This window comes from Ruditapes philippinarum, unplaced genomic scaffold, assembly GCF_026571515.1.
Source record: "Ruditapes philippinarum isolate M1 unplaced genomic scaffold, ASM2657151v2 ctg3324_1_1_1_1, whole genome shotgun sequence".
Lineage (NCBI taxonomy): Eukaryota > Metazoa > Mollusca > Bivalvia > Venerida > Veneridae > Ruditapes > Ruditapes philippinarum.
This window is the reverse complement of record NW_026854239.1, coordinates 1-72,089: the sequence shown is the minus strand read 5'-3', so window position 1 is coordinate 72,089 and position 72,089 is coordinate 1. Positions and strand designations below refer to the sequence as shown.

Sequence of the window (72,089 nt, the reverse complement as noted above, 5' to 3'; positions counted from 1 at the left end):
ATTTGATTTTAATGTACTTGTCACACGGTACAGCCTACGGGTATATAAAATGTGTCATTTATTAATTAAAGCTGATTTCAGCTGCGTTGTTTATGAATTAGCTCCGATACATATTTTTGAATTCAATATTACTTGGAATATGTATATAGAGATTGACCAAATACCAACTTTGATAAAAGATTAAATTTGTATATTAAAACTAAAACCTCCAAATGACTGTTGCGTTTGTGGGCTTATTCCGTTATATGTAAATGACGGTCATTTGCGTAAAACCGGGTAAAAGTATATTTCATGTCACATATACCATATAAATAATTTATCTAGGACCTGTGCATCGATGGGATATTAAAACATAACTCAATAAAATAACCGCCGTACATGTACCGATATTCGCATTATATGCAAATATATTACTATGTATGGAAACAACATGGCCGCCGCACGTGTGCAGTCGTGCTGCCGCACGTGTGCAGTCGTGGCGTTCAAGTGACCCATATACTACTTTTATGAATCAAGTAATCCCCGTTTATATGGTCAGTAGATCAAAGGTATAGTCAACTTTGACCATAACCAAAAACATTTTTTGAACGAAAACGAAAAAAAAACTCTTTTGCTTTTAAGAAAGGAGACTAGTTATAACTGTAAAATGACGACGATTGTTTTTGTAGTTACCGTAGTCGATTTTTCGAAAAAATCGTAAAAGTATGTCGCAAAGCTGCATATGTTGCAATAATGATGAAAAGCATTTTTATCCAAATCGTCAATTGAGGAAACCACGGACAAGGTAGCTAACTCATGTTATTTTTATGGTATCGTATGCCACACATTTTCACACGTTTCAAGTATTGTTTTAACGATATCTGTACTGTTTCTTGATGGAAATTCTGGAAATAATTGCAGGGCACCTAAAGCTGTACGCTTTATCAGATAGTTTAAGCGTCTTTTTAAAATGTTTTATGTTATGTAAGATTTTAACGTCCGCTATGGCATCATAAACACACATGTCCCAATAATCTTACAGTTTCATACTATTAGATCAACAATTGACGGATATCATCGGTCATAATGCGTATTAATCTTCAGAAGTCTTATTTGAAAACGTTGATTTCATATGAAAGTTGTAGTGAATCAAAGTCGTAAACACTGCGAATAAAATCAAAGCGCTGAAAGCACGGGATACAACGGATCATATACAGTTCTTTGCAGCCTTTGCGTTACATAAGAACTATACGTAAGTGTTCAACCGTGATGTTCTACAGAAATTAAAATCTTCAACAGGAACGATAGTGACAGTAGAATGTTTCTAATTTCTGTAGAACAACTTAAACAAACTAAATGTCAAGCTTTATTTGGCTTCATTGAAGTGTATATATTTATCTGATGCAAAAATTATTGTTTGAAGTAAAAAAGAATACTTCCAAAATGCTTGTACGAAATAGATATGGTAATTTATTGCCATAAAAGCGAATGGTGCATGGACAAAATCATTGCTAAATGGATAAAACTCTTCTTAAGATAGCAAAGTAATATTTTTGTTCCGGAACATTTTTTCTGTTTATGTACAGTATTCATGTGTATTAAATAACAGAGACATTCTATTTTACAACTTTTCAGGAATCAACCATATAATAATGGAACCAATATACTTTTCCTGTTGATAAATTTTATTTAAAAAAAATCATTATATATAGATTTATACCTTTAATAATTATTTTATTACGTCACGACTATTTTTTACGAACGCAGCTCTATAAAAAAGAAGGCTACTATGAACAGACGGATTTTGATATAGTATCGACTTTTTTCTTCATCTATGAAAATAAGCACACAGATTGCTTTTCAGAAGGAAGAATAGTTGCGTCATGTATTCCTTAATTCCGTTTCATTGTGCAAAAGGTGATGACGTTTTATGCAAGATATTTTATCATTTTGTCACTTTTTCAGTTATTTCAGTTATGCCATTTTCTTAAAGAAAAACTGCAGTATGCTAACTCATTGACAAAATAAATTATATGTTAGATATAATTATGACATAAAGACTGAAAGTGAATAAATTTTAATTCATTAAATATAATAAGATGTCGGTATGCTTCATGTTTAGTAACCAGCTATTTAAAAAGACCTAAATGATTATGACATAAACTCACTTTAAAGAACAGGTAGGCTGAGCTCAAAACGTAGCAGGTTGACTCTCCCCGCCGTTTTCCACAAAAAATATTTTAGAGGTGATTCTCTTTTATCATTCTTATTGACCAAAATGTTGTCCACGTGTTTCAATATTCATTTTTTGCTTATGTCCTACCAATAGAACATTTTGCATAATTTCAAAGTCCTGCTGAATGTCTTATGTCGAGCTCCTTGCTAAATTCGTGGAAGCAAATAAAAATAGAATGAGCATTATAAATGGAACAATCAGATTGAATATTTTCCAGTCCATTACTGCCATTTAATTCAAAATCTTTTTTAGGTCAATGTACAATGAAAAGTTAATAATATTATTAATATGTTTAAAATGTACAGCCTTGACAATATACCGTAACATGTTGGCAAGTTACAATAACGCTCATAAACTTAAAATAAACGCAAATCTATTTAGGTAGGTCGTAATAAAATATTTTATGCAGAAATGATGTCAAATGACGACTTCCTGGTGTAACAAAATACATTTTATTACGCATCGAAAAGTCTTTTGGTTTTGTTTGTTTGCCTTTTGTGCTATTCTATCAGCAAATACCATTAAAAGGCCCTATATATAAACAATCAAGTTTGAAAAATGTAAGTATGGCGTGATGCAAATATCAGAGGGGAGTTCCTAAATTATAAAACATTACTGTCGTTTTACACGACTTGTTTTGTAAACATGTTATTTATTACATTTTCGGTAACTGGAATATATCAACTGGTTATGTTGCAAGAAGTTATTGACAAGGCCTCATCCTTTTACATTTTAAATGAGCGCGTCAGACAGACGCGTTTTGGTTTGTAGATACGTCTCGGTATTTTGTAACCTTTGTGGGAAGGTTATTTCCGAAAGACCTGAGATGTCTCCTCTTATGGGTTAATTCCAGACAGACTCTCACATGTAAATATAAGATAACAAATGAAGCAGGATTCTGGCTGAATAGTTGTTATAAAGATTTCGTCAGGACATTTGCTAACATTTTTATAGAACGGATGAAAAATTTATACATAAACACATATCCTTGAATTCCTTGATGCAGTGTAGATAAATCATGCTCTTTAATTGTACAAAAACCCAAACTTGATTGAGAATTGTGGCAATATATTTCTTGATTTTGTTTTGAATTATGCATTTTCAATTAATCTTTCAATATTTTTGTTATTCATGATTATATGTTTAACTTTATTTGCATGACATTTTATTTTTTTTGCATGTGTACTATGACATCAGTATATTGCATGTTTTGGTCGATTAAGAGGTAATAAAAATTAATTGAATAAGATATGTCAAGGATAGAGAAGTTTAAATACTGTCGTAAAATATGAAAACAAAGATCAACAAGAGCTCTTCCAAAACCCTAAAGTAATGGTAATGGAATGCATTCCTTTTGCAAAGTAATGGCCCTAAGCCTGCTGTGACCTTGATCATTGACACAGTCACCTAAAAATTAATAGAGGTCATCTACTAGTCATTACCAACCTCAATGCCAAAAATAATGACTGTTGAGCAAAGCATTCTTAAGAATTTTAGCGGACAAGCTTTTTGAACTTAAAGCCCCTGTGACCTTGACCTTTGACCAAGTTACCTAAAATCAATAGGTGTCACCTCATGGTCTTGACTAACCTCCATGCCAAATATGAAGACTGTGGGCCAAAATATTCTTAAGTTATAGGGCGGACACATTTTTTTTAGTAAAGGCCCCTGTGACCTTGACCTCTGATCAAGTGACCTCAAAATCAATAGGGATCATCTATACTAATCATGACCAATCTCAATACAAAATATGAAGACTGTGTGTCCAAGGATTATTATGTTATTGGGCGGACAAGGAAAAACCGACGGACGGACAAGGTGATTCCAGTACACTTGCCATACAACTTTGTTGTGCAGGGGTATAATAACTCGCTGTACGATTGTGAAAAGTTGAAATAACAAAACCACACTTTTCCGCCTTTCGTTATAATATTACAATTTTTCAACATCATAATTCAGACTTTTCATCATCGTATTTTCGACTTTAAATCATCGTATTTTCGACTTTTCATCATCGCACATTCCGTTTTCCACCATATCCTGGTTAGTTATTCCGACTTTTCTCCATCGTAAATTCGTGTTTTCGTTATTTCGAGTTATATGCGTGTCGCGATGAACCTAACGGAACACCGTAGACCATAGTCATATTTTTGGCGACGCCGGTGAACGGCGTCGTCTCTTATGGAATGCTTTTTATTTTGGCCTATGGAAGGAGCTGTTATTATAAGCAGTTAATGTCATGTTGTGTTAATTAGTTTTATTTCGATTCGTAAAAATCAAGTAAACAAATATGTTGTTATAATAATGTAATGTAATGTATGTTGTATTTAATAACTTTATGTAAAAAGCATGTGCATTGTGATATTATTGTCACGAAATTGCAGGCTCAGTTTAACAGCTTGTCCCTTAGCTTTATTGGCAATACTAAAACCCGGATTTCGAATATCGTTGTTGTCTACATTGATGCCATATTCTTTTTCATTCATTAATAGTTTTTCAAAAATTTCTACAAGAAGAACGTTCACCTTCAAATGAGTATTACGATTGGTAATGGAACTGTTGTAAACGATTATCCTATAGATGTTATGCATATTACGTTTATCTATTATATCTTAGTATATGTATATAATGTGACTTATAATATTTCTGTATTTAAAGACTTACAGTTATGATGGATGAGACTTGCATTTAAATTTATATAAAATGATAATACAGGTTTTGATTGGTCTACAGGTTATAGGTGTTTACACCCAGTGTTAGCTGGCTAATAATAGTATCTATAATAGAGTTTATACGTTATAGTTTTCTTTCTAGTAGATTTTGAATTCCATCCATTAGTACCAATGTTAATGTTAATGAAAGGATTTCATATTTATTTAATAGAAACTGGGAATTGTTAATGGTATGTGCATACATATATATCTTAGTATATGGATATGATGAGACTTTTAATATTTCTGTATTTAAAGAGTTTCAGCTATGATATTATTATTAGAGTGATGGAGGACTTTCATTTCAAGTTATAAATGACAATACATGTATTGATTAGTGTACAGGTGAAAGGTTTATACCAGTGTTAGCTGGCTAATAATAATATCTATAATACAGTTAAAGGAATCTTAGCCTGGGTGTTGTGGTTAATCTTCTGAATTTGTGAGATTTGGCAGGTTACATACTGACCTATCCAGAATTGAGGTTAATTAGTGTCCATTACTAGTGATGGCAGGGTCCATAGTGCAATTCCACCGAACAGTTGCATGGCAATATAGATATATATTCCAAACTCTTTGTGCTAGTAGGTCAGTACTGGTCCTTTAAGGGAAGAAAATGTCATAAATTTGGATCAAGCAATATAATTTATAAAGTCTCAAAAAATCATATTCTGAATTGTTTTTCTATTTTTTTTTTCTAACATGTGCATAGTTTGAAAAGAACAGCTTCTGTCTTATCTATTTGAAATGGAGGGACACCGGCCTCAATATCCAGGTCTCCAGAGTCAACCCAACTACAGACGTACATAGAGTAGATTGTCACTTGCACTTGTATAAATTTGTGCACTAAATTTTATAGTGGGTGATATGTGCCACATGAAAACCGACAAAGTACAAAAAGTAACCGGGCTCTAGATGAAAACATGAAAATACAATCTACCGCAAAGTGGTTCGTTTATTGTATTTTCATGTTTTCGCCCGGTGCCCATGATGCAAAATACAAATCAGCTTCCATAAAATTTCTTATCAAAGAAAAAGGTTATTTTTTATCTACAAAATTTATTTTTAGATATTTTACATGTATTAGTACAGTTATGTTCACTTTGAAATTGACCTGTTATAAATAATGGCACAACCAATAAATGTATAACCAGTTTTTTAGTAAAAGAAATTATACAATATATAAATTGTTATTTTGATTAAGACTATGAGTATGTAAGTTTTTTTCTTATTTGTTTAATTAAGAATTAATCTACCTGTTAATTAAAAAATCTAAAAGTATCTGTCATTGTTAAGAACTATTCACTATTTAGAGGAAAAAATGTGTAAGCGGCCAGATAGCTAAAATGCTACAGCAGCGGTACATTATTCTGTGGGTTACAGATTCGAGTTCAGGTCAACTTGAAAGTCTCATCCTGTGGCTGCATATAACCCTGCGTTTAATTCACTATGCTCTGTAAACATCAGAAAATCAGGGACACAAATCAATATAGTGGGGAAGTATGTTGTGGTTTATTAAAGAGGAAATGTGTACCGGCCGGATAGCTCAGTTGATCTTCTGACAGTCATGGGTTCGAGTCAATGTCAGGCAGTTTTAATCAGGGTTTAGAAGTGTTTTTTCAACTGACATATGTTTGATTCATTTAACAGACTGTATTAAATTTGAAACGGACAAAGGCAGTTTTGTATGCATGATAAATATACTTTAGATCTACAAAAGGCATTTGATATAGTTTATCACACTATACTGCACATGAAGAAGTTCTTCTTCTTCATGAAAGTTCTAGCATCTGCCATAGGTAATGACATTCTTACATGTTTCAAGTCTTATTTCTGATGGACAGGAGCCGGTTGATGTGGCTAGTACTCATTCTACTACTGCTCCGAGTACCTATGGTGTTCCCCTGAGGTTCATTTTAGGTCCTCTAATGTCTAATATATGTCAATGACATGTCTGCAATCCTAAGCAATAAGCTTTTATTATATGCTGGTGACTCAGGTACCCTTCTATCTGGTAAAATAAATCTGAAGAAATTCTCTCTTATGGCATGACCCTTATTAGTGATTTGTTTATTGACTAAAATTGTCTTTGCATCTTGGCAAGACAGAGTCTATCCCGTTTGGTTTAAGTTTCAACTTAAACTGGGCCTAGCCTCCAGGTCACATGTAATGGTACTGCAATAAAGTACACATCTTTTGTATTTAGGTGCAAAACCTGATCAAATTTTTTTTGGCGTCGCCTTTGATGCTTTGCATCAATGCTTTTCTTGTTATTTACTGCATCTTCTTGCTTAAAGCTATTTTAAATAAAAGATGCAGTATTTCACTCGATCGAGTTTACAACATATAAAGCTTTCTAATGAATAACATTAGTTTTTGGAGGCCCGTAAGGTATAGAAGTCTAAATGAAATATGTGACCCCCGGGGTTGGGCCAAAATTGACTCCTGGGGCATGATTTATATCAATTTTGTAGAGATCAACAAGGCAATGCTACGTGACAAATATTTAAACTCTAGACATTGTAGTTTCACAAAAAAGGACTGTAATGTTTTTTCTATATCAACTAAGGGACCTAAGGGATGGGGCCTATATTGACTTAAGGGGCATAATTTGTAGAGGTCAACAAGGCAATGCAACATATCGAATATCTAAGCTCTGGGCACTTAAGTTAAATAAAAAGCGACAAATATGTTTTCCTGTACAAACTATATCAAGTAAGTGACCAATAGAGGGGAAAATATTGGCCCAAGGGACAGGATTATTACCAATTGTGGTCAGCAAAGGGATGCTTCATGCCAAAAATCTACGCTCTGGACATTGTACTTTCACACAAAATAAGTCTCAGAAGTGGTTTTCCTATGTAAGTCCATATAAATCAAGTGACCCCTGGGGCGGGGCCAATATTGAATCAAGGGACATGATTCATATGAGTTTTGTAAAACTCATTAAGGCATTGCTACATGCAAAATATCTAAGCTCTAGATATTACAGTTTCACACAAAGAAACATAAATGTAGTTTTCAAATATGTCTATATGTATCAAGTAATCCCCGTTTATATAGTCAGTAGAACAAAGGTATAGTCAACTTTGACCATAACCAAAAACATTTTTTGAACAAAAACAACCTATTTTGCTTTTAAGAAAGGAGACTAGTTATGACAGTAAAATGACTACGATTGTTTTTGTAGTTATCGTAGTTGTAGACATCGTAAAAGTATGTCGGAAAGCTGTATATGTTGCAATAATGCTGAAAAGCATATTTATCAAAATCGTCAAACGAGGAAACCACGGACAAGGTAGCTAACTCATGCTATTTTTATGGTATCGTATCCCACATATTTTCGCTCGATTCAAGTATAATTTTTACTGAAATCATTACTGTTTCTTGATTGATATTCTGGAAATAAATGCAGGGCACCCATAATTGTAAGGTTTATCAGAAGGTTTTAGCGTCTTTTTAAAATGTTTTATGTTATGAGATATGTTATAAGATTTTAACGTTTTGTTTGTTTGTTTCATTTTACGCATTTTTTCCAACAGTATTTCAGTCATATAGGCGGGTAGTTTCCTAACCATCGTTCCTGGAGAGTTACACCAGTACTAGACTACCTTCCTCCGCGCTACACTACCAAAGCATCTCCCGGGGATCGGACCCACGCCAGAGAGGTAACTGGATTAGAAATTATCGACCCTAACCCCTCGACCACGGAGGCGGTCGCTATGGTATTATAAACACACATGTCCCAATAATCTCACAGTTTCTTACTATTAGATCAACAATTGACGGATATCATCGGTCATAATGCTTGTTAATCTTCTAAAGTCCTATTTGAAAACGAAAGTTGTAGTGATTCAAAAGAAAATGAGCAATAAAATCAAAGGACTGAAAGCAACGAATACAACTGGTCATATACAGTTAGTGGCTTCAACATTTTTGCATTAATATAATTAAACTGCTGCAAAAAAACTCGATATTTGAGCCTTAACGTTACATAAGAAGTATATGTTTGTGTTCATCCGTGCTGTTTCACAGAAATTAAAAACTTGACGGAGCGATAATTACAGTAGAACAGTTTCGGTTGAATACAAACAAACTCTATGTCAAGCTTGATTTGGCTTCATAAATAAACAGTTTAGTATCTCACAACTATTTTAACGAACGCGGTTCTATGACTGACTATGAAAAAGGCTACTATGAACGGACGGAATTTGATATATTATCGACTTTTCTTCTTCTATGAAAATTAAGACACAAATTGTTTTTCAGAAATACAGCGTTTTCATTGGATGACAAATAAAGCTGGACACTAACTTTTAATCAGACGTATGACATGGTGCTGTAGTATTTAATTGACTTTTTTAAAGGAAGAATGGTTGCGTCATTTATTCTTTAATTTCTTTTTATTGTGCAAAATGTGATGACGTTTTATGAAAGATATATCATTATGTACTCGCTTTTTTATTGTAGTTATGCTACTTTCTGAGGGTGACAACGTAGTCAATTATCACTAAAAATAACTATAATGAGATGTTTAGCTTAGAAGATGTATCAACCTTTTCTGAACACATTCGTGATCTAATTTTTGAAGCATTAGTTCAGAAACTATTTTTTTAAACATTTAAAAGTGGTACCTTTACCATTTTGTCTCCTGTGAGCGTAACGTGTCAGTTATCGATAATGCTCCGCCCACTGTTAAGGCATCAATGAGGGAAATCGGTAGTGCCATATATCCGTGAATTACCCTTTATTTGTTATTAGTCGATACTACTCGTAATAAAATAAAAGTGTCATACGAATACTGTACATCTTTCATGAATTTCTCACCACTATATCGTCTACCTTTTATTTAGCCTTTTTAAAAAAAATATAATACAAGATGTAACATAAATAATTAAGCATAGCGACAAATCACACGACCACGGGGATGGTTAAAAATGTAGTTGCTGAAATATCCATAATGTGTGAAATAATAATTTGTTCGTCCCATAATCTGATAGACACTATATTGAGTTTATGGACTTTTGTACAGAGTCAAGAGCTTGCATTACATTCAACCTCGTTTTCTAACAATGTCAAAACAACAGACAATATTTTTATATGAACGCCTATATGACTGGTGGTAAGGTGTCCCTGGGAAATTTGTAAATGTTCCAAAAGTTTGATGCTAAAAAAAAATAAATAATAAAATAAAAACATAATGACTTTGAAATGACGATTTAAAATTTTAGAATTTTTGTATAAATCAATTACTTACAAAGGCATTTTTTAAATATATGTTTTTTATGATGATCAAAGACATTTAATGCACAAAGTTTAAATAAATAACAATAATAACAAAAATAATTTGGTTTAAATGACGTTTATGTGAGTACCACGAAAAGTGTCTGTTGTCGCCTTAAAGAAAAATGCAGTATGTTTACTCATTGACAAAAGAAATTATATGTTAGATATAATTATGATATAAATACTGAAAATGAAGTTAAAACAATAATTTGAAATAAACTAAGATATTGGAATGTTTGATGTTTGGAACCTGCTCTTGAAAAAGGCCTAAATGAGTATGACATTAACTCGCTTTAAGGAGCAGGTAACTCAAAACGTAGCAGGTTTACCTACCCCCGCCATTTTCCTTTCAAAAAATCGTTTCAGATGTGATTCTCTTTTATCATTCTTATTGACCAAAATTTTGTCCACGTGTTTTAATATTTATTCTTTGCTTATGTCCTGCCAACAGAACATTTTGCGAAATTTTAATGTCCTGCTGAATGCCTAATGTCGAACTCCGTCCTAATATCACACACTTGATTAACAGTTATATCTGTCATGGAAGCAAATAAAAATATAATGAGCATTATAAATGGAACAATCAGATTGAATATACCCCAGTCCATTACTGCCATTTATGCTATTAAATTCAAAATCTTTCTTCGGTCAATGTACAATGAAAAGTAAATAATGTTATTAATATGTTTAAAATGTGCAGCCTTGACAAAGTACCAAAATTAATACGAAGTAACACATTGGCATTAAACAAGAACGCACAAAAGCTTAAAATAAACTCGTACGTTATATTGAGAACGCTATTCGTTATATTTTTATGAAGATATTAAATAACGGCTAATATGCAACATGATATATTTTATTTTGCATTCCAAAGTAGTTTTTGCCTTTTGTGCAACTCTATTTGTAAAGACCAGAAGAAAAGGTTATATCAAATTTGACAAAGGTAGATATAGCGTGATGTTAATATTTCGGTGGATATCAGAGGGGATTTCCTACATTATAAAACAGGAGTGTCGTATTACACAACTTGTTTTGAAAACATATTATTTATTATGTTTTGGGTAACTGTTTGTAAGTTTCTGAAATTAAACTTGTCTGACGTGGCTACATTTTTATTTGAAATTATGTTTCGAATCTTTATACAATACCATTTGCTGTTTTGGTTTAACGGGATAGTGTTTATTGCCAAGTTCTTTTCGATGTGAAACATTTAAGTGTACCAAAGATTTGTTAAATTCCTTTTTTTCTGTTAATGTTTTACATACTTGTTACTTTTGTTTGGGAAATAAAATTAATTCAAATGTCATTTATGGTTTTGTTTCACTTTAAGGAATGTACATAAAATTTGATTAAATAAGAACGGAATTTAAAATCGTCAATTTCATCCAAATAATTAGTACAACAACAACAAAACAACAATAATAATAATAAAATAATAATAATGATAATAATAACTGAACAATACTCTTCCTTCAATGCGAATAAAAGTATTTTTCATGAAAACTATTTGCGTCTTTAGCACCACAGATCAGCTTGGTAGTATATTTGGCAGATTAAGTAGAGTCCATGTTGGAATATATTCATTGTTAATTTTGCAAGAAGTTACATTTGTATTTACAAACAAGACCTCATCCTGTCGCAATTTAAATTGAACAACCAGATAGATGCGTCTCGATTTGTAACCTTTGTGAGGAGGATGCGTCTCGGTTTGAAACCTTTGTGAGGAGGATGCTTGTCGGTTTGAAACCTTTGTGAAAAGGATGTGTATCGGTTTGTAACCTTTGTGGGAGGATGCGTCTCGGTTTGTAACCTTTGTGGGGAGGATGCGTCTCGGTTTGTAACCTTTTGGGGAGGATGCATCTCGGTTCGTAATCTTTGTTGGGAGGATGCGTCTCGGTTTGTAACCTTTGTGAAGAGGATGCGTGTCGGTTTGTAACCTTTGTGGGAAGGATGCGTGTCGGTTTGTAACCTTTGTGGGAGGATGCGTCTCGGTTTGTAACCTTTGTGAAGAGGATGCGTGTCGGTTTGTAACCTTTGTGGGAAGGATGCGTGTCGGTTTGTAACCTTTGTGGGAGGATGCGTCTAGGTTTGTAACCTTTGTGGGGAGGATGTGTGTCGGTTTGTAACCTTTGTTGGGAGGATGCGTGTCGGTTTGTAACCTTTGTGGGGAGGATGCGTGTCGGTTTGTAACCTTTGTGAGGAGGATGCGTGTCGGTTTGTTACCTTTGTGGGGAGGATGCATCTCGGTTTGTAACCTTTGTGGGGAGGATGCGTGTCGGTTTGTAACCTTTGTGAGGAGGATGCATGTCGGTTTGTAACCTTTGTGGGGAGGATGCGTCTCGGTTTGTAACCTTTGTGGGAAAGATGCGTCTCGGTTTGTAACCTTTTGGGGAGGATGCGTCTCGGTTTGTAACCTTTTTGTGGGGAAGATGCGTCTCGGTTTAAAACCTTTGTGAGGAGGATGCGTGTCGGTTTGTAACCTTTGTTGGGAGGATGCGTCTCGGTTTGTAACCTTTGTGAGGAGGATGCGTGTCGGTTTGTAACCTTTGTGGGGAGGATGCGTGTCGGTTTGTAACCTTTGTGGGGAGGATGTGTCTCGGTTTGTAACCTTTGGGGGAGAGGAGCGTCTCGGTTTGTAACCTTTGTGGGGAGGATGCATTTCGGTTTGTAACCTTTGTGGGGAGGATGCGTCTCGGTTTGTAACCTTTGTGAAGAGGATGTGTTTCGGTTTGTAACTTTTGTTGGGGGATGCGTCTCGGTTTGTTACCTTTGTGGGGAGGATGTGTGTCGGTTTGCAACCTTTGTGGGGAGGATGCGTGTCGGTTTGTAACCTTTGTGGGGAGGATGCATTTCGGTTTGTAACCTTTGTGGGGAGGATGCGTGTCGGTTTGTAACTTTTGTGAAGAGGATGGGTTTCGGTTTGTAACCTTTGTGGGGAGGATGCGTCTCGGTTTGTAACCTTTGTGGGGAGGATGCGTGTCGGTTTGTAACCTTTGTGGGGAGGATGCGTGTCGGTTTGTAACCTTTGTGGGGAGGATGCGTCTCGGTTTGTAACCTTTGTGGGGAGGATGCGTCTCGGTTTGTAACCTTTGTGGGGAGGATGCGTCTCGGTTTGTAACCTTTGTGGGGAAGATGCGTGTCGGTTTGTAACCTTTGTGGGGAGGATACGGGTCGTTTGGTGAATCCTGAAAGACCCTAAGATGTTTTCTTTAATGGGTAATGACAATAATTGATTTGAGAAAGACTTTAACATGTATATATTAGGTGACAAATGAAGAAGGATAAATGCATTATCCTGGCTGACTAGTTTTTATTAAGATATCGTCAAGACTTTGGCTAACATTCTTAAAGGACGGATGAAAAATTTATACATAAACACACATCCTTGACATCCTTGATGCAGTGTACATACATTATGCTCTTCAATTGTACAAAACTCCAGATTTGATTGAGAATTGTGGACATATATTTCTTGATTTTGTTTTGTATTAAGCATTTTCAATTTATCTTTCATTATTTCTTTAATTCAGGATTATATGTTAAACTTTATATGCTGACATTTTATTATCTATTGTATGTATACTACATGTATAATGTCAGTATTATGGTCGATTAAGAGGTATTGAGGTATGACAATCCTAATGCATTACCTCTGCTTTGAAGAGTATTCAAACAGGTAAATACATTATAACTTAGAGCCGTGGGTTCAAGCCCCTGAAGGGTAAACCTTTTTTCTTTTCATTTTTTTCGATTTTACATAATTCATCATGTATCACTCATATCCCATTTGGGAAGAAAAAAGTATTTAATTTTGATTATTTGATTAATATTATACAAATATGGACTTTTTAGCTGTTGAATATGATGTGATATGTACTGAAAAAATTAATATTGACCAAGGCGATAGCCGAGGTCAATATTAATTTTTCAGTACATATCACATCATATTCGACAGCTAAAAAGTACATATCTGTTTTATTATATAATTTATAAATAGCTTTTATATGGCTGATCTCATCTGCCATTGCATACGACGGAAATCATTATTTTTCAGCTTGTCTACTGTTTCCATAATTTGGCCCTTTCCATTGGCATGCTAATCCCTATTTTTCTTAAAAATGAAAAACGGTAACTAAAATAGACTAATTTGACTCTCATGTACACTAAACTGAACGTTTCTTCAGAATAATAGCAACAAACTTGGCGTGACGTCATGTCAAAGTCTCGCGTCTTTTAGGGATTTCCTGAAAATCTATTTTTAGGAAAAAAACAGTGAATATACTCTGAAAAGCTATTTTTAGGAAAAAAACAGTGAATATACTCTGATATTGACCTGTTATTTTTTACAAAAAGTTGCTTGTTAGCCAATCAGGGAAAGGCATTTCAAAGCTATTTATAGATTATATAATATAGGTATTTATCGGCTAAATAAGGCCAAATATAATGACAAATACGCGATAAAATCAAAACTAGAAGGTAAAAGTATTTGATATTTTACAAGAGCAACCAATATACTTTTGAAAAATTTAGGGAAGCTTTGAAAACTGGCACTCATTTTATTAATTTTAGTGTTTTTTATTAATAGGCTCTCTAAGCAGAAAATTGGTCAAACACTTGTTAAAAATTGGTAAGGAAGGGTAACATTTTTAAATATATTTCATAAATTTTAGTTTTGAGTAGAAACAATTATTTTGCTTCTGCGGATTGTAAGATGATTGTTACATTTTGATTCCTACCAAAAAAATAATGAGAAACTTTTCATAAGGATTATATTGTAAATTATTCTGAAAAAGGGCCCTTCTACCAGCCAAGATTAAATATAACTCGATTTTCGTACGGTAAAGTTTGTTTAAATTGTGCATACAGGTGTCCTTCAAGGTATATATCTGACCAATGATGTCAATTTTTCAGTTCCTTATAGTGCCTTTTAGGATAGTCATACCTTAAAATGAATAAAATATGTCAAGGATAGAAAGATTAATGAATGGATGGACGAATAGATAGAATTAAATCATGAATTGGAGCAGTATTATCAAGGAAACATAACAGGTATTAAAGTACCTTTTTGCGTTTTTTAGGTATACTTTATTTCTCTCTATTTTATAGCCACATCCGCGTTGCTTTTGGTTTTTGGATACGGTAAAAAGTCGCCCTATATATTCAATCAGGGATGTTATATTTCCAATCCGGTAGATCGTTCAGCACGACGTTGTTGTTGTGTTTTTTGGAGTTTTTGTATTTTCTTATCGCAGATCAGGAAATACAATGCTGACATTCAATCTCTGACACAGAATTTCACGACAAAACAACTAACAAGTAGTTCTCAAAACAGCTTCAAACTAGCAATGTAAAGGAAAGAAATTTTTTTTTGTTACAAGTATCCAACAAATTATAAAGCATTCATTGTTTAAAAGTAGCGTTGGCTTAAGGAATTGCCAATAAATGCACAATCACAAATTACGCGGATGAATATCATTTTAATCAATGAAAATGCTATTTTTAGCGATGTCGATTACCGAATACTACACAAATAAATCTGACTGTCGAGTAACGGAATATATACATGTCGGACGGTTTTGGCGACAAGATTTTAGCTAAATTATTTACATCAGTGTTAAACAACAGATTTAACGTGAACAAAATACCTCGAAATTAATAAGTATTACAAACCCCGAAATGAAAATTCCAAATTAAGAATTATTTGATTTTATTCCGGCTTTCTTCGTATAATTTTCCTGTGGTGCAGGGGTAGATCGCTCGTTTAGGGTGTGAGAGGTCTTGGGTTCAAATACCAGTCGAGGCAACTATTTTTTTCTGTACGAAATCTGCTGTGGTCATAGAATTATTTTTACAATAGCTTTAGCTCTTAAATTTGGTTTGCTATTGCTAATCATGGTCATGCAACTACATGGGTAGGTTAAGAAGCAGACGCTTGTTTTGGTTGAGTCTATTATGTTTTGTTTAGGGGGTGAGTTGTCATACACAAATTAACAATTTATATGCATTTATTTCTTTCCAATGATTGTTATTATCTTAAATGCTTCTGGGATTGTTGTTTTATCAATTCATTTGTAAATAAGATTGTTATATGTCTATTAACGGAATTATTATACACCTACATGTGTATTGATAACGTGATGGTTTAAGCCAATGAAAACACATCAATATTATCACAATCAGGCAGAGAAAAAGAGTAAATCGTTAATCTTTATGTAGCAAAAAAACTTTGAATTGCAAGTATTTTTTCATATCTTTTCGACAGGATAAAATGTCTGAGGAGGGCCAGGCATTTTCGTATCGTAAAATTGCTGCCATTTACAGTATCAAGTGATTATCCCAAGCACCACCGCGACTTAGCGCGGGAATTATAAATATAGCTAACCTCGGCGCGTCGCATAGGATGGAAAATACCTTTTTCATATTTTATTGTAATAAATATTTACAAACTGTGTCTTTCGGGTTTTTTTATCAATATATAACCAATAATGATGTTAATATGAATAAATAATCATATCTCAAATCTGCGACTATGATTTACAATGAAATTCTACCTTTAGTGTATTAAAAAGGTTTTTAATTTCCTGTAATTTTATTTTGTGATTATGCTTCAAAGCAGTCAATTGACCGTGAATTTTCTTTTCATATTTTGATTTCCTTGAAATCATTTTTCTCATCTGAAGGCATGCAACTTTAATATGATGATACATTAATTACATTCCATGAAAATGTTTAAAGATATAAAATATCTCATGACATGTTTGTTCATTTTACATAACACCTTTAATGCAGCAAACATAAAAAGTCTTCACAAAAAGTAGTATGCAATCGTACCTATATTACATACGAATGTATGTAATATTTTTCTTGTTTATTAAGAAAGTACCCACAATATACAAGGATAAAGTGTGGCTATCATAAAAAATGAACATAAGTGAATTTTTGATGTAACTCTAGTCATGCAAAATTCCGTATGTATCAAATTCAAACTGTTATAGTAAAAAATATAAAGGCAGTCGTTGCATCTCGGTGCCCTGTAAGATGAATGAATTATACTATATAAAAATAAACTTATACAGGTAAAATACATACATAATTTATATACAGTACGATTAAATTGCAAAGATCAGAAAATACCACAGAGCTTGCAGCCCTTTGATTTCTTTTGTATTCGGCTATTTTCTAGTTGTGTGGTTCCGGTATCCCTCTCATCAACCTAAGGATATATAGCTTGCTTTTAAATTGGTATTTTGACAGCTTATCTGTGACATGCAGGCTTCATAACTTCTGATCCCATTAAAAAATCCATTTTATTTTGTTTCCTCCATTATTTTCTCGTCTCGTTTCAGGCACACGCATTTTTTATTTGGGTTTTTGGGTTATTACGCCGTTTTTTCATGGAACGACACTACTGTGAAACAATAAAAATTCCATGATAACCGCCGTATGAACACATCAAAGTTTCAACATTTTATGTTAAATGTGAAACACTGCTTAAGCCGGTGTTAATGGCCCTGGACAGAAACTTTCACTTTCCATTATTATCCATGAACAGGCTCAATCCAACCGAGTTTGCGACATTTTTAACTTTGTCGTTTTTGCATTCTTTAGGGATTCTATATTTCTCTCTATTTTACAAAACTGTAAGGATTGTATCTTAGAAACAAATTAGATGCAAAAATAATTTAACTTCTATTGAATTAATATTGTATTTGTATAGTACAATACTGTTAACTATTTTGTCAAAAACTCGTAGCAGTAGCGGTTCACAATGAAATCTACCATTTTAGAAAAACAATTTCAATTTGTATAACAAAATGGAATCGAATCTAAAAAAAGTCCAGCGTTCAATGGTTTTATATTCATGTTAATAACTTTGATTTATGTAAAAAATGAACAACAACGCTTCTCATATCAAAACAAAGCACAGCAACTAATCGTTGGTGTTATCATAAATAATTCAATAAATGGAAATCAAGAAAATAGAGAAATACAGTATCCTTAAAGAAAGCCCACAAAGACATAGACAATACAGAAGAAAAAACACTAGAAATGTTTCTATAGTTGCTCAATTGTGTTGTCAATCTACTAACTCTAGGTCAAATATGTATTGTGCTACAAACGACACAAGTTGAAAACTGAAAATCTTATACTAGGTTAAGGGCAAAACATCTACATATCTACACATCTACACATCTACTGTATAAATCAACAAATAAACCACAAGGTGCACAACTACACAGGCTGACCAACATTCTTGTAAACGTTTAGGACTACATGTCAATTGCTTTTTGAGCTATGTATATACAAGTTGAAAATTGCAAATATATACTGATTCAAGGACAATGAAAACGCCTTTAAAACAAGCAATTATCGTATTGCAAGCAATACGCAATCCCGTACCTGTTACCTCAGCCATTGGCCATTCAATTATTCCATTGAATGAAGGAATGACACGAATTAACTTAAATCCTTTGAGTTCTTAGTTTGTTTGTATTGTGTGCTAAGTTTCCCTGCAAAGTAAGGAAATTATGTTTATACAACAAATAATCAAAAGATTTATTCTTTTCAGGATGAACATGTATAGCTTATGTTTCAATTTTTCTCTATTTTAAGTAAATTTGTTGGAAAAGTTCAGACTGACAGACACTCTGATGGTAAATCTTTTAATATTCCTGAATGTTATAAGAATATAAAATTATTAAATCAAAATTCTTAACTTAAAAGAAGTTACTCTTGTAAAAAAGATATTAGATTTACGAATATGTCAAATTTTTACTAAGTCAAGGGCAATAACTTTACAAATACTGAAAAAAATCCACCCCCAGGTGCACAACTACACAACATTTTTAAATCAAAATTCTTAACTAAAAAGGAGTTACTCTTGTAAAAAGATGCTAGACTTACGAATATTTCAAATTTTCACTAAGTCAAGGGCAATAATTTTACAAATACTGAAAAAAATCCACAACACCCCCAGGTGCACAACTATACATTCGTAATTGCGAGTTTAGAATTTAAACAAACATTTTTATTCAAAACAAAGTTCCAATATATTTTTCCACATTATTCACATCTGAGGAGCAGGGTATTTGTTTTATTTAGCAAAAGAAGTTTTCCTAGGAAAATTTAACAATATTACAAAATGATTTCGTGACTAGTTTTTGCGTATGTCAGGATTTAAAGCAAAAATGTAAACTGAAACAAGTTTGTCACAGCCACTTAGCTAATTATACAGACTCTGATATAGCAAGGAAATTCCATGTCCTGGAAGCCTTACCGGAACGACAGGATTCATTTGTTTTACATGTGCAGAGACAAAAATGATTCGGAAGCCTCAACGCTTATATCATGATATAAATATCGTGAATTAACAGTAAAGGTATTAATCAGCAAAATATCAATGGTTGAGGGGAGTTCATAATCCTGATATATATGTCAGGTGTCAAGTGCTGTGTGGCAGCTGTAAAAAGTTGCCCCGTACTTCACTTCAGTGTTGTTAAATTTTTATGGTCCTTCGGGATCATTGATGCCAGCACTAGTGTTGAGAATTGAGTACCGCTCAAGCCGGTGCTAAGGGACGTGAGGGATGTTGCACGTATTCATCATCCCTCATGTACAGACTCAATCAAACCGAGTCTGCAATTCTCTTGTAATTTTGTTGCGATTAATGCTTGCGAGGGATCATTTTGTTTCCAGATTTTTATACACATACCGAGCATTATTAATTCAAATGTCATTTATGATCTTGTATGTTGTTATTAAGGATGTAAAAACACTTAAATGAAATTTGATATAATATGTATATATATTTATTTATTCTTCTAAAGCACTTTCCAAACATTTAAGAATATATTTTTAATATAACTGCAAATAGTAATACGCATTATAAGTAATCATATATGTGCATTCATTTCTTATTGAAAAAATTGGCTAAGACTTTATAGAAAATAAAATTTTAATAACCACCCTCTATTTACATGACATGTAAATTCAGAAATATCTTCACAAATAATGCTTTTTGGAACTTTCAATATTGATAAATCTTCATTTAGGCATCATATTAATGATATAAAACCATTAAAAATTTTAGTTACAAGATCTTTAAATCTTTAACAAACATGTATATTGTTCTGATGTTCATATTGCCATAAGATAGAACTTGTTTTAAACTGTTTTGAACAATTACAAATTATTTTGATGATTATTCGCAGTCACAATCATGATCTTCGAGTGGTCTACAATAATAAAATGTTTATGCAATTTGCATATTTATTCACTTCATGGCATATCAATAAGTGTATAACAACTTGATGTATGTATTTGCCTATTATCTTTCTAAGCGATGGAATGTATCGTACAAAAATTACAGAAACACTTCCTAGTTGTGTCAATGCATAATTTTATCTGTATCAGGTAAAATGGGATTCTAATGAAATTTTTTCGTAGGGTTAGCTTTCCTTGATAAGAGAGAGAGAAAAATCAAGATCACCTAAAATTTTAACATATGAAATAATCCATTTGTAAAATAATCATTGCAATATGATAACAAAATACAGTAGTGTTTTCATTTCATTTACAATGCGATGCCAATCCGTGTAGAATCTATTAGCATTAATAAATCTTTACATTTTAGGGTGATAATATACAACTGAATAAAAAGAAATTTCTAATAAAGTCTTTGAAAATATTTATTCCCATGACAAAATAACGCTATAAATAAACGGTATGAGTTATTGAGACCTGGTCCCGTATTAACTAACCATAGATCAGACTCAGAATCTAATTATCCTGATTTTTATTAAATTACAATTGATAGCATTTGCCTTCAATTAAATGAAAGATAACTAAAATGTAAAAAATGCGTGCTTACTCGCAAAGATTCAACCATATTTCTACATGACATTGACAAAACAAATAAATAAAACAATAATGGGCCAAGATCAATATTTGAATCAACTGTAAAATGTCCAAGTCTTGATCAATACCGATAAATTTATTCTTAAATTTCATAAACATATTATTTAGATCCAATTTTATCAAGTACATATTAAATATTAATTCCATGAGGGTAAACAATGAAAAATATTTGACCTTTTATATTTGATCCTGATCCTTTAATCTCAGTGAACACGGGGCCGGTATATCAGCAATTTTTAACAATCACTGTCATCTCAATGTTGAATTGACCATTGAATTGGAAGATTTGGCTCAACATATTCATTTGAAGTCTATTCAATTCTTAAGATATCGACATTCCAAAATTGTAAATTGTTAAACACTAATATTTTTCTATAAAAGCAGGTGTAATTTTCGTAATATTTTGACCCTCCCACGCCCCAAACTTATGCAGAGTAATTTGACACTGGTGCGAACAAGCTATCGAATGATTTGCATTTTACGGGCAAATCTATTGAATTGATAACAATGAACAAGTTATTCATAGATTAATTTGCGCGTTGGGCTTATCGTTTTTGGTTCTGCTTTAAATGGTTATTATGTATTTAAATAGTGTGGTAATTTCGTTTCGGTGTTATTTAGAAGTGGTATTATTATCGTTTTCGAAAACATTTTTGAAGTTAATCTTAAATCACATGTGTTACAGGGACAGACCTTACGTGTTAAAATCAGTAAAATTCATTAAAGTAATAGAATCGGGAAGTGTATTTGTTTTGAATGTAACACCAAATTAATGGTTTCTGTGGCCGATTGGTTATTAAGGTCGATGAATTCAAACCATTTTCCTCTCACCGCTATATGTTTGAACCTCACTCGCCATTTTTAATTTTTCAGTGAAAAAGTTATCCAGCTAGCTCACAGATAGTCGTGGTTCAGGTGCCCGTTTGTGCCTATTATAATGTACGGATGGGGCATATGAGGTCTTCCTCCACCAGTAAAGCTTGAAAATTGCCATATGACCTATACCATGTTGGTGCATAGTTATACTCACCAGATATTTTATTTTAACTCAAGACTAAGTTACTCATGAAAAAATATTACATCCGGTCTTCACTGTTGAAATGTTTTTAATGTTACAAAAACAACAAACAAATGACGCATAAAATCTTTTAATTTTTTTCTTAATTTATCTAAGAATTGATATCGACCGACGACAATATTTTTACTCAACCAGAAATGAATCTGTGCCTGTTTCATTTTAGCATAACTATAGTTATTTGTTTTGGTTAAAATCAATTAAAATTAAAACTATTTGATGAATGCATGTTGGTCAATTCATCATTAAAAGTTACGTAATGCCATCATACAAATGTTTTGCACGCTTTACAGATAAACGCAAAGACTCTGAGCAAGTTTCATGACAATTAGATATACGTTGAGTCGCTTTTATCATTTCATTTAGTTATTGTTACGATATAGGAATTGATGAAGGACAAGATTAAGCGATAAAGATAACAAAAATATTAATGCCGGGCACAAAACAATCAACTTGATTTAATTGTGTGTTTAATTCAGTCAAAACTTATATAGAAGGTATAAGTTTCCCTAATCCTTGTTGGTCTTAAGTCTTATGCTGTTTTCTTTAAATGATTCAAAATTGTTACAATGTTTATTAAAACATTTCATTCTTAAAAAATGTAAATAGCCTCTTTATAAAAAGGTTATACGTAATAAACACATGAAACTGATTTGAATAGTTTCTGATTTAAGATTGTCGTACCTTACATCATAAACTTATGCTTAGCAAAAGCCATCTAAGTTTTTTTTATTAATAATAAAGAAAAAAAATCGTAAAATAGAAAAGTTCAAGGTGGCATTTTTATTACAGAACCTTCTGTAAGCATGATTTAGGAGTTTTTACAAGCAAACACTTCCTTGTTCAAAGCAAAACATGCATTATTCGACATGCAATCTTTTCAACCTGTGCATGACTTTTAAATTCCAGTTACCCGTAAATAATTTGCCACATTGTCCTCCTCTACGATTGGTTAAATGTTTTACAGAAAGTCTTCCTTGTTCCTTGTTTAAAGTATATATAATATGTTGCTTGCAGAATGCAACATTCAGACTTTTGGCTTTGTTCAAGACTTTCATAACTGGATAACAGGTAAGTCTTTTTTGTTTTGTTTTTTCGTCATCAGCAGTTCAAATTTAATGGCAGTAGAAAAAATGCGTATATACTTATATGACGGATACTAATTAATTTTACCAATCTATAATGATATATAAAATTTAATGTGTCTGTGTAGATGTAAAATGTTGATAATTAATATACAGATGTATTTCCATCTGCAGATAGAACAAATTCTAATACATTTTAACTATGCAATTATCTTACCTAATATTTTGTAAAATAAAAATGTTTTTCCCTGTTTTTTGTTTGGTCACCCTGGGCTCCTTGCCACTGGTTCTTGTTGCTGGGTCGTGTTGGGGTTGCGTTTATTGAACGCTCCCTTTCCTTGTTTATCTTGTTTAAAATACATGTATTTTAATTTCTCACTTCAGAAAAACATAAGTCGTGAAAGAATCAACAATGAAACTTTCTCTCATCTCTGGATTTCTGATTGTGTTTGCGGCAACATCTTGTGGCGCTGCAGAGGTTTGTTCAATTTTTACCTGTCTAGAAAACAGAATTATCTTCATTGTATATAATAAAAGTTAATTATTATTAAAAGTAAATACATTTTCTTCCAAAATAATTATACATTCTACATTAATTATAATATTGTGAACTTGTAATATTGCGCTATAATTTGTTATCTAACAATTAATAATACACTCTTCGTAAAGTATAATCAACAAATCAATATAAAGGTGTTACCTTTAGATTTAATTCAAATGTATTTAATAAAGGACACAACCGAGAGCCAACATATAAAAAGCGACACAGGAAAAGAACTCACTCTGAATATCGTTCATAAACAATCAGAAGAAGACATTGATGTGATTGATGACAATGGAGCACCTGTGATTAAAGTCGAAATCATGGAGGAGCATGTAAGATCCTAATCTCATTCACTTATTCAGATATATTCTGAAAATTCATATTAAGAAGAGCAAATAACTTGATATAATTACTCCAATGTAATCAAAATTTAAGTTATTATTTTTGTGCATTTTAATATTGATGATGCTTAACTGAAAATCAGTTTTTTTACACACCCGAGTAACTTAATTTTTCTTGTTGTAACGCTGGGTTTGTTACAGTATCTAACTTAAGTTCTTGTCTACAGAAATAAACATGTGCAATTTCCGATTTCTGCAAATTTATCTTTGGTTAACTCGTAATTGGTTTTGATCAAGTATAATTGCATTATCAAATTACCACTTAGAAACATATTGCACAAAATACAACATTCAAGCTGATTTTAAAGAGCTATTGATCGTAACTTAAATTTTTAAAATTTTGCCACATATATTTTATCTATTTTCTTTTGAATTACAAATATGAAAATATGTTTTCAGGGATATCAAATTGACAAGCCAGCCAATGAAAAAGTTTGTCTCCTGTCTCAGCTAGAAGAGGTTTGTGTTTCTTACAATGCTATTCAAATATTATTTCACATGGACTTTAGTTCACCTTGAAAGATTTTAAGAACACCCCTTTTAGCTTATCTGTCTTTAAAATCCGTCAGAAGCTGGTGTCATTATTTTTGTTACTGTGTCTCTACTATATAAGCTCATATCTTTAATGTCTGCGCTTAATTGTTTTAAGTTAAATAGTCCGTTCAACTTTATCAATTCATACACCCCAATTATCTTTTATCTTATTTCAGTTTGAGAATAAATCTCTCTGTTACGACAGAATGGAGTTTCCTCCTTCGAACACATCACAAACAATACTTGATCACTGCGAGGGTCGACCAGTATATGTTCTTGTGGCAAGAAACTGTAGTGGTGAAGAAATAGTACAGGATGTGGCTCCAGCATCATCAGATGACGAAGGTCATATAACTTGTGTTGAATATTTAACTTCATTTCTCTGCAAATGTCCTCTTCACCCATTTTAAGTGATTATTAACTTTTTACCCTCTTTATAAGTCCAAGAACAGACTAAATGAAACCTAGCCTGTAACTATTTCAATCCAGTCATGTTAAACTACATTCTTGCTTTCATCCCGATGAATGATTCAATATCATTATTGTGGAACATATACGCTGTATTTTGTCAAATTGCAAAAATGCATCTAGTTTGTTGAGTCAGCTTTTCAAACCATTCTCTTTTATAGGTGAAACAAGGGTAAAGAGAAGCTGGCGATGTTACTGGACAGGCTACTACTCTCTCAGATTAGTAAAAGTTACTCGGTGTTGTGGGCGGTACTTCTTTTTCTGCTCTAGAAGGTGTTTTGTAAGATTCGAATGGCGATTGGTGTTTATAAAACTATATCGGTGCTCATTTTCTTGGTAAACTTTCGCCAAATATATACATGCAATCTGCTCTAAAAACGTAATGGACTAAGTATTTTCATCGTATTTTTAAAGTGCACTTTAATGTTTTTATACCCTGTATATAAACTGATATAGAATATAGTAACCATTTTTTGTTTACATGTCCGAAATATCAAAATGAAAGAATTCGTCTTTTTAATGAATTAAGATAATTTCATCCTCTAAAAATTCTAGTTACTTCTAGTTCACAAATTAGAATTGTCTAAAGAAAAAATAATAATGAAACAATTTTGACTGTTCAGTATTTCACGTAAGTAAGCAAACGCTTTTGAAATTGAAATCAAACCAGCACAATCTTAATAGATATGCATTCATTTTTATTTCATTATGCAAAACAACAGTGATATTTTGTTTCTTCTTTCTTGATTTTTATATTATTTTATTTTCTTAATAGCTAGTTGCCAATACTATTCAAACTAGAAATCACATATAACCAATCATATTTTTATTTTAGTGCGTACGTGCGTGTGTGTGTGTGATTACTTTATTTCACTGCTAGCAATTCTTGTAAGATATGTTATTGTAACTAACTGCATTCGGAAAATCCGTTGCTAATGTTTAAAGAAGCTAAGGAGCAACCATGTTGCCAAATATGTTGTACAATTGTATTGTAACTGTTTTAACATGCTTGATGTTTTCTCTCTTTTTATTTGGCAATGAAATCAAATCACATAAATTAAAATAACAATTTTGAAAAGTGTGTCATATTGTAATACTGATATAGATTAATTGCATATACAGTTATTATACCGACAGGATAGTTATTAAAGATGCTTAAAGCTTAAAAAATGTTTGTCTTGTTTTATATATTAGCCACGTCGTGACAAAACCAACATAGTGCGTTTGCGACCAGCATGGATGCTGATCAACCTGTGCATCCATGCTGTTTGCTTACCAACTCTATTACAAGTAGAGAAACTGATAGCGAACAGCATGAATCCTGATCAGACTGCGCGAATGCATGGATCCATGCTGGTTGCAAACGCACTATGCTGGTTTTGTCATGACACGGCTCATATTACTTCATCCCTTCTAAGTTATATTTTTAAACTTAAATGTGTTATAAATGTATTACAAAATATCACACAATAATGCATTGAACCATCTTTGTATGCGTAGCAAAATGAAAGTGTCTATATATGTATATAAAGAGTGTTTGTTTGTATGGACCTAGAATTAAATAAAACGGTGTTTCTATTTCTATCAAATTAAGTAAATTAACATATACCTTACTGTCAGAAGAAATGTATATCTATTAATCTAACCCAATAAACGTATTAGATCCGTAAGTTTTAATATATATGTGTGTAAGCCGCATCAATAGATTGGAAAAGTACATTTGTGTTGTTTTTTGTGTGTTTGCTACTAATAACCTACAGCTGTCATACGTTAATTTCATTCTTCTGGACAACAAGTTAGTTTGACCATGAACAAAAAAAGATCTTGACTTTGTTGAAAGTAATTTAATTTTGATATAGAATTATTATTATTCCTCAAATATTTCTTTTGTAAACAAAATTATTTGAGCATTTCTCAACTGCGTACAAATATAGTAAGCAGATAAAACATGATATGTGCGTGTTTTTTGTTGTTTGGAATTCATTGATGATGAATTATTACTTCTTCAATATAGAACCAGTTTCACTGGTCTTGTAAATGCAATTCATGAACCGATTTTGAATGTCAAATTTAATAACATATACAAGCATACTGTTCTATACAGCTAAATCTGTTCAGTAATAATATATAAATAACACATGGGTTTGTGGGTAACAGTAAAAATATCATCCCGAGGAAAATACTGTTACCCGAGGCGTAAATTAATTGACAACTAAATCTAACTGTAACAAAACTAAACCAAGAGTAACAATAACTAAACTGTCCTTACCTTTAAAGATAACTTTAGGCCTACTTGAGAAGTTTTCTTTTTCTTTTATTCTTTAAGCAAGTGATGATATCTACAAATCATAAACATACAATAAGCTAGGTTTTATTTAGAAAACAAAACACTTACCCATTTACGCGGTTATGATCTGTGAAATCTGATCCTTCTGTTTCCAGAATATTCTGACAAAATAACGATGATATCCTATGTCTGTCCACCATATCTGTAACGTTTCACTGATTAAAATTGTTAAATAATCCTTTGTTGCATGCTTAAATCGTCTGCATGTTCCAGTTTGACACATAATTATTTACATTGCAAATTACTTCCGTTGAAAACGGATGTTCACTTTTTGACTATTCAACAAAAAGATATTTTATAAGCGAAAAGCACACCAGGGTGCGAACAACAAAATTTTATGAGAGAGAAGAAATTGATGTCCTATCGGGGTTTAACGTCGAAATTAAGAATGAATCGAGAAAAAATGGCGGCCATTTTATTTCATTTTATTTAGAAAATAGACCACGTGACCAGATTTTATACTGTTAAAATACTGTTACCTATGTAACAGCACAAAATTCTTAGTCACGTGGTACACTTGCATTAACAGTAAAAATAACTCCCAGAGGCCTATGGGAAATTAGCATAACGAAAAAAGTGAGGGGTAATAATTAGAATTATTTATTGATACCTTACCATTTATTCGCAGTAAAACGCTTCTTTGACGTTTGTCTGGTCACAAAAGGTACTTATTTCAAATCCTCAACCAGAAAATATTTCTAACACATCAGACTGCTACTCAAATTTTGTTAACCACCAGAAGTTTCTCCCTTTATTGTGAAAACTTGAAATATTGGTACGAGATGGTAGTTTGGAGATAATGCTCGTCTTTTTCCGGCAACAAAAAATTAAATAAGGCAAAGATAACAAACTTTCTGATAACTCAAAAAGTACTGAAATATTTTTATGAAACTTGTAATATGAATAGATGGATTAGATGGAAGAATGAAATTATGCACGTCATTTCAAACAGACGTACTAACCCAGCGCAGACGGCAGCTTCCAGATTTCTTATTAAAGATTTTACGCAGTAAAATCTTATTCACTATAGCTTGTTTATATCGTAAACTACAAATTTATGTTTCTGATCATCAACCATATACTTTCTGATCATCAACCACATTACTTTCTGATCATCAACCACATTACTTTCTGATCATCAACCACATTACTTTCTGATCATCAACCACATTACACATGAATAGGTTTTCTTAATAATAACTCTAGCATCAGTTATCAGAATTATCCCCCTTGAACATATAATTTTCATGAAAAAAATGTTTGTTTTCGATAACGTCTTTCTTACTCAAGGTATCTATTTCATACTTCCAGTATACGTTCCTTATTATCATTAGAAATCATGTGTTCGTTAAGATCTTTCCAATTCACCTGGTAAATGTACTCAGCCGGTGTAAAAGGTGGCACTAGGATAAATTGCGATCAAGAGGACCCTGTAAAACAATATCCATTGATTTGTCGTCACCGCCTGACATTTTTGGTATTGGCGAGTAAGCATGTGAGGTGACTAAGACAAAACAAAACTTGAGCCATGTTTCCTTCTCTGCTTAGTCTAGGTTTGTCTAGACTTTACTGACCGACATATACAAGAGCCTTGAGTAGGCCTGGGGGTGAGGTTTCAAGCCAGAAATATTGCTGAGTACGAATGCTACGGGGTAGGCTAAGTTATGATGTGGAGTGGCATCATCTGGGACGGATTGACTGACCCGATTGTGCCGAATAGAGGCAGTACATTTACTTGGATTTTGCCTTGGAAAAAAAGTTGCGTGCCCAATCTAGGATATAAGGGTTATTCCTGTTCTCGAACGCATAATATGCAAAATAAGTAAAATGTTAAACTTTTCCTTCAAACATATTTGTTAAATAGGAATCTTATATTGAAAATAAATTGTACGCAACTACAGTTATCAAATCATTGCCGAAAAGATTCACTTAAATACGTTTGGAGCAAATGTTGACTTGTATGTAATAAATGAAAAAGTAGAAAATAATGATTAAAATTCAGTAATAACTGAAGAGCAAAAATGTTTTCAATCTTACTTTATTTTCAACCAATTTCAATAATACATGTAAGTGCAACTGAGTGCGTAGTATATTAAACGCACTGAAATTTTAACCTTTGTGGGCTTAACATCAAGGTCGAAGTCACAATGAAGCAGGACGAACGTGTGAATTAGTTATAACGTGTATATCAATTTTTTAGATAAAGTTTATTAAATTTATTAAGAAATATAACCGATCAACAAAATTTGAATTAGAAATCTACATTATATTATTGGTACTTGCGGGGTCTGACGCTTTGATGATGTCACAACTCCAAAGATTGGTAAAGTAGGTGCGAAAAATGTCCGACAGAGGCGCATGCGCAAAATGGAAGGTTCTTTTACTTTTTTTCAATTCCGTACAAAGATTTAAGTATTTATCCGGAGAAATTGTTTTATTTAAGGTTTAAATAGATACTTTTATTTAGGCGAATTCAACCAATCTCTTGGACTAAACTGTTTGGTAACATTTTATTGTTGTTGTTAATAGATCCTTTTTTCCGTGTAAATGGAATCATTTTTTATTAATATATCTGATGATAAATTGTTAAGAACTTATCTATAACTTTAAAATACAGTTTTTGTATCCCTGTTTGATACTGGCTTGAATATTCCATTAACTTCTTAAGGTGGAATGAAATCATTTTGGCTATAATTAAAACATAATGGAATTTTCTTTTCTAATGTTTTTTATTTAAAATTGTTTAGAATCATCATTGTCCTAGATTTTTCATGAAATTTATGTTTTAGAAGATGTATTGTGAATATTGAACAGTTCCAGATGTTATTTGTTCTGGGATTTACTTTGTGTATAAATACTAGAGCGATTCTTCGAATTGTATCATTAGTTTATTATCATTATTCAAATTTACCCGTGGCGTTTATCTACTACCATATTTTTTTTCAAAATTATTTTATTATTCTTCACAATGTAGAGTTATTTGTTTTTTTTTCTTTTCTTTTTTGACACTGCACTTTCTCTCACAGGTCTCTGCAACTATGTGTAGTTTTTAATGAGACATCGTCTACAGTTTAGACGGAAAAGCATTTTAACGCATGGGAGATAAATAGATAAATACATCAAATAAGCAAGGTTGAGTTATGGCTCTTGGACAATGCACTTCATCCAAATGATCTCTTTCACCTTATTTATAAAATTTCTTCAATAATTTGTTAATTTGCAGCGATTATATGCTCTCCCTTCAGGAAGCATAAAAGTCAGAAACACGTTCGGGAAGCTGTCAGACATGTTCAATCCCTACAATGAGTTGTTGTCTCTGGGACAATAATTATTTAATAAACTGCATCCGTACAGAAGAACAAATATGAAAATATATATGTCATATAAAAAAATTCTTACAAGAAGTATAAATTGCATATTTGAAGATTATGAAACAGAAGATAATGTAGGCTTTTTTTCGGTTAATATGAATAGCTTAATGATATTATTCACTATTTAAAATATATGGAAAAAGATCTATGCGCAATATCATGTTTAGTGATTCTGATAAAAGCACACATGCGGACATTCAAATGTCATACAATTGGGCCAGGGATATCAGGTGTTTGTTTATTGTTTTCTATCAGATGATCACATGACCGCAAATATATCAACTGATATCAATTACATAACCTTTTGAGGGACACATGGCTTTAGAGATTTTTATTATTTATAAATTCTCACTAAATAAATGTCCCTCGCACAGGAATGACTTAATTAAAGCATTTACATTATTACAAGTAACACATCTCCATTTTATTTCAGTTATATATCGTAGAGCGCACTAGAAAACTCGTTAAAAGCACCTGTTTCTGCCATATCTATATGCCCTCTGTACAAAGAAAATGATCTTAAATATGAATTCTATATGATAATAGAATTGTTATTAAGGTTATCAAAAACAAAAAGTAATAATAATAATTATATCAAAAGCATTCCAAGGAAAAATATAAGAACCTGTAGCGCTGTAGCATAATCTTTTTCTCTTAAATTCGTATAAAAAGTAAAATATCTAGTGCAAAAGCAATTACCAGCAATAGACTTAGGCAAATATAAAATAAACAATCCAATTGCTAGTGCTATTATACCAATGTAATAAAACAAATACCTACAGGTTTTCTTTATGATAGAATTTAACAATCAGAGTACACGTGTTACATTTATAAATTCTTACAACCTGGAAAAAATATGTAATTTGAAATAGAATAAAAACATCAGTACGAGTATATGTGCATGTATCATATGTTGTATTGTCCGACTCGTAATATTACGACTGTGTATTGCCCGACACGTTACCTTACGACTGTGTATTGTCTGACTTGTTATATCACGACTGTGTATTGCTGAAGACGTTACATTACGACGTTGTATTTCTGACACATACAACACCAATGTTTATTGCCCAACACGACTGTGTATTGTCTGACTTGTTATATCACGACTGTGTATTGCTGAAGACGTTACATTACGACGTTGTATTTCTGATACATACAAGACCAATGTTTATTGCCCAACACGTTACATCACGACAATGTATTGCCTGACACGTTACATCACGATTTTGTATTGCCCGACACGTACATCACGAATGTGTATTGCTCGACACTTTCCATCACGAGTTTGTCTTGCCGAACACGTTACATCCCGACTGTGTATTGCCCGACATGTTACATCACGAATGTGTATTTTCCGACTAGTTACATCACGAATGTGTATTGCCGACACGTTACATCCCTACTGTGTATTGTCCGACACGTTACACGACTTTGTATTGCCAGACACGTAACATCACGAATGTGTATTGCCCGACACGTTAGATCACGACAATGTATTGCCCGACACGTTACATCACGACTGTGTATTTTCCGACACGTTACATCACGACTTTGTATTTCCCGACACGTTACATCACGAATGGGTATTTCCCGACAAGTTACATCGTGACAGTGTATTGTCCGACACGTTTGATCACGACAGTGTTTTGCCCGACACGTTACATCACGACTTTGTATTGCATGGCACGTTACATCACCACTGTGTATTGCCCGACATGTTACATCACGGCTTTGTATTGCCGGACACGTTACATCACGACTGTGTATTGCCCGACTCGTTACATCACGACGTTGTATTGCCCGACTCGTTAATTAACGTATGTGTATTGCCCGACACGTTGCATCAACACTGTGTATTGCGCAGCACGTTACATTAGCACTGTGTATTGTCCGAGACGTTACATCACGACAGTGTATTGTCGACACGTTACAACACCACTGTGCATTGCGCGGCGCGTTACATCACCACTGTGTATTGTCCGAACCGTTACATCACGACAGTTTATTGTCCGACACGTTACATCACGACAGTGTATTGTCCGACACGTTACATCACGATATCGTATTAGCCGACACGTTACATCACGACTTTGTATTGCGCGGCACGTTACATCACCACTGTGTATTGCCCGACACGTTACATCACGAATGTTTATTGCCCGACTCGTTACATCACGACTGTGTAGTGTTATCATATTTATATGACTGATAATAAACATATCATACTAACCTGTTAGTGTGTTACCAATTCATAACGTAAAAAATAATTCGAAACCATCCAATCATCTTGGGCCTTTCTGTCAAACTTCGCATAAGGACCTCGAACACAATAGTAAGAACACACAGAACGGATACGGTACTTCGGTCTCACCTACGCTAAGAAACAAGTAAATGTTGACAGTTATTGACTAAGTTTATTCTAATATATCGAGTCACAGTCCGCCTAAAGTCGAAAGTAAGTTCATATACAGATATAGAAAAAATAAACCTTACATTACTTATATACCTATTTTAATGGTTGTAGAAACCGAAATACAAAATGTTTACCTGGTGAAAATAATTTGTATTTGATTTTAAATGTACATCAATTAGTGGGCGTTTTTAGACTGATTATGTTTGTCAGATATATTTCAATCATAATCATCTGTGTTTTGTTTGTTTGTTTGTATACATCTAGAACCACATGATAGAACTACTTTCAATCGTATTAAGTCCGAGATTATTAAGATTATTATGAAAATTCGCCGAGTTATTATTATATTTACAAGACAGACTTCTCGATTTTACCCGATTGCGAGTATTGTAATTTCGAAGATGAAGTATCAATGTCCTGCATCAAAAAATTACCAACACTTACTTAACATCATTTTATCTCAGTTGACAATCGTAAAATACTGTTCGCCAATGATAATATGCTAAAAAATCAAAAGGAAACACTGATGCATATACCGATATAACAAGAAGTATCTTTTAAAAAGATACTCGGCTGAAGTATAAATGTGTAACATGCAAAAAAATGTTATATTTAAATTTTCAATACAAAAAGAATTTTAGCAATGCTTGCATAACAATGACATGATAATTATTTCTTGTAGCTATTAAGACAATACCCATTTTGTAAATATTGAAATGAAATTATAGCATATTGATATTGATGATTGTTCAAAGAAGAACAACTTCTATTGAAGGTGTCCTTTTTACTTTTTTTCCGTTTGACTTTATAAATTTTGTAATCATTGCAAATTAGCCTAACAGTTTAAGAACTATCCTCATTCCTGTACATTTTATTTTAGAAATATCCACAACATTTTATTTTATAGTGATAAAACTATCCCTTGCATTTTATCATAGACTTATCCTTAAAATTTTGTTTTAGAATGGTAAGAACTATCCTTTACATTTCTTTTAGACTGGTTAGAACTTTCCTTTACATTTTATTTTAGAATGACCAATGAGTTCACCGATTTCAGTTTGTAATTTTAAAATGACCAATGAAACTTTTACTTATATTCAGTCCTTCCCTGTTAATTTTACAGAAAGTCAAACCGATAACAGACGGACTTTGTCCGAAAAAATGTCTGCCACTAAAGAAAGCGTCGTTAGAGGAAAGACACCCTGTACTGTAGGGCACTTAACAGAAAATAATTTAAAACGGGGCGGAAGGTGAGGAAGTTAAAAAACTTTTTGAGCACAATATTTCCTTTATTCAACATGTTTTGCTGTTGTTTAGAGTTAAATGTCGATCATGAAAACATATGCTGCAACAAATGATAACAATTTTATGCTTTATGGGCCTTTAAAGGGGCACGCACAACAATAAGCAGCTGAAAATTAAGCATCAGAAATTACCAACACTTACGTTACATCATTTTATCTCACTTGACAATAAGAAAATATTGTTCGCCAATGATAATATGCTAAAATTCAAAAGCAAACACTGATGCATATAGCGATATATAATAAGTCTACCAGTAAAGAAAGCGTCGTTAGAGGAACGCAGCACTGACGACGACCATTTTACACAGCGCCGACAGAAAGACACCCTGTAGGGCACCTAACAGAAAATAATTTAAAACGGGGCGGAAGGTGAAGTTAAAACAACTTTTTGGGCACAATATTTGCTTTATATTGAATGTTTTGCTATTGTTAGAGTTGAATATCGATGATATGAAAACATATGCTGCAACAAATGGTAGCAATTTTATGCTTTATGGGCCTTTAAAGGGGCACGCACAACAATAAGCTGCTGAACACTAAACATCAAATAATCGAGTGTTATAAACGACATGAACTATTTTATGTGTTATGCATGGATTTGACTGAACGATATTAAGTGCGGAATTTTGATATGAGTTCTTAGTTCATTACGAAAATTTGGAAACGCAGTAGAAAACGTCAAACCATACGAAAGACCGGTAGGGCCATTTCAACTTCATGAATTCCCGATTTCATCTTCATGAATTCACAATTTAAACTTCGTGCATTCCCGTTTTCATAATACAGAATTCACGAATTCACGATTCAGCTTCATGAATTCACGACTTCAACTTCACGAATTCACGATTTCAACTTCATGAATTCACGATTTCAACTTCACGAATTCATGATTTCAACTTCATGAATTCACGATTTCAACTTCACGAATTCAACTTCGTGAATTCACGATTTCAACTTCACGAATTCACGATTTCAACTTCACGAATGTATATACAAAAGTGAGTATTGTCAAAACGACGTGTCACTAAAATAATTAACTCTTACATAAAATATAGTCATTTTACGCTATGGATGCAATTAAAAAATTATACTTAATAATCATCATTATTTTAGTTCTATTATGATTTGACGGTTACATCGGTTACTCTAAATTCGAAGTTTTTGTACCATCTACAAACAATGAACAATCAAGATGTGCAAACTATAATAATAATTATAATAGTTGATTGATGCTGATGAACATATTAAGATGAAAAGGGTTTTTTATATTTTTATTTTATTATTATTAATATTATTTGGTATCTTAATTTTATTGCGATATCCCGACTCTGAACTTGTAAATTGACGCTGTCACATATCCAAGTTACTAGTATTTATATTTTCTAAGTAAAACTTTATTGCATATCTATATAAGCACATTATTGATGATTTTAAATTAACATTTGGAAAGCCACGATGATAAATTGTAATATTTTTAGCGTATAAATATTATTTTTTATGTTTTTCCAATGGCATGTTATAAAAGGAAAGCAATGATAAATATAGCAGTTTAAGTTAAACAGGAGCCACGTTATACCCTTTGCAGTTCTTTTTCGAGGTATTCTTCTACTTCATGCTAACTATTGCGAATATTTTTCGTCACAACTATTTTGTTTGTCTCATTATGCAGCAGACTTCCCGTGGAAATAAATGCTATTTCATTATATCAATCTTGAAAGATGTTATAGTAAATAATGTAAAAATGCCAAAAAAGAACAAAAGAAAGAAAAAAAGGAACGTTTTTTGTGTAACAGTCAATGGTGAAACATTCAAAGATGTGTTGCGCCAAAAACAATATGTTATTTTGGAGAGAAATTGGAATTGCGCAAAATTTTAATTTGAGCAAATAAATAATAAGCTAATGATAATACATATTTCAATATGCTTGTGAAAACCATTTTTTACGCAATCACATACACATTGCTATTTCCTGTGATGCTACGAAAAGAAATATTTTTTTTTTAAATAACGCTTTATCTTGAAAATAGATCACCTAAATGAAAGAAGATTTGGGAAACAAATTTTCCGCTTTTCTAATTTAAATATTAAGAACGGACCAATAGATTACATGTATCGAGGGGTTTCCATATTATTGATGTATTTTATCGTCGTCATTTAATTTTCTACCTTATTTTTTAATTGATTTGACAAATATAAGATACGATCAAGAGGAAGACGAAATATAATCATTTATTGAAATTAATAAAAGTTTTTTTTTTAAAAAAACATCATAATTTGAGAGAAATTGTTCAGTATCAAAGCCTTCCTCAGACAAAGAAGAAGAGTGCTTCAGCTTCTATATAATTGCTAAGTCTGATTTTTGAAGCTGACTTTTATGTAAGTGCTACTTGAATGGTAGCCAAGAACAATTTTATTTGAAATATATCAGGTATTTATAATAACCAAGTATAAAGTAGTCATATGTAGGTCATATACCAATATACAAAGTTTAATGCTCAGCCTACAATACAAAACGTTTAATGTTGCCAAGATCAACATAAAGATATCTTTTACATCTTATCTTTAAACAATAGCTTCTGGAAGGAGATATACAACATAAGAGATACAAGTGTTTCGTATATTAGAGTCCTCTTTCATTCTAAGTTCAATTAAAACAATGAGCCTATTAAGTATTTAATATTTGGCAATCTACTTATGAATTCCGGAGATTTTTATTTACTTTATAATGCACTCGTCAACTTAGTTAGCAAAAGACTTTTGTCTACCCATGACTTAAAGTTGGTCTATATGTAACGGCAATTTTAGATTTAACTGATTAATGGTTTATAGTTTACATACAGCAGATCTTTTAGAACTGTTTGCAAATATGTATGCAGACATGGATAAACTTACGTTTTCAGAAATATTCCTTCGTAACGATGAACAACATATCAATACTAAATTTCAATAACGATCACATACACGTGCATGTATTGTGTATTTTTATATTTCAAATGTTTGACAGGAGATCATTTATTTTTATTATTTCTATTGATAGCTTTTAGATATTATTTTTTTCATATATTTTTTTTTCATTCCAGCTTTGCTGCTTACAGATACGATTGCATTTAAAGCACGCGGACCCGCCGATTTAAGCCTTGCAACCGGACAGACCATTATCTTCGCAAACAATATGTTAAATAAAGGTGAAGCATACAACAATAATACCGGAATATTTACGGCCCCAATGAGCGGAACTTACATATTTATGATTCATCTGTGTATTTATAACAGCAAAAGCATGTATTATGGTATAATGGTTGACGATACTGTATACACGTCTGGAAGATTCTATGACAGTGACGCAACCATCTGTTACACTGCCGACGCTTTACTTGTTCTAAACGGCGGTGAGAGAGTTTACGCTAAATGTTTATATGGGACATCTGGTAACGGACTTTTTGAGTACACCTCATCAACTTATAACTACTGGAGCACGTTCTCTGGTTTGCTTGTTCACAGATAAATTTAAACATTGTTACATTTTAAAAAGGAAACCCTATTTTTTGATATGTTATTATATTTACTATTATTAGCAAAAACATTTTTAAGCTTTCAAAATTTGGATTAATCTTATTTGAATTTCATTTTTGAAATGTAATATTTCATTAAAATAATGATATAATTTACTGCATATAACTATTTGTTAAGCTCTGATTATTGTACGAAACCTGAAAATTAAAATTAGTGTAAGTTTGACCATAAATTTTGTACAATAGTAAATCCCCAAAATATTTTGATGAAGTGCTTCTAGATTACAGCAGTAAAATCACACACGTTTGAATGTCGGATCTATAGCACTTTATAATGGTATAGTATACATGTATTTGATTCTGTATATATTTCTGTTTTCCCTTTCATTTAATTGTTTACCTTTCCATCATATTCAATCTATAAGCTATAAAAGCTTGATAGTTGTTTTTAATTTTTAAACTTTATTGAAAAGTGTAGCTTATTATCCCATATAAGTTGTGTTGGTTTTGACTTTTAAACTTCATTGATAAGTGTGTCTTATTATCCCATTTAAGTTGTGTTGGTTTTGACTTTTAAACTTTATTGAAAAGTGTATCTTACTAACCCATATAAGTTGTGTTAGTTTTGACTTTTAAACTTTACTGAAAAACGCTTTTTTTATTATCCCATATAAGTAGGTTTTGACTTTTAAAATTTATTTAGAATTGTATTGTGTTGTTCCATATTAGCTATGTTCGTTTTTATTTCTCTAGATTTTAGTTTATGTATATTGTATATAATCAGATAATATTTTAAATAATCAGCGTATTCCGTCCTTTAATTATTTTAAAAGATCATATTTATTAAAATGTTTTCCCTTTAATCAAATACATATATTACAAAAATTATGCTTATATCGTGTCATGCTTTATAATAAACCAATTTTATTGACAATGTGAATGCTTGTATTATTTTATATATGTATTAAAGGCTGCTCTCTTTGTTTTTTGTATATGCTGAATGTGAAACCAAAACGAAGATAAACATTATTCATGATTATAATTCATGGTGATTATACATGTACAATTTGTTTATTTTTGAAAGGCTGCATGGGTACATAAGATCCATATATTTTAATATTGTATTTTATGACTTTGTTCTATAATTATAGAGTATAATTTGTAAGTAAAACTAAGAAAACCCCGGAGTTTGGTATGAGTTAAAATTTGGTAATGTAATTATTTTGTGCCGCGTTATATGAATTTGTAACAAAATTACCAACGTCCCCCGCCTAAGGGAAGTTTAACATGAAGCACAAAATTGTGCTATTAAAATAGATTGAGGTATGGATCTGGACTTTCAGTGCAAAACTTAGATCAATGCCAGATCTGCTCATGCCAGTAATAATAAATTAATTAAAGAAATATAATGAAATAACTCCTGTGTATGTGTCAAATAAGATACATTTGTATATTGTTATCACTATTTCACAGCCATAAAATGTGACCAAAACAAAATCATTACATGATATGATCTGAAACAGGGTATATTTCGTAAGGTATGTGGGCAATTCATCAATGACATTATATTTGCATGGGCCTGACTTGGCATCATACCTGTAACAGACTATTTTATGCTTGACTTCCAAGTGTAAACTTGACATATAAGGAAGGGGTCTAGGTGTTGAGCATGTCATTTCGTCTAATTATTGTTAACATTTGTGCCAAGTTATTTTAAAATTCCTTGATTGATGAAAAAGTAATTTACTGTACACAAAAATGCATTAGAACAAACCGTGTTAAGCTTTGGAACTCGAGTGTGACCTTGACATTAAAGACAGGAGTCTGGCTGTTGCATAGGGCAAATGGTCCTATTATTGTGTACAGTTGTGCCAAGTAATTTCAACATCCGTTGAACAATAAAAAAGATATGGACTACACACAAAGTATATTCTATAAAAGACCATGTTAAGATTTGACCTCTAAGTGTGGCCTTGACCTTGGAGATAAAGGTCCGGGTGTTGTGCAAGACCTATCGTATTATAATTGTCAACATTTACGCCAAGTATTTTTAAAATCCCTTGATGGACGTGAAAGTTAAGCACTGGAAACAAAATATGCCCTTTAAAAGACTTAATCAATTTCTGACCTCCAACTGTGACCTTGACCTTGGAGGTAGGCGACTGGTTGTTGCCCATGACACATCGTCTTATTATTGTGAAAATTTGTGCCAAATAATTTTAAAATCCTTTGATCTATGAAAAAGTTATGGACCGGACACAAAATATACCCTGTGACAGACTATGTTAATCTTTGACCCCCAACCGTGTCCTTGACCTTGAAGGAAGGCGACTGTTTTGCTTATTATTGTTAACATTTGTGCCATGTATTTTTTAAATCCCTTTTTGAATAAGAAAATTATGGACCGGACACGATATAAACCCTCAAATAGACAATGTTGACCTTTAATCACCAAGACTGACCTTGACCTTGGAGGTAGGGGCTCGGTTGTTCCGCATGACACTTATTATTATTATCTTATTATAACAAACATTTGTGCCAACTAATGTCAAATTCCTTTGATAAATGACATATTTATTGACCGAACACAAAAATGTGACGTAGGGACAGATGGATGGATGGACAGACAGACAGACGGACGTTCTAACGGGACAGTAATAATGTGGCTACTCTATTGTTCTCGCTATTGTTCTGTTTAGCCACACAAAAGAAAATGACATAAAAGCATTACGGAATGAATGACATCAAAGAGAAAGAACAGTTACCTATTGTCCCTATTGACAGCCATATTATTAGTGTCCCGTTAGAGCGGACAGACTAATAATAACGTCTCCACAGTTAATTGCCCGAGATTTTACATCACGACGATGTGTTGCTCGACTCGTTTCCATAACGATAATGTATTAGCCGAAAAGTTATATCACGAATGTGTAATGCCCGATTAGTTTTATCACAACTATGTATTGCGCGACACGTTATATGACGACTGTGAAGTTATACATGAATCACGAATGTGTATAGCTTGACTAGATTGTATCATAAATGTGTATTGCTCGACTCGTAACTAGTCAATAATGAAAAGTATTTGAATCGAATCTTCTGGGCCATTTCTGTCAAAAGTCGAAAAAGGAAATCAAACACGATAAAATAACGGATATGGTATTTATGTCTTACATACGCTAAGAAACAAATACTCATTAAATGTTTTGAGTTAGTTACTGATTATTTTTTTCAATATATTGAGTTAAAGTAACCTAAGGTCTAAAGTAAGAACATATAATACATTTATAAATCAAAGCACAGACGGCGATGAATTTGTTTGGGTGTGAGATTATAAACCAATTTGTTTTGTATAGTGCCACCAATGCTTTCCAGTGTTTTAACTGTAGTAAATTGACTATAAGACTAATTGCAACACTGATATTCAAATAAATGTTTATTTGACTTAAACAATTTAAAATAAAATAAGTTGCATTAACTGGGATTTGTACTCCAGACCTCTCGATTCCTAGGCGAGCGTGCAAAGCCCTCGACCACGGTGAAGCTATTTGCTAATGGTCTGAAGAAAACCATATTATTCTAAATTAGGGTTTGTAACTCTTATTATTTCGACGCTAAACCTGTTGTTTAACACAGATGTAAATAATCATGGAGCTTACTATAAGCATGCATATCTATAAAGAATAAAACAATATTAGAAATATTCGACCATTCGGGAACTGTTTTGCTTGAAAATTATTGCGCTGTCATTTGACAATCTTTACGCAGTGATCTCCCCTGAATTTTTTGGCGTTAGTGTACATATAAAGGGAAATAACCGCTTCAAAATAGCAGACTACTTTCGGCATTTGCAATTTACAGCACCAGGGTCTGAAAATTCGCTACCATTATTTGTTTGGTCTGACGACCAAAACAAATAAAAAATTAACAGTGCCTTACTTATATACTTATTATTTTGGTTGTAGAAAAATCTGGAAACAAGGTGATCCCTCGGAAGCATTAATCACAACAAGATTACAGGAGAATTGCAGACTCGGTTTGATTGAGTCTGTACATGAGGGATAATGAATACGTGCAACATCCCTCACGCCGAAAGTTAAAAATGTTTAACTTGTGATAATAAATTGTATTTGGTTTTTATTTAACACCAGTTGAAGTTTTGTTAGTCAGACTCTTATGCTCCTTGAAAGGTGATATATCCGCCGCTTTGTCCATCCGTCTGTCTGTTTGTTTCTCTTTGATGTCATTCATTCCGTAATGCTTTTATGTGACTATTTTCTTTTGTGTGGCTAAAAAGAACAATAAAGAGAACAATAGAGTAGCCATATAATTACTGTCTTGTGAGAACGTCCGTTTGTACGCTTTTCTTGTCTTGGACATAACTCTGAAGCTATAAGAGATACATAGGCATTATTATTGTTAAAACGTCGGACATACAAAGTTAACTATACTCGTTTATTGATTCAATTTAATTTCTTTCAACTCCGTAAACTTTAGGAAAAGATATCAATTACGTTTTATTCATACAAAAGGAAATTAAAAACAAGTTGTTCTCAATACAAACGAAAAAATTTGCCGAGTATCGCTTTGATTTGCGACAATAAATAGCTACCACTATACGATTTATGTGACGATGATTATGGTCATGCCCCGCGGCGTGTAATAGATTGATACCGTGTACATATTACACATGTTTGTTGACAAGTCTTCAAAAAAATCGGATTAGCGATTATAAGACATTGAAAAGTATAGATTCAACTTAATAAATTGGACAGCTTAAATTTTGCTTTGCAGTTAGATTTCGTAAATGTGGTTAATTTAAAAGAAATTTCTACGCACAATTATAATTTCACTTTACTTTCGTTTAATTTAGAAAAAACATGTATATCAAAAACATTTTACTCAAATGAAACACATTTTAAACAAGTTATTTTTCAAACTTACAAACAAATTTACCGACTACTGGTGAAAATTAATGTAAAACGGTACGAAAACGGTATGGTACAGAAAAAATATTGGATCCAAAATGGCGACAAACGTTCTTGTACTGGCCGTTTGATCTGGTAATTTTGACTTTTTGAGGATGAAAATGGGTGGCCGTTGGCGGCGTTGAGCAGGAAGCCGTCTTATAAGAGACAAATATATAGTAATTTACATTGGGGATGTCCAGAGATGGCGCACTTAGGCAGGTGGCGCTTTTATAAAGGTGGCCGATCGGGCAGTTTTGACTGTATTAACAAGAAACTTTGTAGGTAGATAGATCTCATTAGGTTAATGTGCATTGCACAATAACCATAACTCTGTCTTGCCTACTGTTGGAGTAATTGTCCTTTGTTCATTTTTATTCTTTTAAATTTTTCCGGGATGTAACACTTCAACTATAAAATATATCAATATGAACCTTTATAGATAGATAGATTAAATTGAGTAAAAGTGCAATAAAAAGAACCGTAACTCTGTCTCACCTAATTTTAGAGTAATTGCCCTTTGTTCATTTTTTCACTTTGATCTTTGTCCGGGACATTACTTTAAAATTATAAAAGATATCAACATGAAACATTTTAAATAATAGATCTTATTTGGTAAAAGTGCAGTGTAAAAGAGCCATTACTTTGTCTTGGTTAACTTTGGAGTAATTACCCTTTGTTTATTTTTATACTTTGAACTTTGTCCGAGACATAACTCTAAAATTATAAAATATATCAACATGAAACTTTAGATAGATCTTATAAAGTAGAAGTACAGTACAAAAGAACCATAACTCTTCCTTGTCTTATTTTGGAATCATTGCCCTTTGTTCATTTTTACACTTTGAACATTGTCTGGGACATAACTCTGAAACTACGTATAAGAGATATCAACATGAAACACTTTAGGTAGATAATTCGCATTGGTTAAAATTGCAGTGCAAAAGAACCATAATTCTGCTGTGCTTTATTTTTGAGTTATGGCCCTTTGTTCATTTTCATTTTGCACTTCAACAGGGACATAGCTCTGAAACCATAAGAGGTATCAACAATAAACTTTGTAAGTAGATAGATGACATTAAATAAAGGTGCAGTGCAAAAGAACAGAAACACTGCCTTGCTTAATTTTGGAGTGATTACCCTTTGTTCATTTTTTCACTTTGAACATTGCCTAGGACATAGTTTTGAAAGTATAACAGATATAAACAAGACACTTTGTAGATAGATAGATCTCATTGGGTAGATGTGCAGTGCAAAAGAACCATTACTCTACCTTGCATTATTAGTTACTACTAATTTACTGTATTACTCTTTGTTCATTTTTACACTTTGGACTTTGTCCTGGACTTTGACACTACAAAAGGTTTACTTTTCTGTGTCCAAACCTATTCGGGGAGCATCACAAAGTTCCTTTTGTTGTCAAATATACATTCTTACATATTATACAAAGATAACACCCTCTCTGGTTTTTATTTGCTTGCATCTAAAGTCAGATGTAAAATTACTTTCAAGTCCCAGATTATATGTACTAGTAATGTATCCATAAGACACGGTTGCCCCCGCACTGACAATGTCTTGTCAATCTTATGACTCTAGGCCAAATATTTTTTGGGCTACATGTGCATGTGCACAAGTTAAAAACTATAAATCTTTTACTAAGTAAAGGGCAAGAACTTTACAAATACTGAATAAAGGGAAATCACTCTAACAAATTTGTAAAAAATCCACATGCAAAACCCAAGGTGCATAGACACTCATTGATGTCGATCATTATGCTTGTAACGTTGGCTGATTCTAACTCAAGTACTCAAGGAACAAATAGCACAACATAATGGAACTCAAGAACAATAATTTTGACAAAACAGAAATAATTCAAAGAAAAAAACCCAGTTTCACGACTTTATATGCTGATCAACATTCCTATAAAGTGTCATTACCCTAGGTCAAGTACATTTTGAGGTATTTGTGACACAAGTTGAAAATTGCAAATTTTTAGTAAGTTGAGGGCAATAACGTACAAAACAAAACAAATTAACAAGCAAAATCCCAGGTGCACATTTTCACATTCTGTGCTGAGCAACATTTCTGTAAAGTTTCATGACTCTTGATCAAAGACATTTAGAACTATGTGCGACACAAGTTTAAGATTGCATATTTTTACTAAGTAATGGAAATAACTCTGACAAAACAGAATAAATACACAAGCGAAATCCAAGGTGCACAACATGACATGCTGATAAACATTCCTGTAAAGTTTCATCACCCTAGGTCAAATACTTTTTGAGGTTCAGATTAAAAATTTCAAATATTTACTAAGTAAAGGGCAAAAACTCTGCAAATACTAAAGAAATTCACATGAATATACCCAGATGCACAACTACACATGCTGAGCAACATTCCTGTAAAGTTTCATGACTCAAGGTCAAAAACTTTTTGAGCTATGTGCGACGTACGGACGGGTGGATGGACAGATGGACGGACAGACAAGGGCAAATCTAAATACAGCGGGGGCTAAAAAAATGTTTAAATATTTCGATTGACATCTTAAAGACTTCGACGGATCACTCGATTTTAAACAATTGCAAGTGTTGGAATTCCAAAGTCCTGCGAAAATTACCAAATAATAGATAAATACAGAATCCCTAAAGAAAGCCCAACACGGCAAAATTGAAAATGTTGCAGGCTCGGTTTGATTGAGCATGTTCATGGACGGTACTGGAAAGTGCAAGTTACCGTCCACGCCCCCTAGCACCGGCTTAAGCAGAATTCAACATTTACACATGAAATAGTAAAATTTTGAATTTAGAAACATCCGCAGATGTGTTCATACGGCGGTTATCATGGAACCTTCAATGTGACACTTCCGTGCCATTCCATGAAAAGCGGCGTATGGTCCCCAAGTAATAAAAAGCGTGTGCCCTAAACGAGAAAACAATGGGCGGAACTTAATAAAATAGAATTTTGAAAGGGGATCAGAGGTTATGAAGCCTGCGTATCACAGATAAGACGTCAAAAGACAAATTTAAAAAAGCAGGCAACATATCCTAAGGGGGATTCAACATTATTCAAGTAGGATTATTGGAACCACCCAACTAGAAAATGCCGAAAAGTTGAAACTAGAAATACCACAAGCACAACAAGACTGACGTAACAAATTTACCTCAGTTGACTCAGAGACTATGAAAATACTATTCACCAATAATAATATGCTTAAAAATGGGTCAAAGACAGAAAAGGCCGGGTTGCACGTGTATACAAAATATCATGAGGCTGTGAGTTGTTACTTAAATTTTCTACCACTGACCATTGATGTTGAAAATTTAACTAAGTCAGTAAACCGGAAGTGGATGAGCAACAGACCTGAAATGGAATCCCACAATATTGGACCACATGTAAATGCTGTGAACCACATATCAAGAGGTTGTGGTAAGTAGTTGCTGAGAAAACTGTTACGAAAATTTCCGAATATTGATCATTAATTATGTCAAAAATTTAACTAAGTCGGCAAACAGGAAGCGGATGAGCTACAGACATGAAATCAAACCCCACGGTATGGGACCCTGTGTTAATGCTGTATACTAAATATTAAAAGGCTGTGATAAGTAGTTGCTGAGAAAGCTGTTACGAAAATTTCTACCATTGACCATTTATGTCGAAAATTTAACTAAGTCGGCAAACAGGAAGCGGATGAGCTACAGACCTGAAATGAAATCCACGGTATGGGACCCTGTGTAAATGCTGTATACCAATATTAAAAGGCTGTGATACGTAGCTGCTGAGAAAACTGTTATGAAAATTTCCTACCATTGACCATTAATGTTGAAAATTTAACTAAGTCGGCAAACAGGAAGTGGATGAGCGACAGACCTGAAATGAAATCCCACGGTATGGGACCCTGTGTTAATGCTGTATACCAAATATTAAAAGGCTGTGATACGTAGCTGCTGAGAAAACTGTTATGAAAATTTCCTACCATTGACCATTAATGTTGAAAATTTAACTAAGTCGGCAAACAGGAAGTGGATGAGCGACAGACCTGAAATCGAATTCCACATTATGGGATCACATGTTAATGCTGTATGCCAAGTATCAAGAGGCTGTGATAAGAAGCTGCTGAGAAAACTGTTACAAAAGTTTTTTCCCCGCCCGCTGCCGCCCGGCCGTTCGCCGCCCAACATTCACCATACTTTTACCCGGGTTTGCACCTGTGCAACTCGGCCAAAATGAAAGAAAACACAGGCCCTGTGTTAACTAAGGAAAGGTCAGGATCAGTATCAAATGATCCTGTTTTTATTTTCATTGTTTTATAAGAAATTAAATTACAGTTAATTCGCTAGAATTAAATGGTGCCTATTCAAAATGTAAAAATTGATGATTTGCAAAGAAACAAACTTATTTTGGTATAGAATCAACGTAAAACAAAACAAATACAAAGATCAAAATAAGGATCAATTTTAGGATCGAGATCAACATTTGGTTTAGCTGTAAAATACACGTATCTTCCAAAAAAAAAACAACAAATATATTCTAAATTTTCAAAAACATACTATTTCAAGCCCAGATTCATCAAGTTAATATAAAAAAAAAACTTATGAGGATAAACAATGAGGAATATTTGAGTTGATGAAACTTCAAAAACATACTATTTCAAACCCAGATTCATCAAGTTAATATAAAAAAAAACTTATGAGGATAAACAATGACGAATATTTGAATTTATGAATTTTATCCTGATCCTTAAATCTTGGTGAACACGAGGCCGGATGTTTGTTGTGTGTACCAATATAGAAACATCAACTAAAGAAGCGTAGGCCTGACGACATTTATTTTACACAACACCGACATAAAGACATATAGTAGGGCACCTAAAAGGAAAAAAATTTAAACGGGACGGAAAACAAGTTTTTGAGCACAATATTTTCTTTATATGTTTTACTGTTACTTTAAGTTAAATGTTGATCATACGGTATGACATAAGTTTGCCGTTTTAAACGATATTGTTAACACCAGCTACTTTTTTTCAACATAATATTCGCTTCAAAGCAACATGCCTCCAGAGTCCAGATGAACCGAATCTATTCAAGAAAATGAGTCTTGAGAACAATGTGCTAAGATTTTATTAAAAGTGTAACTTAATGAAACTTACGATTAATTTATTGTACATATTTTAACCAAATTGTTTGATTGAAAAATTAATAAGTTTCGGTTGCGAATTTAATTAGTTAATTGCGCTTCAATATAATGAGATGGTTGTATCATGAAATGTGAAACGTTAAATGCATATATGTTTCTGGTAGTGAAACCAGTTTAAGTTATGTGTCTACCATCTGACAGATGCTGTTATCGATTTCATACCTACATATTTAAGTACAATTTGTCAAGTTGGACGTTAAAATAAATGACACTTGAATGTAAACTATTTTACTTGTTCTGACGATATCTGTTAACGTTCATACGATTGGTTATAGGGCGTATCAAAAGTTTGTTAAACGAAATATCATTAGCTACTCCAATATGTCCGTTGGCCGTCAGAAGCACGTGCAAAAATGTTACTAATCTGGTTGTTTTTAGTTCAGAGAGGAACCCTCTCAGTTCTCGTACAGTTCTTCTTTTATGTTTCTAGAAAATCTGTTTTGATTGTTTAGGACAAAGTTAAAATATAATTGAATAAAATGCACAATACGATCGTGTTTTGGTTTCTTAAGTTTGATAGCATTACAAAAGTTAAATGATTCAAGATTCAAGCAATATTTTTCATGTAAATATTGATTTATGATTGACTTTGCAGATTTTATTACCATAATTCTACTGAGTGAATAACACAGGGCAATTTTTGACCTCATTTTGAGAAATTAAGTTGACAATAGTGCATAAAATACTTCCCTTGTTCACACTCTTTTACATTTTAAAAGCATTGTCAAAACTTTCATAAAAATTAGCATGAATCTGGAGGCATGATGCTTTAAGTTCAATGATAAGATTAAATATTCTGTATTAAAAATGTATCTGTTTTGAATATTAAATTGGGACGACAATAAGCGCGAATTCAGCTGAACACTTAAAATAAAGTAATCGAGTATTTAGATTTACATGAAATGTTTATTTGTGTGTAATACATATATAAAAGTGCGAAAAATTTATATGATTTCTAAGCTCACTTCGAAAAGATATTTTATTGGGATATGCTGTAGAGAAGAGATAAATACAAGCATCGAATCATCATCACTTGTGTTTAAATTTTAGAATAATAAACCTTCAGGGTTGTTATCTTTTTCGTCGACGCATATAATATATTTGTATAGTGTTCATTTGCGCATGCGTTGCTTGAACAATTAAGCTATAAATGTTTGAGACAGCCTTCGTGCGCGTTATCTACGCGTTCGTTTGGCAGAAGTTCCTTTATTCAATATGTTGGTTTTACTTATGATAAGTTTCTTAGGAGTAACTCAGTGTCTCACTTCAGAAGTGGAACCTAGATGCTCCCGGTTCCATTATGAAGAACAACTTCTCGAGAAAATGATAAGAATGGAAATAAAAGTTGAAGACATTGAAAAACGTATTTCTAAAACGAATCAAAATGTAATCGACGTTTTAGAGGACTTGAAAACCGAAAGGACGAACATGAAAAACGATAACAAGGAATTGCAAACAAACTATGCGAAAGAAATGAAGGAACGAATGACAGAGATCTCTGATTTAAAAGGTTTGGTCTTTTTTAATATTATATTATTATTGTTGTGTGTCGTTGCTACAAAGTTTATTTTAAATAAATGTAATAAAACAATAACTCTGAACTAGTTTAACAAAAAGGGAAAAGAATTTATAATAAAATCTTGAAAAGTTTTTAACGTTTCGAACACAACAAGTTCCTTTCCCTGATACAAAAATTATAAGAAGATTTAAGTATACGTAAGACCCATAATAATTAATTTATGTTGTGATGTTGTGCTATTTTATTATTATATAGATATATTTTGTCTAACTTATCATTGTTATTAAATGAAAATTGTTTTCCAAAACTGTATTAATCTGTAAGGTCGGACTGCTTTCTTCTATTTGCTCATATTCTTCCTCGCTGTTTCCTGATGTGATTGTACTATAAGCTTGTTGATGTACCAATTTGTAACAAAAATAACATTAAAACTATAATACTTTTATACAAACGTAAGTGTTGTCAAAATCAGGGGCATACCATGGCTTATCTTTAGTATACGCCAAAGTGTCGTTACTACCAGATATTCAGGGGCCAGCTAAGCGATGAAATGTCATTTAAATTTTGTCTATATCTATAGTAATGAAAATAATATTTAAGTATTGGATTGACAGATATTTGCATGAAGTCTGACGTGGAGATCGCTTCATATAATTTAAAAGTTATTTACCATTTGGAAAAAAACATAGCGAGATACCTCTATTGTAATCAAGATGGTTAACTTTTTATTCTTTTTCAATGTACCTAAACATGATACAATCAAGGAAAATATTGCTTTAAAAAGTATTAACATTAGAAAAACAAAACATAGCCAGTGACTCTATTTTAATCAAGATGTTAAAAACATTTTTTTTGTTTCATTATTTTTCTTTATTTCAGCATACCTAAACATAAGATAAAATCAAGGAAAATATCGTTTTTAAAACAACCTGTTTAACCAAAAAGAAAAAAAAACACACACACAACATATTAAATGTTTAAGTGTACTGTACGTTTAGGGAGTGGCGGTCAAGTCCACTATTACGGCGTAGAACAGTTATCATATTGTGTTTATTAACTTGTACAATATTGGCTTATAAAATACCTGTTTTACCTATTCAGACAAAGAACAAGAAAAATGCAACGACTCTCTGGCACAGTAACAATAATCTATAGCATCAAAACCACACCTAAAATTTATTAATTCGCGATCATTTATACACGGCCATATAACCTGTCAGGAATATTTATAACGAATTTATAATACTGCAAACTTCTTAATAAGAGAAAAAGTGAGATTTCTTTATAAATTGAAAGTTGCCGTGTATATAAAATTATATAAACGTCACGATTATCCAAGGAAAATTGACGTTACAAACCGTGCAGTATTAAAATAAACGATATATCTAGAAATAACATATGTAACCTTTAAAGAAGCTGAAGTCCGCTTTTACAAACTGCTCCCTCTTCTGTAAGAAGCTGATCAAAAAGAAGACAAAATAATTGAAAATATTGCCATTAAAGCTGCACGCCTCCAGATGAGTCAAAATATTTCAAGAAAATCGATATTGAGAAAAATGTACTAAAATTTTAAGAAAGGTTAACACATTTAAGATCCAAGTTATATTTTACATATTATGTGCGGTTTAACACTGATTTTGAAGTATTTTATCACCATATTTCTAATGCGTTACTAACGCAGTAAGGGGTGTTTTTGCATATGTTGACCACTTTTTGGTAATTTTCTTGGGTTGTAAGTGCCGATTGCAATATGTAAATTACTTTATTTGTTCACTTCACAATATTTTACTTTTAAATACATTTCTAAAATTTTCATGAAAATTAACATGAATGTGGAGGCGTGCTGCTTTAATTGAAATTAATGAAAGTTTTCATTTATCAAAATTTGAAAGGAAATATTCAATATCAAAGCCTGCCTCAGACAAAGAGGCAAAGTGCTTCAACTTCTATAAATTGCTGAGTCTCTTTTCTGAAGCTGACTTTTATGCAAATGCTACTTGAATGGTCGCCAAGAACAATTTTATCTGAAATATATCAGGTATTTTTAAAAAACCAAGTAGTCATATGTAGGTCATATACCAATATACAATGTTTAATGCTGCCAAGACCAACATAAAGATATTTTCACATCTGATCTTTTAAATAATAGTTTCGAGCAGTAGTCATACAACATAAGAATTTAAACGAGTGTTTCGTATTTCGTATATTACAGTCGTCTTCCATTCTAAGTTTGATTAAACAATGAGCCTATTAAGTATTTAATATTTGACAATTTACTCCTGTATTCCGGAGATTTTTAAATTACTTTTTAATGCACTCGTCAACTTAGTTAGCAAAAGACGTTTGTCTACCCACAACTTAAAGTTGGTCTACCTGTAGCTGGTTAATGGTTTATGGTTTACATATCTACTGCAGATCTTTTAGAACTGTTTGCAAATGTGTATGCTGACAAGGATAAACTTACGTTTTCAGAAGTACTCCTTCGTAACGAAGAACAGAATAAAAGATTCTGTACATAAGGTTATAACTTCGGTCAGTCAATCTAAACATCGCCAACTATCAACACTAAATTTCAATGACGATCACAAACAAATGCATGCACTGTGTTTTTGTATATCATATGTTTTACAGGAGATCACTTATTTTTATTACTTCTATTGATAGAAGATAGGCATTATTTTTTCATAACTTTTTCTTTCATTCCAGCATTGCTGCTTACAGACACGATTCCATTTAAATCGCGAGGACCCGCCGATATAAGCCTTGAAACCGGACAAATCATTATCTTCGCAAACAATATGTTGAATAAAGGTGAAGCATACGACAAATATTCCGGAATATTTACGGTCCCAATGAGCGGAACTTACATATTTATGATTCATCTGTGTATTAGTGCCAGCAAAAACATGTATTATGGTATAATGGTTGACGATACTGTTTACACGTCTGGAAGATTCTATGACAGTGACGCAAACACCTGTTATACTGCCGACGCTTTAGTCGTCCTAAACGGCGGTGAGAGAGTTTACGTCAAATGTTTATATGCTGCGTCATCTGGTAACGTACTGATTGAGTACTCCTCGTCAACTAATAACTACTGGAACACGTTCTCTGGTTTGCTTGTTCACAGATAGATTCAAACACATTCTAAAAGGAAACACTATTGATTGATACCGATAATATATTTTATGAATTACAAGATAAATTAGCGATTGCTCTCTACTTACTGTGCAGTAAAACATAATGTATTTATGTGCATTTATAATGGAAAATTTGATATGTAACTCAAAAAGTTTACAATATGTTTCTGTTTATAAGAAAAACAATCTAATTCATCAAAAGAAATATCAGTTAATTTTATCATCTTTCACTGTATTTCGATATGTAGTAAAATATTTATATATCTAAGTTATCCAATTATAGTCTACAATATAAATTGCTTTTGTTCATATTCCAAATCTTACCAATGTATAAACAATTAATCACATTTATATACCATATTCTATGCTCAATTTTAAACACATTTTACTATAATTAAATCCACATTTTTTAAACGAAAGACAGAAATATCGCACACTAAAAACCAAACGTTTTTGACTTGAACAAAAGGAAAATGTATATAAGACAAAACAAACACAAAAAATCTAAACAAAAGACAAAACACAAAATAAACACGCACATATACACTTACTCGCCCACGAAGTCACAAACACATAAACAGCATAGAGACAAGTGAGCTAGCTTCATTAATTTCTTTAAGTTTTATGGTTTTGATTTTGATATTTTTATTTGTTTATCATTTGTTTTTATTTGTTAGAGTTTTTGATAGTTTACGACATCTTTGTTTGTGTGATTCAATATTGTGTAACCTGGATTGATTAAACAATTTTAGCATTATGTCTGCATTTTTTATTATGAACCAACCATATTTTCAACATGAAGTCGTTTTCATAATTTAGTATAGAGCATATATAAAGATTACCCAATAAATGTTTTGTTTGTTTGATTGATTGGGTTTCACGTCACACCGAAACAGTATAGGTCATATGGCAACGTTCCGGCTTTACTGGTGAAGGAAGACCTCAGACCTGTGCTCTTCCGTGCATTATTTCAGACACGAACGGGCACCTGAGTGGAACCACCGATGTTCCGTAAACTAGCTGGAAAGCTTCCTTACATGAAAAAATCCAAAGTCCCTGTTGGAATTTGAGCCCACAGCGGTGAGGGGCAAGTGGTTTGAAGTCAACGACCTTAACCGCTCTAATGAAAACGGCGGTTACTCAATTTATTTCAAAAGGTCAAAGTTGACAAATAATAAAGACATTTTATAAATAAGTCTGTTTGATAATTGTTATAATTATATTTTTTCACAGTTTGTGACCCGATTTAGTATTAAGTATATTACAACAAAACGATATTTTCGAACAATCGTTGAGTCAAATAGAAGATAACTTTTATCTAGGTTATCTTTTTCTATTGTTACTTTTTAAAGCGCAAGAAACAGTTAATTGAGAGTAAACCGGTCTGTGGTACCGGTGTTAAAATATACAGAAAAATAGCAACCCAAGTTGTAACGATCTTACTGTCTATAACTTAGAATTCCGCTAGTAATATAATTGCTCGTTATTAGTACCCCTTGGAAACCCAGCGACATATTGGTTTTTTCTGAATGCTGTACTATAGCGTTGTACAGCAGCTAGCATAATTATTGTAACTTTCATTTTAAACCAGTTAAGATTAATTGATTGATTTCACACTGCCTTCAGTTTAATAAACAATCTTAACCATCTGTTTGTACTATTTACACATATTATTCACAAATTCAAGAGGTCAACTCATTACTTGTCTCAAAGTTCTAAATAACGATCTATTTATGCATTTGTTTTCGGATCTTATCCATGAAGTTGAGAAGTCAAGACTTTGCTTAAAATAATCAGCAATGCCAACGTCATCTAAGTGTACGCATTTAGGCTTGCACTTACGCAGAACGAAATAGTTCCGAGACTTTATCATGGCATGCAGGTAATCGTAATAACCAATCAACTGTCAAGTGGACAAGCCATTTTATTTAACTAAAGCCTTTCGTGAACAAAAATTATTCATTTATAAAAAAATAGTTTTTACTACACCAGTTCTTAGTGTTCAATTATCAAATATTGAAACCAGGAACCACGTGTACTGTCACCCTGATAGAATTTTCGCTAAATATAAAAATATTTTTGACTGAGTGCCGGACATTAAGCGTAACTAAAAACATTATTCCTGCAGCCCACAGGGTATTGGTTTGAGGCATGGCTGAGCACGTGACCTGAGTTTGGTATATTGAGGAGCACGTTATATATTAAGCGTACTTAATTGGTTAAAATATTTTCAATAATCTATACTAAGTCTTCATGCACTTATTGTAGTTTCAAATGGTTATATGAAAAAAGTATAAACAGTGAAAAAGAAAAATAGAAAAGTGCAAATTAAAAAATTAAAAGAATTAAATGTAAACACGAACATATTATTGTAGCCTGTATCATCAAGACGCTTGCAAGAGAAATCTCATACACCCGGATAATACAGACAGGTGTCCCACTAATCGACTATCTCCGCCCTCCGGTCTTTGACGGTGACCGGTCTCAAAAGTCTCTCTTCTAACGATCGATTATTGTCAACTGTATAGGGTTTTTTTGTCAAACAATTTTGAAAACAGGTAAATGAAATATCTTAATATCATTCAAAATTCCCCTGCAGAAAACCGTTTTAATGTGTACACTAAGTATTAATTTGTACAAATGCGTGTGTGCCCCAGTAAGTTCGTTTTCCATGCAAATACCAATATTTCTCATATATTTTGTCGGACCCATTGATATCCTTGAATGTAGATTCAGACTTAATTGAGGCAACTTGTGCCAAGCTGAGTGTATATCAAGATATTTTCATTTACAGTTTTTGTACACAAATGTATGCTGCATTGATTCAATGTGAACGTCCGGAGATGTAACCAGTTGGGTAAATCCAGTGATGTTACCAGTCGGGGAAAATCCGGAGATGTTACCAGTCGGGAAAATCTGGTGATGTTACCAGTCGGGAAAATCAGGTGATGTTACCAGCCCGGGAAAATCTTGTGAAGTTACCAGCCGGGGAAAATCTGGTGATGTTACCAGCCGGGAAAATCCGGTGATGTTACCAGTCGGGGGAAATCCAGTGATGTTACCAGCGGGGGAAATCCGGAGATGTTACCAGGCGGGGTAAATCCGATGATGTTACCAGCCCGGGAAAATCCGGTGATGTTACCAGTCGGGGGAAATCCAGTGATGTTAGCAGCCGGGGAAAATCTGGTGATGTTACCAGCTGGGGAAAATCTGGTGATGTTACCAGCCGGGGAAAATCCGGTGATGTTACCAGCCGGGGAAAATCTGGTGATGTTACCAGCCGGGGAAAATCTGGTGATGTTACCAGCCGGGGAAAATCTGGTGATGTTACCAGCCGGGGAAAATCTGGTGATGTTACCAGTCGGGGAAAATCTGGTGATGTTACTAGTCGGGGAAAATCTGGTGATGTTACCAGCCGGGGAAAATCTGGTGATGTTACCAGCCGGGGAAAATCTGGTGATGTTACCAGTCGGGGAAAATCTGGTGATGTTACCAGCCGGGGAAAATCCGGTGATGTTACCAGCCGGGGAAAATCCGGTGATGTTACCAGCCGGGACCGGAAAATCTGGTGATGTTACCAGCCGGGGAAAATCTGGTGATGTTACAAGCCGGGGAAAATCTGGTGATGTTACCAGCCGGGACCGGAAAATCTGGTGATGTTACCAGCCGGGGGAAATCTGGTGTTGTTACTAGTCGGGGTAAATCCGGAGATGTTACCAGTCGGGGAAAATCTGGTGATGTTACCAGCCGGGGAAAAGTTTTGACATTGAGAAGAGACTTAGTCTCGCGTACTTATATGTGTTTGTTATTGGACGTTACATATCTTGTCCATATAACAAAAACACATACTACTCGTAGTACTTTTTTATTTGTCAATTCAAGATATGGAATAAATGGTCAACTCATTGCGATTAGCACCATTTGGCTAGAACTTGGAATCATTTTCAAGATATATAAAAAAAACATTTGTGCCAGTAACAGTGTAAATGAGATTTACACACTGTCAATAAAATGCTTGTCTGTTTAGTAAATAAAGTTTATTGCTTTGCTTTATGAAGGGCAAAGGTCAAGATATGGGGATAATTGATAGAGATCAAGATTAGAAAGGAAGACTTTAACAATTTGAAAAATCTTGTAATGAAGGCACGAAACAAATGTTGTTTCCGTTAGTAACACAAATAAATTTAAAGGTAAATGATTATTTGCATCATTTTTAAAAAAGCCAAAACAACAACGACAAACAAACAACGCTTTGCTAATTATTTGTCGTGTATAAACAATCAAAACAGCACTACTGGCTTGTTTTGAGTCAGTCAGTAAGCCTCACTGTATCGACTATACCTGTATAATTTGTTAAAATAATCATTATTAAAAATTCATTTATTATCCGATCTGTATAGAGACGTTCAGATTTATATTATATCTTACAATATATCAGACTTAAAATAAATGCCTACGGCACTCCAAAACTTTGCTGCAGTGAGAGAAACTTGGGTGATCTGATAAGGGTGTAAGCTATTTTCATGCTTAATGATAGTATTAGTACATTCAGGTCTGTGACATAATTTGTCAGATTTCTACTGTCTGTTCGAAATGATTCAGATCCGAAGTTTTGGTGCTATATTAGTATTAAAAAGTCATTATTTGTTTAGGAAGCTCATTAAAGAATAAAAACACGACAACAACAACAACAAAAACAAAAACAAACAACAACAACAAACATACAAACAAACAAAAACCCCAACTATATTACAACTATTAAAACAGAACATACCTAACGAATTACATTTCACTGTTAATTGGGAATAAGTCCAGTTATTGTAATATGAAAAAGCTCCAGATTCCATAAGCATAAGACATTAACATTGATGCATTACAAATTTAAAATATTGGCTGCTGTCTGCGTGATACCTTCATCTTAAATTATATGGAACACATAGTTTGTCAATATTCAATAAGCAGAGTTTGTTTTAAATAATGAGGCCCTTACCTCATAAAGGTTAGAGCTATTGTAGCAAAAGAGTAAATTGCGATGTGCATAATAATGGTCAAAGACAATATCATTTCTGAATGCATAATTTACATGAAACGGCTAGTATTATCTATATATTGTTAAAATTCAATATTTGCATCTAAAAATGTTTCATATTATTTTACAGAACTACTTTACCATACAGCAGTCTTTTTTAAATGTTATTTTATTTTACTGGAATAAATAAACATACCATCTCTTGAGCAATTTCTATGTTACAATTTCAGCGACACATGGTCATATTTGTCTCTCTATCATGCTTTGAGTTTTTAAGTGTGTGCTCAGGATTTGGCAGTGGAAAATACTCTAAGTCCTTGCGTGTGCATGATTTGACTAGTATCTTGCAGAGTTAAGGTATATATTATGTGACTCTGTCACAAGAAAAGTAAAAAAAAATCGTGGTATAAGATTTTATATGTAGCATTTTGCAATAAACTAAAACGGAACTAATTCTTATTCGAAGGCACTTATGCCACCTGAAGAGGAACATGATATGGATATGTCTTGAAAATTTTAAAGCAGTGCTTTGATTATTTAAGAACATCGTGTATATGTTTTTAACTCTTTTAATTGTTTAACGCTCCTGTTACGTCGAGTAATCGATGTTTTCACCTACCCAAATTTCGATACTGAGTTTATTGTCGGACTCAAAAAATAAAGCCATGTTTCATCCCTTGTGACAATTTTTCTAAGGCGTCTATATAACTAGTGTCTCGATCTTTGGACCTATTCAATTAGGCAAAAGCTTTTTCAACCCGAACCCTTTTCTGGTAAGAAGTAAGCAAATGCAGGATACAACGGGCGCACACTTTCCTTTACTAACTTTTCTTTCAAAATGGAAAACACACATCACGCGCCGATATGTCACTTATCTCCTCCATGGTATGACTTTGACAATCTGATTTATTTTTAAAAGGTATCGCAAATTGTCCGCCCAGGGCGGGGATCATCCTTAAAATTAGTTCTACCTTTATGGAACGCCATAGCTGCCTCATGTTATTACATTTCTTTTTATCTTGCCCAGAAAACGTATTATTATGTCAAATATAAGCGTTGTAAGGCCATTGTCGACTTGTCTAAACATTGCCTTATTATGCGTAACAGTAGTCTTATCTCTTTAAAATGTGATGTTGACTTGTGTTAAGATTGTTTAATTTTTTCAAACAGTAGTGTTATCAATTCAAAGTGTCGTTTTGGCTTGTCTGAAATATGTCTTATTATGTCAAATTTATGTTCAAATTTAGTTCTGTCTTGAGAAAGCGCTGCCTGGTTTTGCTTTACTGTCCCGTTATCATTTTTGCTCTATCTATTAACGCTCCGCGCGGGCTCTGGCCACGTGATACTAAATTTTGACAACATCGCATCTAGACAGGATAACACGATTATCTAACATAATGAGACAGTATTTAGACATGTTAACGTCATAAACTGGCAAATTAACGCCACTGTACTATATAATGATACTGTGTTTCAATAAGTAAACACCACATTTGAAAAGGAAAAAAATGATACTTCACCATAAAAGGACGATGTTTAGTAAAATTAACACCGAACCTTGACAAAATAAAATGACAGTTTGACAAAAAAGTAATTTTAGACAAGTCATCACCACGTTTCGACTAGATGATATGACTATAAGACATAATAAGAAGAATATAGACAAGTTGAATCTGCATTTGGACACAATAGCATGACAGTTTGACAAATTAAAATAGCGTTTTAACAGTTCATAACCATAATTTGTAAAGATACCATCATTATTTCACATAATAAGACGGTGTTTAGGCCGGTTAACATAAAGTTTAGATAAAATAGCATGGCGATCTGAGAATAAAGGCAGTGATAAGACATGTCATGTTCTTTACCAATGCTTAAGCAGACCTTCGTGACTATATCCCTGCGCCTTTGAACTCGAACCATGCGTTATTCTACAACAATGCACTCAAAATTGATTTCAATTTCCTAAATCCTATATATTCCTATATCTTTTTTTTGTGGCTGAAAAAGATATAAATTTAATTTAAAATGCAAAATGCTGAATAGAGTTATAAACATGGTTATTACTTAACTTAAATGTTTGTTCAAAACTGAAAAAGTGTTTTTATTTAATCTTATGAGTGGTAAATTAAACAATTTTATGATGTTACATACAATATTTATTGATTTTATTTAATATTCCAAAATGAGTTGATAAATGGGAAAACTACAACTTTTGACCAGCGCTTACCATATGAAATAATTTTGATAATTTGTTTTATAGAATGAGCTAGCAAGGCGAACGAGAGAAAAAAGAATTTCCGCCTTCGTTGAGCGTTAAATGTTATGATTTTTCTAAACAGAAGGGCTATTAAGGCATGTCTTAAAAATGAAATATCTAGCAAAGAAACAAAAAAGTAAGAAAACTTAGAGAAGATATATAAGTAAGTTCCACATGAAGCACAGATACAAAATACATGTCAAATAGCACGACGCCGGAACAGAGGCAGACGACGACGACGACAACTGAGTGACCATAATACCTGCAACGGACTGAATGAATTATAACTACAAATTATTTAACATTGCGTCTTCCATAGATTTCTTTCAAATTATTCGCATGTAAGAGCATTAGGCTTGAAACAGAAAAAGTGGGTTCAAAGGTTCCTGTTCGGTTTCAAATAATAAAAAAAATAATGAATAAAAATCATGATCAAAAACAAAAGTATAATTTGTTTACACTGCCCTTTTTACTGATATCTTTAATGGTATTTTTTCCGGAATAATAATGTATGTCCCAGTAAGATGGCGTTTCAAATTTGAGAAAAGCGATTTAATTGAACGCAAAGAAAAGTCATGAAGAGTTACAAGGAATTGTGACCTTTGATCTCAAAAACTATCAAAATGTTTCACAAGAGGACCCAAAAGACACTAGATCGTTCTTCCATTGAATCCTGTTGTTATGCCATGTGACTTTATTATGAAGATTATTGAAATAATTTGCATAATGATCAACGTCAACAAAAGATCATGTGTGCCAAGCTCGCCTATTTTTACTTTCACTTGTTACCAAGAAAGCACATTTTGAAAGATTTTTATTATAAGTCAATGAAATGGGTGGACCCACAGGGCGTAGCAAGAATTATAATACTTTTTTCAGGCTACTACACAAAACTTAAATATCTCAGCAGTAGCTTTAAAGTTTCGAATATCACTTTTTTGTTGATACATTGAAATACCTTTCTTGAACCCCTGTGGGCTACTTATGCTGCAAATCAGAATAATGTGCTGCATGACATACACCAAGGACCACCCAAAGATCATCTTTGCCAAGTTTAGTGCACATATGTACATTCTGTTCAAGAAAATACATTTTTGATGTTTAACAAAGATCTAATACGGCTATGTAACGGATGTGGCAACAGATCGTGCAAAGCATTAGCTGTTAAAGTGACATGATTTCTATAAGGTTTTAAAATGACCACTATGTCATGCTTCAAACGACAAATTTAAGCTCCATCTATCCCAGGTTTATAGGACAATATAAAGAGCATCAAATAATTACCATAATCTGTTGGATTGCCTCACATCAACCAATTATTTCTATGAAAGTTTTTTTTTAAATAACCAAAACAAATCCAGATCTTTGATAATATAATACTTAAAACTCTTTGTCTAATTTCAGAGAATCAATTTCCTCAGGTGTGCAACGTTTTATTTATATATTGTTTTTTACTGTACATATATTACAAATCATTTTCTACGAAAGACAAATGAGTTTTGACAAGAAAGTCGTTTGCATATAGCGAAAAATTTTTTTTCACTCCTTTTACGGTATTTCAATCCGGGGTACTCGTGAGTCATTTCATTTTAATCACAAATCCTTCCAATGATTGGTACAGCAGTTTTCCTTGTTCATGGTTGAAAGTATATATGAGCCGGGCCATGACAAAACCAACATGATGGGTTTGCGACCAGCAAGGATCCAGACCAGCCTGCGCATCTGCTTAGTGTGATCAGGATCCATGCTGTTCGCTATCAGTTTCTCTATTTGTTATAGGGTTTGTAAGCGAACAGCATGGATCCTGGTCAGACTGCGCGTATGTGCAGGCTGGTCTGGATCCATGCTGGTCGCAAACGCATTATGTTGGTTTTGTCGTGGCGCGGCTCATATAGCTAATATGTAATGGGTATCAATCAAAATTCAGTCTTTTCGCTCAGTGCATGATTACAAATCCGGATACACGTAAGTCTTTCGTCTTTTATATTAAATTTGTAGATCAACTTTAATACTTGTTGACAATATGCGTATATACTTGCTAGATGGATACCAATTAGTGTTTCAAATTGATTAAAAAACAAATAAAACTTCATTGTACACTGTAAAGACTGTATTAAAATGTGATACATCAATGGAATTTTAAGGGTCAGTGTAAATACAAAATGTTGATCAATTATCTTTGTCTGTTTTTTGTTTTTATTATTTTCAAGCGTACGTTTTATAAAATATTTGCCTTAAAAGCGTTAGATTACAAGAATAATGGTAAACACAATGTGACATGTAATCATGGAAATAAATTTCTTTTCTTTCATGGCAAATTAGCATTTCAAATATTACACAAATAACTACGAATTCAATCTTAATGTCAAAATTTAATTAATGAAAAAACATATATCAAACATCAAGAACATTTAAACTCACAATGAAAAAATAAAATCTAAAACGAAGCAATATTTCAAGGGTTAAATTTCTCAATTTATAAGCTTCCGTTAAAAACTTACGATTTTGTCTTTCAATGCCAGTATATCTACCTACTTCAATTTCAAGATTATGTGCTGATATCCTAAATCTAGTGAAGAGATCCCTTTGTTAACTATAAGTTTAGATGTCTGAATATTTTTTCATAGCAGAAATCATCTTTTAACTATTAATAGTATTCAAGTTGGGATTTCTGAACCTTTGTTTCAAAATACAGCAAGAGTCAAAATTTAACCATATATCACTGACACTTAAACTATCAAGTAACTTTTTAATTTTATTTGACTAAGAATTTGCGTTCTAAAAATTATATTGCTCGCATAGACATGCGTTGATTACTCGTTATTTTATCCAGTATTTCAAAGCTCTCTCTTTCATTAAAACTGACAAAAGGGGAAACAACCCAATTCTCCTAATACTGCTAAATGTGAAGATTGTGTTCGAACCCCAAAAATATCGGCACAAAATTTAGACGAGGTTTATCAATTTCTTTAAATTCATAAACGCCCTATATCACTGCAACGAACAGTTAAAAAGATAAACGTTTAAATACCAAGATCTACTAAGAAATGACAGCTAAAACATCAAATCGCATGATACTAATGATTGTATTATCATATATACTGTCTTATAAAAATAACAATAAAAACGATTCACCATTAAACCTGTTTTGTACATGCTAATAAAATGTCTTGCCTATCTTGTTATCTTTTTGGTGTAAGATGCAAGAACTACCTTGATAATGTGGTATTACAGTGAATGTTGACAGATCTTTTATGGACAAATACTTCAACATGATTTTTCCAAAATTGAGAGGCATTCAGTATATTTTCCTGACATTCATGCCATAGCCGTGATTTTCGTATGAATTGCCTTTCTTCACTTCACACTTTAAATGAACAAGCAAATGCTTCAAGTTTACAGAAACAAATATAACCTTAAGTGTAAAAAGAGAAAGCCTTTATCATGAGCCTTTTCTTTTCTTCATCATTTATAAGTTCAATTTTCATTTTTCGGCTATGGACACTTGATATCTAAAGACAATACAGTAGTTTTATTTACAACATTTACTTACGCAATGGAAATTATTAAAGTTTACTTGCAACCTGGAAATAGACTTGTAATGTTATCTGATACTTGAGCTTATCAGTAATTAATGTGGTCAAAATGTGGTGTTTTCCTTCATTCTCTATAGTAAATTGTAGTATTTACAACAACAGTGTTTGTGTTTGTTAACCGCAACCCGCGTCAATTTTGGAAATATATTAATAAATTTAAAAATAAAAGTAAGCCAGATTCTTCTGAAATAAGCATTCATGAATTTGCCGAATATTTTAAGAGTTTATCTAATTTGAATCCAAGTGATTCTGTGTTTCATGATGAGACCCCTCTTCGTAATGAAAATGTCATTATAGATGAACTTGACTGTCCTTTTACTGTTGATGAGGTTTCTAGAGTAATTAGTAGTCTGAATAGGCATAAAAGCTGTGATTATGATAAAAATGTTGCTGATTTTTTATTGATTCTAATCACTCTATTTCACCATATTTAGTAGTAATTTTTAATAAAATCTTCGACTCAGGTATATACCCTGCTGCTTGGCGTAAAGGCGTAATAGTTCCTATTTTTAAAAAGGGAGATAAAACTAATCCTAGTAATTATATGGAAATCACTTTAACAAATGTTATGGCAAAAATATTTTCTATCATTCTTCGAAATAGAATTAACAAATGGTGTGAATCTAATGATGTTTTTAACGATAAACATAGTACAAGTGAATGTATATTTTTATTACATACATTGATTCAAAATATTTTATTTAACAAATCTAAATTATTTTGTGTTTTTATAGATTATGAAAAGGCGTTCGATACCGTTGTTCGTGAAGCTTTGTGGATTCAATTATGTCAATCTAATATTAGCTGTAAAATCATTACAATGTTAAAATCTATCTATGCAAATGTTAAAGCATGCGTTAAATTGTCTTCGAACATAAATATGTCAGATTTTTTTGATGTCAGTATTGGTTTAAAACAAGGGGAACCACTCTCACCTTTACTATTTATTTTGTTCCTCAATGATATTAATAATTGTTTAGATTTAAATAATTTATCAGAGGGTGATTTGAACCAGTTATCAATGTATATGTTAATTTTTGCTGATGACATTGTTTTATTTACGACGAATGCAGCCAGCTTGCAAGCCCAACTTGATTGTATTTATCAATACTCGATTAAATGGGGCCTTAAGATAAACACCAAAAGTCCAAAGGTTGTATTTTTGAAACGAGAAAACAATCTAATTCTTTTGAATGGTTAATAAATGGTGAAAAATTAGAAATTGTAGATAATTTGTTATTTAGGTGAAAATTTTATTTACACTGGGAATATGAAAAATGCTGTTAAGGTGCTCTCTGACCAAGCTGTCAAAGCATATAATTGCCTCTTGTCATTATTTACAAGAATAAATCTTGATATCAAAACGAAACTTTCACTTTTTGACTCTATGGTTCTACCTATTTTATTGTACGCCTCGGAGATTTGGGGCATTTGTGAATTGAAGGAAATAGATAAACTTCATATAAAATTGGGTCGTTTCCCTTTATCAGTTTTAATGAAAGAGAGGGCATTGAAATACTGGATAAAAATAATGAGTAATCAGCACATGCCTATGTATACAATTTTTATAGAGCAATGTAATTTCCAGAACGCAATTTCTTGGTCATATAAAATTAAAAATTTACTTGATATATGGTCCAATTTTGACTCTTCCTGTAACTTTTTTTGTATTTTGAAACAAAGACTATGCGATCAGTATATCCAAAACTGGCAAATGGAGATTCGTAATGTAGCTAAACTTGAATACTATAAACAATTTAAAGTTAATTTTTGTTATGAAAAATATCTAGATATTTTGACTGATAGTAAACAAAGAGAGCTATATACTAAATTTAGAATATCAGCAAATAATCTCGAAATTGAAGTAGGTAGATATACTGGCATTGAAAAACAAAATCGTATATGTAAACTTTGTTCATCACAATCCGTTGAATCTGAGTACCATTTTGTATTATGTTGTAATAAATATTATGACCTACGACAGAAATATTTTACAAAAAATGCTTGGCCTTCAGTACAAAAGTTCATTAATATTAGGTCATCAAAACGTAGAACTAGTATTGTAAAAAATGCAAAGTTTTTAACAGAAGCTTATAAATTGAGAAGTTTAACCCTTGAAAATAATGCTGCTTCATAGGACTTTGTCACAATAGGGACTACGATGGGATACCAGACCGACCACAATTGCTATCTAAAACAACCAACAACTCAGAACAGAAAATATATACAAATTTATTTACAAGAAACGAATATTTATAAATGAAAAATGATTATATATGAAAAATCACTGCGCAAACAAACACTATCAACGTATCTCAGTCTATTTCTCCAAACACTATCAACGTATCTCAGTCTATTTCTCCGTAAAGTTTCTGTCATGATGTTTCAATAAAGTGGTGGCGTTGTTGAACAAAATTCGTCACAATGGCGGGCGTCTTGTATAAAATCTTATCAAGCGTAACTGTACTTCCTACAGTGTTGGCACAGTTGATAGGATCCTGAACAAGGGCATGCGTCACCCTTTAGCCATGGACATACGTGTGGAGGGCCCGTGTCATCTTCGGGTGTGTCCTCAAATAAGAAGCTACAAAGTATAAAACATGGTAAGTTCCATGATAATCAAACATAAGGGTATAATAAAGTCCCTTGGAAAAGACTCGACCTTTGTCGGTTTCCAATAAAATAACGTGCTTCTTTGAATAAACAAAATGTCCACTATAGTACACCATACATTCCGTGGAACAAAAATTCAATCACATCCGCATAATACTGCGTTGCAAATATATTCAAATATACGCCACATAATAACCACTAATAAATAAACGTCTTCAAAATCATGCCACTGAAGATCCTTCTCTAGAGATACGTTAGTTTTGATACGTTGTATTTACTTATAACAAAAACTGATGAAAAATGAAATGAAGTAAGATGATAACGTAAATTAAATTGATTGAAACAAATCATTACGATACTGCAGCATTTTACATAAAGTTACACAAATACGGTAGAACCATAATAAATTATTTATGAATAGATATATATATCTATAAAATATTCATTGCTCCTATACAATTACAATATAATTAAAACTTCAATTAACATACATCAATTAACATGTCTCGGTATAAATTTGCAATAGCGAAACACTAGAATAAAAAGAGCTTTTTAAAATTTAATCTGCAAAAATTTAGAAAATTTAGAAAACAATAAATTACTGCCAAATAACTAAACCTGAATCAAATAAACTATAATTCTAATAGAAAATAGTATTTTACGAAATAGCAAAAATTTACGAAACAAAATCACTAGAAAATTAAATTTACCTTGTACAAGCTGTAATTTTATGACAAATATAATTTGTCTGTCACCGTCATAGTGACCTGTATAACGTCCAGTGCATTGCAATATATCACTTAAAATTTAGTCATTATATAGCAAACTACTGAGTACTGAGCGGGAAAACGGATCGTGCAAAACATGAAAAATCGATTTGCACGAAATAAAGCTGGGACGGCGGGAAAAATAGTTATGTAAAATAAAAGCCCGTCCTTCAAATACAGACATAAAACATATATCTGGTTCATAAAACAAAAATGTAACTTTCTTATTACTGAAAGGATTTTTGTGAAATAAACGGCAAGATGTTTAAATTGAGACATGGAAATTTATGCAAACCATAAAAATACTCTAAATAATAATTTCACCCGAAAACTCTAAATTGAACAAAAGATGATGCAATCTCACATCAATGAATATAGAGTAAAAATGAGGTTCGGCGTGAAAATATAATGCAAGATTTTACAAACGTACTTTCACTTTGTGACAGACTTATTACCTTTGTGAGTTAAAAATTTCTTAATGTTTGATATTTGGTGATTATTTATTATGTAAAGATTGAATGTGTAGTTATTTGTGTATCTTTTATGTATACTGTATGTCTTGGCCATGTGTATTAGCATGTGTAAATGGTCAAAGGCATTTATTATGCCGATTTGCCAATAAATGAAATGGAAATGGTTAACAAACTATAGTCCCGACTTGTCAATACAGTGTATGAAATATTAAACTGTTAAATCAAAAATAACTTTGTAGTCATTTATACAAAATAACTTTGGTTTGCAATTTATCAGCCGCCATATCTTTTGCTAACCATTCACAAGTTAACTGTAATGTCTTATCAGCAATGTTTTACCATTAATAGATTCCATAGCAGTACTAATATTCCTGACAGTCACTTGATTCTTACAAAAGAACAGGGAGAAATTGTTAAAATTGAACAAAATACAATAAAGTAGGTCTTAAAAGATATTAACAACCAAATGATTTAACAGTGTCATTTCAAGTCGTTAACATAATTCAGAAAGTTATTGTCATTTGTTTTTTAAAGCCCATGTATTTTCCATAGGAGGAATTTTAACTGCACCTTGATGTCGTTATTTCGAACATATTCTGTCGCTCCTCGGTACAAAGCTTCATTTATATCTATCATTTCTTTTTTTTTATCATAAATCCTCTGATTCCGATTTTTCCGGGGAGTGATTGTATTTGACTACAATTGGTCTGTTTTATTTGATGTAAATTTGCCCTCTTCGGCGGCCTTATCAATTCTTATTCTCAAAATAAAAACACATGATAAGTGAAAATAGGATTTGCCAAGCATCATAATTCTTTAAAGTCATTATTACTGTTTCAATATTATGACATTCTTGGTATTATTGGCCCACTTTCATTGATAAATTGTTGAAAGGCATATTGCATCAAGCTTAATAATTTCTCCAAGCCAAGCCATGTTTTTACCTTGCATTTGTTCAACTACTTATTACACATATTTTAGCTGGAAGCCGATTTCCCTTTACAATTTAATAACCCATTCAATAAAAATCATTTTTGAGTCATAAGATAGTTTTTGAAACAAATCTAATTTTATTCAAAAGACATAATAATTTGGTCATATCTTATGCGGATAAATAAAAAAGAATTGATTATGATATCTATCTGTTGAATTATTTTATTATCTCGCCTAATATTTCGATACGATAAATCTTATTTTAATTTTCACAATTCAGAAAGGAAAACTCAAGCGTAAGAAAATCAAGTATGAACATTTCTTTCATCTATGGATTTCTACTTGTGTTTGCCGCAACAACATGCGGCGCTGTCAAGGTTTGTTTAGTTTGAGCAGTAAATATACAGGAATTACCTTCATTATATACAGTAAAAGACAATTATAATAAAGAACTTATTATATGATCTTCCGATATAATTAAAAATTTATGATAATATTGTAAAGTTGAAATATTGAGTTTTTGTTAAATAATAATTATGCTTTTGTTTTTATAAATGTATAATCGAATAAACAAAATGATTCAATGCTGAAACATTTTATGTAATATTGGAACTTAAAATTTAAATTCAAACTAATATTCAATACAGGAAACCGAGAGCCAAAGTATAGTAAGCGACAAAGGAAAGAAGATTACATTGAATATTGTTCATAAAGAATCGGAAGAGGACATTGATGTACTTGATGACAAAGGAACTCCAATTATTAAAGTCGAAATCATTGAAGACGATGTAAGAAGCTTATATCATACCTTCCTTGATATATGTTTAAATTAATTAGAATAGAAAATAAGTTATTTATCTTGTCTTTTTTATGTAGACAGTTTTCTATTTCACTTTTGTATTTTGTACTTAAGAATATATTCCTGTCTGCTCATTTACTTGCTAACATGAAATAACTCAAGTGTTTTTCTTTAACGGTTTGAAACAGTATAAAAATATTGTTCTGGTCGGCTGAAACTTAGCCAGTGAATTTTCTGTATTTTCAAATACACGTATCTTACTTTTATAGAGTATGAAGAAATATAAATGTATGCTCTCAAGCTTCATTTAGAATAATGTTGCACGAAAGAGGAGGATATTCAAACTGATTCCCAATATGATTATAGTTTTCTTTACTTTGTCACATGTTTATTTTCTAGTTGCCAAAAGAAATATAGTAGCCGCTACTGATTTAAAGTATATAAATATCTTTTTAGGGATATCAAGTTGACAAGCCAGCCAATGAAAATGTTTGTCTTCTGTCCAAGTTGGAAGAGGTTTGTAATACATACAGTTCACTATGTTTACATCAAACTTAGTTGAACATGAAAGAACTTTTTCAAGGGTCGTTTCAAGGAGTCAATGTCATTTGTTTTAATTCATTGTAATTATCATATAAAGTATCAATTGTAACATTTGCCTATCATTGTTTTAAGTTAAATGGACATTGTCAATATATTTTGTAACTGATATCTTTTTAATGATTTCAGTATGAGAATAAATCGTACTGTTACGACAGAATGGAGTATCCGTCTTCCAACACATCACAAAAAATACTTGATCACTGCGACGGTCGATCTATATACGTTCTTGTTCCAATAAAATGCCGTGGTGAAGAACTAGAGAAGGATAATGAAACAACCCCGGATGATAAAGGTTAAACAATTTGCCCGTGTTGAACGTTAAGTACATTTCCTTGTTAATGCCAACATCATCCCTCAATAATGAAGTTTAAAATTATATTTTCTTGCACTTTTTATAAGTCAGGCTTAACAAAACCTACTCTGCAATACAACGGATTTCAATGCAGTTTTCAATTTTGGGCGACCATTTCTTTACTATTATAAATTCATTATTGTGGAACACCGGCGCTACTTTTTGTCATACATGTTACAGCTATTTTCTAGTTCAAAGTGTCAGCTATTTCAATTCTTTTATAGGAGTAACAAGGGCGAAGAGAGGTTTGCAGTGCTCCTGGTCAGGCTACTACTCAGTGAGATATGTAAGCGTTACTCAATGTTGTCAACATGTCTATCTATTATGCACAAAAAGGTGCTTCGTCAAATACGAATATCGTTCAGTCTGGATAAAAGTATATAAATGCTCAAATTCTTTGTAAACACTGTCGATGCTATTTCTTCTATTTTACAGAGATGACAGTTTTTCCCCAATGTTTTCTTAAAGTGTACTTATCTGTGTATATACTCTGTACTTGAACTGAAAATCTTTTTCTGGATAATAAACCTATCTAATCGTTCAAAGTTTGTTGTTTTTTATAAATATTTGTGAATTGAGTAAATAATAGGCATACATTTAATTAACAAACGCCATATTGACAAAACATGTAAAAAATAAAGATACCAATTTCAAATTTCAAATTTTATTGCCTGAAACATTATACAATGTTTATAGCATATAAACAACATAAACATATATACATGTTCAATGGATAAGACATGAGGTAAACAATTAACAAGAGCTTAACAAACAGACAAAGAGAAGAAGTTCAATACATATTATATTAAATATGATGCCTTAAACAATGCGAATTTTATTTGCAGAAAAAATGAATTTTGCTAAGTTATATAAAGTATTTTTTGATGATGAACACATGATATTTTCAAATTTGTTTAAAGAAGGCCAGTGACAATAATAACTTTTAAAAAATTTACTTCTACTGGTTCTATATTTTGGACAAACTAGTAAAAAGTAGTATTCGGTTCCAATAGATTCATGTCACAAGATTTAAAAAGACGCTCATTTATGGGTATGTTAGTGTATCTTCCCGTTTCTATGGCTAATTGGTGTGCTGAGACTCTAAATTTAGCTAAAGCTGTTTTTAAGTAATTTTCTTTAATAGTATCTAGATATTTTTTCTCTTTTGAATTCATGTTTAAAAATTGCATATGTTTTTAATTTGTTCGAGTTGTTTATTTCAGAATACCATTTTTGGTAATAGTTATCAAATATTCTTTGTTTTATCAATTGGAGTGTTGTATTATCAAGTTTTTGTGACAGCCAAACGTATCCAAAACCATGTTCATTCAAAATTTGTTTTATTTGAGACATAGAAAGGTATATGTCTTGTTTACTTGTTTCATGCTGTTTTGTGAATAACTGATATATAATTACAAAACATTTAATTACTTCACAGTTATATTTTCACACTTACCTTGAAAGAAACTACTCCTTCAGTATTTCCCCGCTTGATACCTCATGTTAATTTTCAATTACAGAATTAATTTGAGGAAATCGGACTTTAATTGAAAATCGATTGCTGTGCTTAGCCCGATTTGAATTAAGTGTTTAAACGCTTTTCACTTTTGGGTTACTAGTATTTTGCAAAGTAAAATGATGATTGAGGAAAAAGGGGAA

General features: G+C 32.4%; 3 protein-coding genes and 1 long non-coding RNA gene across 4 annotated transcripts; 3 read left to right on the top strand and 1 right to left on the bottom strand.

Moving 5' to 3' along the window:
• Window positions 1-23,149: 23,149 nt before the first annotated feature.
• On the top strand, window positions 23,150-26,955 carry LOC132739512 (uncharacterized). Its single transcript, XM_060727226.1, has 6 exons — window positions 23,150-23,275; window positions 23,674-23,767; window positions 24,022-24,165; window positions 24,634-24,693; window positions 24,945-25,113; window positions 25,398-26,955. The coding sequence occupies exons 2-6, from the start codon at window positions 23,702-23,704 to the stop codon at window positions 25,574-25,576; spliced, it is 618 nt and encodes a 205-aa protein (XP_060583209.1). The 5' UTR covers window positions 23,150-23,275; window positions 23,674-23,701; the 3' UTR covers window positions 25,577-26,955.
• A 22,535-nt stretch (window positions 26,956-49,490) lies between these two features.
• On the top strand, window positions 49,491-53,854 carry LOC132739510 (uncharacterized). The gene is made up of 2 exons (XM_060727225.1): window positions 49,491-49,856; window positions 52,572-53,854. Exons 1-2 carry the CDS (start codon window positions 49,562-49,564, stop codon window positions 52,997-52,999), a joined length of 723 nt encoding a protein of 240 aa, XP_060583208.1. The 5' UTR covers window positions 49,491-49,561; the 3' UTR covers window positions 53,000-53,854.
• Window positions 53,855-62,208: 8,354 nt separating this feature from the next.
• On the top strand, window positions 62,209-70,456 carry LOC132739508 (uncharacterized). The gene is made up of 5 exons (XM_060727224.1): window positions 62,209-62,259; window positions 68,957-69,053; window positions 69,324-69,464; window positions 69,932-69,991; window positions 70,205-70,456. The coding sequence occupies exons 2-5, from the start codon at window positions 68,988-68,990 to the stop codon at window positions 70,373-70,375; spliced, it is 438 nt and encodes a 145-aa protein (XP_060583207.1). The 5' UTR covers window positions 62,209-62,259; window positions 68,957-68,987; the 3' UTR covers window positions 70,376-70,456.
• LOC132739509 (uncharacterized) lies at window positions 66,107-67,712 on the bottom strand. Its single transcript, XR_009627019.1, has 2 exons — window positions 67,214-67,712; window positions 66,107-66,474 (listed from the first exon to the last, which is right to left on the bottom strand). It is a non-coding gene; the product is annotated as an uncharacterized LOC132739509 (long non-coding RNA).
• Window positions 70,457-72,089: the final 1,633 nt, after the last annotated feature.

Excerpts from the sequence above, each read along its gene's own strand:
- LOC132739508 (XM_060727224.1), top strand. The coding sequence starts at position 68,988 with ATGAACATTTCTTTCATCTATGGATTTCTACTTGTGTTTGCCGCAACA. Across the intron at positions 69,054-69,323 it reads CAACATGCGGCGCTGTCAAG|GAAACCGAGAGCCAAAGTAT; the intron begins GTTTGTTTAGTT and ends TATTCAATACAG. Across the intron at positions 69,465-69,931 it reads TCGAAATCATTGAAGACGAT|GGATATCAAGTTGACAAGCC; the intron begins GTAAGAAGCTTA and ends ATATCTTTTTAG.
- LOC132739512 (XM_060727226.1), top strand. The coding sequence starts at position 23,702 with ATGAAACTTTCTCTCATCTCTGGATTTCTGATTGTGTTTGCGGCAACA. Across the intron at positions 24,694-24,944 it reads TCCTGTCTCAGCTAGAAGAG|TTTGAGAATAAATCTCTCTG; the intron begins GTTTGTGTTTCT and ends ATCTTATTTCAG. Across the intron at positions 25,114-25,397 it reads AGCATCATCAGATGACGAAG|GTGAAACAAGGGTAAAGAGA; the intron begins GTCATATAACTT and ends TCTCTTTTATAG.
- LOC132739510 (XM_060727225.1), top strand. The coding sequence starts at position 49,562 with ATGTTGGTTTTACTTATGATAAGTTTCTTAGGAGTAACTCAGTGTCTC. Across the intron at positions 49,857-52,571 it reads AGAGATCTCTGATTTAAAAG|CATTGCTGCTTACAGACACG; the intron begins GTTTGGTCTTTT and ends CTTTCATTCCAG.